We start from the raw sequence: 72,089 nt of genomic DNA on the forward strand, positions 1-72,089 counted from the left end.
GTTTGGGAAGATTGAGTGGAATGTATATTCCCAGGGCAGGGGAGTGGGTAAGGAGTCTCCAATTGTCCAATTCTAGCTGGAGGGCCAACCAGTGGTCACATCCTCTCAGTGACCTCCAACAGAGCATCTTTTTGAATCTTGGGTAACTCCTTGCATTAAGGTCATTTTTCAACATCATGGGGAAAACATCTGTCTCCATACCTACAAATAAGTCCCTTTGCTGCTTCTTCTTCTTCTTCTTCTTCTTCTTCTTCTTCTTCTGTTTTTTGAGGAAGATGAGCCCTGAGCTAACATCCATGCCCATCTTCCTCTACTTTATACGTGGGATGCCTTTATAGCATGGCTTGCCAAGTGGTGCCATGTGCACACCCCAGATCTGAAGTGGCGAACCCCAGGCCACCAAAGCAGAACATGTGAATTTAAGTGCTGCACCGCTGGGCCGGCCTCCTTTGCTTCTTAAGAGAAGCTCCTTGTTTGCCTTATAAGACCACTTTGTAGGATATTCTCGAGTTCTCATGGGCTTCTCTTAGGGCAAGTGAATGCAAGGACACTCTCCTATCCCTCAAGTTTGCCATGAGAGGAATGAACAGGAACCACATGCTCTTCCTAAAGACAACCTTAAGATATCATGTCTATTGTGCTAATCACAATGGCTACAGAACCTTTGAGATCACCATGATGTGACATCAAGACAGAGCCAGACTGTCCCTAATGTTATTTGTGAGAAGCAGAACAATTTATCAGTTCATCAGTGCAGGAAGCACATTCTCAGTTTCTGCCCAGATGGGGCCACTACTGGAACTGTACAATTCCCACAGGTGCAATGAAAGTAGGGTGGGGCAGTAGGGCAGTGATGAAATGTAGTTTCTCAGCACCATGTTTCTGAGAGTGAGAGAGTGTTTCTGAGAGTGAGTGCGGAGCCAGACTCATGCATCTTCCCAGGTGAATGCACATTCTTAGGATGGTGTGTCCTTTATTTGACGTGGAGATGAGGAGCTCAGAGATAAAACAAAAAACAGTGGCATTCCTGACTTAAGAAATCAGAAATAACTTCCAAGAAAACTGCTTCTAGGCTATTATTTTCCGGATAGTTATTAAAGGGAAGATGAAAAACAGATAATGAAATGGAAATATCTTCTGCATCTCTCAAAGCTTGATGCTGAATACCCACAGAACTTGTCTTCCTACATTGGATGGTGACTGATCAATGGAGCTACTGCCCAGCAGTCTTCTCTCTTGTATGATGAACACTGGTTGCAAACTGGGCCTTCCTTTTCTGTCTTCATTGAGATCACATATAGTTCTTTGTCCCTGCCCCTCAGTTTCCATCTGTCAGATGGCCTCCAGGGATCCTTCTTTCCCTGAGCATGGTGGAATTATTGCTGAAGTTCTGGTGGACTTGGGTGGGGCTGTTTGAGTCACATGATATCAAAGGTGAGCATTTCTTCAGGGAATTGGGAGAGGAAATGGTCAGAAATGGTATCTGTGCAGACTGAATGGAGAGGATGCCCGTCAGGGAGTGATTCCAACATGTCAGAATGAATGTTACTCTTTAGTATCATAGCCTCACCAATCAGTGGGATCATTAGATGAAATCACCTAAATTTCTGTTAAGAAAACTTAGTTTTCTAATGTGTCATTATACATGGATCAAATAGTGTAACAACAAGTAAGGGGTGGGTTGTGACCACAGAGAGTTATTTAACCATAATGAGAAAGAGCTCCTTCTTATATTTTCCATGGGAAACAAATACTTTTATGTCACATTTTCTAAAGTTAACCATTCTGAATACCCAGAAGTCATTTTCTCCTGAAATTATGGCTTGTTTTTGCTCCCAATGCTCTTTTTTTCTTTTTTAATTCTTCTTCCCAAAGCCCCCCCAGTACATAGTTGTATATTCTAGTTATGAGCGCCTCTTGTTGTGTTATGTGGGACACTGCCTCAGCATGGCCTGATCAGTGGTGCCATGTCGGCGCCAAGGATCTGAACTGGTGAAACCCTGAGCCGCAGAAGTGGAGCATGGAAACTTAATGGCTCGGCCACAGGGCCAGCCCTGCTCCCAGTGCTTTTATTCTGAATGTGACTGAAGTGTTGGAAGGATGCCTACCTAGTGCATCCCTGGTGTTGTAACTGAACTCAATGGGTTCATCTATTGATGAATGGAGAACTGAAAAGCACAACCAAGGCAAAAGTATGTGAAGACAGGTTTATTACTTGCAGAAGCAATGGAGAATATGGAAGGTCTCTCCCAAAGCAGTGTCTCCCCAAACAAGGGTTTGAGGTATCCTTTTATTGTGAGGTCATAGTACAGTTCATGAATATTCAGTTAAGGAAGAGGTAGGAGATCAAGGTTTATTGCGTAACATTCATGTTCCTTTAAGGCTCACAGGGTGCGTGTACACAAGCTACTACATACATCACATGATCTAGAAATGGCTGCTTGGTCTCTCTCAGAGGAGGAGAATCTAAAATATTAATGAGATTATAATGGCAACTGTTGATGAAAATAATCCATAACCAATCTATACATGAAATTTGGGTGAGTTTATTCTGAGCTAAAATGTGAGGACCATGGCCCGGGGCCTTTCTTCCCGAAGGAGGAAAGGGCACCAAAGAAGTGGGGTGCACAGAGTGGTTATATACCCCCAAAAAGGATGTTTCACATATGATTGAAATGTCCCCTTTACAATAGTCACAAGACTGTTGGCACAGCAACTGATGGACACAGCAGGTAGGTCTGCTGTCTCAGTGGACACAGCAGGGTGGCAGGTCTGTTGTCTCGAGCTGGGTGGTCACAGCTGAGCTGGGTGGTCAAAGGTGAGCACAGCAATCAGTTCCTAGCCTAAGGAAAGATGCTTATCCTTAAGGAAAAGCCAATGTGGGGGGAAGTTGCACCTCCATCTTAAGGCCATTTGTTCTTGCCATAGTAAATGTTTAAAGCAGATATACAATGCTTGCTCAAGGCCATAGTCAGGCCCTTTTGGAAAACAAAGTCAGGCCGAATTAGGTTTACACCAAATGGCTTCCTCATGTACTCCAATACATCCTATTGCTTGCCATTTCTATTTGTCACAACACTTCCCTTCGGTTCACTCAAGAGCAGTTTGAGGCAGTTAGTTTGAGGCGGTTGAAGAACTGGCTTCAGCTAGTTTGCTTGTGGGAACCTTCTGTGGTTAGGCTCTTCTTGTAACTTTGCATCTGCAAACACTCAAGAGATAATGATAGGTTTTATCAGATTCTCTCTATCTCTTTATTTACCTAGTTTTTGGGTCACAGTGTCTGTGCCTGTGTACCTATCTGGTAAAACTACTTCAGACTCCCATTGTCAACAAAGATCAAAATAGAGAGAGACTAATTATTGCCTATGGTGAGGTGACTTTCAGTTGTGTGTGCTCGTAAAGAAGGATTTTAGTTCCACAGGTCGCCTCCCAACACTACCTGTCAATGCGAATATCCCGGCAGAGGATAACTTGTGTCTGGCAATCTGCTCAGACACCTAAAGTCAGGGGCTGTCACCAGGCACAAGGGGGGGGGGGGGGCGGAATCTCTCAAAGTGTCCAATCAGAGGCGGCGCCGGGGCAGGTGGGTGGGGCGAAGCTCCCCAAGCCCCCGGAAGTTGCTGCTGTTCCAGCAGCCTGGGGACCGCGTCTCCTCGCCGTTTAAGGCTCCTCTTGGCTCTGCCGCTTGTCTTGTCGATTTGTGACCTGACCGAATTGTCGCACTGAACGCATGAGTCGTATGAAGGACGCCGGGGGACCCAGGAGCCCTAGAAATGGTGAGCGTGCGGCCCCGGGGTGAGGACTTGGAAGGAGGGGCTGGTGGGAAGCGGCGGGGCGGGCCCGGCCTCCCGCGGTCCCCTCCGGGCTCTGCGGCCCCGAGTCCGCGGTGGCGCCGCTCGGCCCTCAGGCCCCTCCGGCCGCAGCGTGGGGGCGGGGCCGGCAGCCGGGCCCGGGCGTCCTGTGTTCCCTGCGCGCGGCGACTTGGGCCGGAGCGTCTCTGGGCCGCTGTGCGCCCGCAGCCCCGCGTGTCCCAGACGGTGCGGGGCCCGCGGGAGGGCCCGCAGGACAGTCGGGCCTCGGGCTCCGGGGTCCGTGCGCGGAGGGGCTGCGGTCTGTGCGTCCCCAGGGCCTCCTTTCTCCTCGGAGGGTACCCGTTTTTCCTGAGTTTTCAACATGTTTGGGGAGCAGGGTCTCAAATCCGCGACCCTGTCCCCCCAGCTCTTGCAGGACCGACAGTAAATCTCTAAATTTCCAGATTCCTCCTCACGTTCCCGAACGCCCACTTCCTGTCTCCGATTCACAGCATGATTATCAATTGCAAACAGACCCGATATTTTAATTGTTTATCATTTTTCTCTAGTCAATGGGTGGTCCTTTTAAAACGCTTTCTTCCTTGTTTGTGGATGTTTTACATGAGAAAAAAGTAGTGAACAGCTTCCTGGAACTGCCTTGTATGAAATATTTCTGCTTCTCCTACCAGGATGTGTCCTGGATATAAATATTCAATCGTAGGTCTTTTACTTGGAAGTTCCTCTTGGCAGACTTTTCTGGGTCATCTCTCCTGTCAGCAGTGCCCCTCCCTGGGTTTGTCAAATTTAAATGATATATTCAGTGTATTTTATTCTCAGTTTTTTAATGAATAAAGTTTGTTTAATCAATGTAACTTGAAAGACAATATAAAATGTTTCCAAAGAGGTTAGTTTCAGAAACAATAAAATATTCAAGTTTTACATTGCATGATTTAAAAATTGTTTTTCTCTTTTCCTCCCTGAGCATGTTAATAATATTCTGAGATCTGTTCTTTATTTTTAGTGAGTTAGGTGGATTTCCAGGGCTCAGTCTGGCAGACCTGAAGTGCTCAAGTATGATGAACAGTTTATAAAACAATTTCTTGTTATGGAAATAACTAATTAACGTGTTTTTTTCCTCGAGTCAAGTACAGTACGTTCCTGTGGGATTTGTTCTTGAGCCAGAAAAATGCCATACAATTTTCTTCCCTCATTTCCACATAAAGACGGGTTTGAGTGTTATAGCTGGATTGTTCAAACACCGGGTTTGTGTATTTAAAATATGAGTGATGGTCCAAAAAACTCCAGTCGGGGCAGAGGCCTGAGGGCGGTGACTCTAAGCTAAGGCCCCCTTGTATCTGCAGAGGGAAGGCCTTGCAGGCCCAGCTGTTCTCCCTGGGGAGCCTCCCCCTGCAGGTGTCCTACTGCTCACACCCCCGTGGAAGGAGCCTTTGTCCTGAGAGGAGCTGCAGAGCCCTGGAAAGCTGGGGGTGCACGTGCTCATGGGGTGGGGAGTGACGCCCTTTCTGAGGTTGTTGCTGTGGTTCCCTTGGGCCTGTTTCTAGACATAATTGGAGTTTTGCATCCACAGTGTAGGTGCACTCAGAGTGTAATTTGTTTACACTGAGAAAGTCTGTGAGAGTCAGGAGCTCTGTGTCCTGGATTAGTGCCCATTAATCTGGGGGTTCATTTGGGTCAGAACCTTAAACTGAATCCAACTCAGTTCCCTCACTGTGAGAATAGGAGCCTGAGAGAGGGAGCATTTACATTATTGGTACTGTTTCAACACAAGGTGGACATAAGGGAAGCCATGTTGTAGGAAAGAGACCATATTGTAACTTTGGTCTCTGACTAACTAACCCAGCTGGATATATACGACCTGCTCTGAAGGTGTTTCGACCCCTGTTTGTGCATATACCTCCCATCTGCAATGAGACGATGACCTCATTCTTTTGAGTCCCTTAGGAATGTGATGACCCCCAAACCGGAGAGTCTAAGCTGATAGCCATCATCAACAGAAAATGAAAGATCTGATGTAGCAACTCCTTGGTCAACATTCCTAACCTCCTCCCCTAGAACTCACTGGCCTATATAACTGCTGCAAAATTCTGAGCCTCCTTAAGATTGTTCCTTTGGACATTAGTCGGCCATCTTCCCTCTTGCTAGCAAGCTGTAATAAAATGCCCTTTCTCTGCCACTATCTTGCCTCTTGATGCTTGGCTTTTGTCTTGTGGTGAGCAGATTATGCCCTTTGTGTGGTAACAGAAATCTGGTGACCACAAAGGGACCCTGAGTCCTGCTCATGGTCAATAAACCTCAAATGGGTTACCTGTCAGGTAAGCCCTTAGTGGCCACTGATACTCCTATTGTCTTGGGGATCTGCCTTTCCTGCTCTCTCATGCTGATGCTGGCTGCCTCCTAAGGCTCCCTATGGTGGATGGACAATCAGCTACTTCTCGTGGATCGATGGGCTCACATCTGGAGTAGGGTAAGTCACCTCAGGGGTACACCACTGAAAACTTCCTTCCCCTACATCTGGGGTTCCCTCTTTTAAGAGAAGGGACCATCTGGTTAATAGGGCACCTTACCAGCTTGGGAAGAGGTATAGGACTTCACCTGAAATCTAGGAAGTGGCTCACTAGTGTTTGGTGTTTTGTGTGTTTGTGTCTGTAAAGAGTTCCAGGATCAAACGTCTTTTGGGTGAGTGACCTTGTTAAAATGCACCTGTGCCTAAAATTGTCTACTATCTCATCAGGATCGTGGCTTAGAGGTCCACTGGTGAAATTTGGTTGTTGGGTTGAAGTCACAAGGCTAGGATTGTGGGAGACAGTATAAAGGGGTTATAGCCACTGGGGCACTCAAAAGGATCAGGTTAGAGTCCCAAGCTCCAGGGTAGGGTCCCAGAGTACCCGAGGTGAGAGTCCTAGAAGTATTGGATTTTGGTGTCTGTTCATGTTTGTCTATGTCTGACTAGTCTATTTGTTAACATTGTCTGTTTGGGGACTGAGTTTCTTGGTGATTGTAACAGACTCAGTTTAGAAATTACCTTGTTTGTTGCGGCCTCTTTGGGAAAAGCCTCCTAAAATGGGGATAACTGTAAATAGCTAGCAAGATAACCTGAGATGATTTAAAATTACAGTGGCCATTTTGGGCTCTTTTTGAGCCTCCAAACCAAGGAACAAGGAAAAATCTTTAATGTTTAGAGTCGAGGGCTCCACCTTTCAGCCAAAAGATTCCAGGAGCTGTAAAGGTTTATAGAGGACAGCAGAATCTTACCGAGCTTGTTTGTGTCCTGAGGGCTTGGCTTGATAATTGTCAGGTTAGGGGGGAGTCCCAAAATATAGTCAGACAAAAATATGGTTGCACTTCATTTTGCAGTAAGAGATAGTCGGACAGAAATGCAGGTTGCACTCCTGTTTGTGGCTAAGAGTCCTACTGAACTGCCGTCAGCCTCAAGGGAATTACATTGGCCATAGAAGAAAGCCTTGGCTGGGCCTTCGTTGTAAGGGTCTTGATTTCAAGGGTGCTTGAAATTTTCACAATCTGATTCTAGCTGCAGCATAAATATACTTTTGACCGGCTGTGTCTAAATTCTGAAACAATAGGAAATGCTAATTCAGTCTCCGCCTGTAGTGCCTTAGGCTCCATTCTCCCAAATTGGGCAACTTTTAGCTACAAGTAAGTAGTATGAGCTACTGAGTCCTCATTGGTTTATTGATCCTTCTCCCAGAGACAGCCACTATTTTTCCTTGTCTCTGTTTTTTTTGTGTATGTCATTTGTCGTACATAGAGCAAGATGCAGGCACTCCATAAGCTGGTTGTCTGGGCAGCTGCAGTAGGCTTTGCCATAGGGCCTGCCTATGGAGTATGCGCATAGGTGGAAGCTGTTGCTAAGGGGATCTTGGAAGCCAAAAGGGCTGCAATGTTGGTGGGTGTGCATGGAACAGTTAAGAGCCGTTAGGGCGCTTACCACCTCTAGAAGTCTCATACACAGTCCCCAACCCCACATCACCTCCCTGTAGGTATTAGTCTGGCTCCGAGAGACCCAAAGCGCAGCTAAAACTGTTAATGGGCATATAAGATGAGATTTTTTTCTTTTTGTCTAGTGATATATGTTGAGAGCTTGGCTTTGTGACCTCTTTGGTCATGAGGGGTCCCAGTCCATCGACAGCCTTTGTCGTCTCAATGTTTGTTGTTTGTTAGTGCACTACTGCCTGGGTGGCAGAAGACTTTGCTTTCTTGGACTTTTTTTTTTTTTTTTTGAGAGGGATTAGCCCTGAGCTAACATCTGCTGCCAATCCGCCTCTTTTTTTTTTTTCTGACTGAGGAAGACTGGCCCTGAGCTAACATCTATGCCCATCTTCCTCTACTTTATATGTGGGACGCCTGCCACAGCATGACTTAACAAGCAGTGCATAGTTCCGCACCTAGGATCTGAACCAGCAAAACCCGGGCCGCCAAAGTGAAATGTTTGAACTTAACTGCTGCACCACCGGGCCAGCCCCTTCTTTGACTATTTTTGAGAGTGATCTTTCTGGATCTTGTGAGGGCTGCTCCTTTTGCACTCTCTTTTGGGGATGCTTCTTGCATTCATAGGTAAGCCATAAATGCTTGTAGATGCTGGAGTGTTAAAAACTGGCAATGCAAATATGACCCAGAAACTCCATCTTGGAGAACACTTGAGTGTTTTTCTGTGCCTTTATGATGTAGTTGGACAGGTATATTAACCTATAACATCATTTAAGTTACAACGCAATTTCTGAGAAATTAAGAGCAATAGTCCTTAAAGAAAAAATCCTTGAGAGACTGGAAATGCTGCTCTAGAGGCAGTTCAGATTCCACCCAGTTCCTTTATCTCAAAAAGTATTATGGCCACGTCTCTCTGGGAACTGTTGTCTAGCTCATCACTCCTAGGACTGAAGAAGAAAAAAGGAAAAGCAAGAAAACCAGCTGTAAGAGCGCCCTTGCCAAAAATCTAGCATCTTGAGTGTCTTCTTCCCAAGTATTAGTTAAAAAGGCTTAAAACAAAGTTTGGGTTCATAACTAGGGAGGCTTGTACCTGATTCATGGCAGTAATTTTAAAACAGCTGTGCAGTCTCTGTGTATGTGTGTCTATATGCATGTTATACGTGTGCTATTTTACCTCCAGGTGGTATTATTTCTAAAGAGCTTTATTCAGTTGGCTAAAAGTAAGCACATAAACTCTAAATGTAATAGAAACTAACCCAAATGTCATTCTAGTTAACATGATAAAAATAATCTTTGGTAATTGAAAGCTTGTTTAAGTTTATTGGTTTCATTAGAATAGACATATCCTCAGAATTGTCAGCATTGGCTATGATGCAAACATACTGCCTTTATTCTATATTTATTGGTCAAATAAGCAGTCTGTACCACAAAACTGGTTAGCAAAAATAATAACTTAAAATGATGGCTAATTTTGTCTCATGTCTCATGAAGTTTTGTAGGCAGTCCAACTAATTATTGAAAACAGGTAAATTAAATGTAAAAAGGGTAAAAGTTTTGGGGGAACTTTTTAACAATGATTATGTGTTATAATATATGTCCTTAACTTAAGATGATGGCTAGCTGCTTTAGTTTCACATGAAATTTTTGTGAGTAATCTAAATACGATTGTTACAAATGAATGGTCTAGTAAGTGAGATAAGAGTTTATAGATAAGCTTTTATCAATAATTGTAGTTTATGACATGAGTTCTTAAAATAGCTTCCAAAATCTCTTTGGTAACCTGAAATATTGAAATTTTGTTAGGTTAAACTGAATGATAAAAATTCATTGAGTATCGGGGCTGGCCCCATGGCCGAGTGGTTGGGTTCGCGCGCTCCGCTGCAGGCGGCCCAGTGTTTCGTCAGTTCGAATCCTGGGCACGGACATGGCACTGCTCATCAAACCACGCTGAGGCAGCGTCCCACATACCACAACTAGAAGGACCCACAATGAAGAATATACAGCTATGTACCGAGGGGCTTTGGGGAGAAAAAGGAAAAAATAAAAATTGCAAAAAAAAAAATTCATTGAGTATCTAGGTCATTTCCAAATAAGATAGAACATTAGGGGTCAGCCCCATGGCTGAGTGGTTAAGTTCACGTGCACCGCTTCAATGGCCCAGGTTTCACCAGTTCGGATCCTGGGCACAGACTTAGCACCACTTATTAAGCCATGCTGAGGCTGTGTCCCACATAGCACAGCCAGAAGGACCTACAACTAGAATATACAACTGTGTACTGGGGAGCTTTGGGGAGAAAAAGAACAAGAAAAAAACAAGACTGGTGACAGATGTTAACTCAGGTGTCAATCTGAGGTGTTAATTATTATATGTGGTTTATCTATTTTTGGCTTCTTAATACAGAGAAGGTAAAATATGTTTGGGTCTGTTAGTAAACATGTCTTGTATTTTATTAAAGGTTGTTCTATGAAGTAGCATGTTTCTAGAAATTATTAAAAAGTGTTTATGGGGGTCCGGCCCCATGGTCAAGTGGTTAAGTTTGCATGCTCCGCTTCAGCAGCCCAGGGTTTCATCAGTTCAGATCCTGGGCACGGACCTAGGACCACTCATCAAGCCATGCTGAGGGGGCATTCCATGTGGCACAACCAGAAGGATCTGCAACTAGAATATACAGCTGTGTACTGGGGGGCTTTTGGAAGAAGAAGAAGAAAAGAAAAAGATTGGCAACAGATGTTAGCGCAGGTGCCAATCTTTAAAAAAAGAAAAATTAAACAAGTTTTTATGAATTTTCCAAGCCACAGAATGTTAATAAAAAAGACAGTTCATAATTGCTTTTTAGTTTGTATTTAGGGTCTGTAAGGGTTAAAAGTTCTAATTAATATATGTAATTAAAGCTACTGAAAATTAATGAAGAAAACATCTTTGTATTCAACGAAAGTAAGATATATGTTTTCAGTGGACGAGGTATAAAGAATAGAGATTTTAGTTTTGTTAAAAAAACAATATTCCAATCCTGAATGAAGTCTTTCTTTTGAACTAGAAAGAAGGAAGAAAAATTTTTTTTCTCTTTGAGAATTTTCAGAGGACCCTTGGGACTTCTCAAAGAAATTTGCTCCTTCTTCCTATAAGGAGGAAGATACTAAACTTGTTAGACTTATTTGGTATGTTAAATTACATGGGAAGCATTGTCAAATAAATGATGATAAACCTTCTTAGGTGGTATAATGTGCATAAATGTTACTGATATAAATGTTTTAAAAATTATGTAACATCCCTGAAATTCTAATCTGTCCTGGTTGTCAGGCATAATTCTGGTTATTATTTTAAAGTGTTGTATGTGGCAGAATTAACCAAATTTCTTTGTCAATTGCCATTTTGGGGTCATGTTGTTTACAGTTATTATTTTACTCTGATGCTTTTGAAAAATGTTTCATCTTCAGAGAAATTCAGGGAAAGGACTCTGACACTCTAGAATACTGGTTTCTGATAAACTTTCAGATTATGAAACTGAACTGGGTTAGAAATTACGGAACTCTAAGAGAGAAACTGATGACCTCAGATTACTGCTAACAGAAGATTAAGATCAAGAATTGGTTACACAGGACTGAATGAACTGATGAGGATGATTATAATTTATATGACTTTTTATTTGAGATATTGTTGTTTTTTTTATTTCCCCCCCCCCCCCCCCAGATTCAAGGAAATCTTTTCCTCTTTTCTCTCATGCTAACTATGACTTATAGCAGTTTGGTAAATTATATCTTTGTAAGTAGAATTGAAACATTAATTTTTTTCTCCCTACTTGATCCCTTCAGAATTTGGAAACTCTTAGTGAGTGAGTATTGTTTTCACAGCCATATAGTTATTTGCATTAAGTTCAATAAGAAGCTGTTTTCCTTATAACAGGACACAATTGGAAACATTGGTTATATTACCAAGGCTTTGCCTGGAATGTCATATTTGAGAGAAACATACAGAGTCAGATATGACAAGACAGCTTTTGAGGAATAAAGGTTGACTCTGGAATAAAACCAGTAGGAAGTATTGGCCTGGTACCTTGTTTACAGAGTTTGTAGCAACCTCACTGTGTTAAGTAAGGAAAGTCACTTATCTGACAGGTGCCTGGAACCTCGAAATATTTTGGGAGAAGCTCAAAAGAATAGAGGAATTCACCCACATCTGTAGGTATTGCAGGCAAAGTCTGATAACAAAGTTCTTGGCTTGGCTTTCCTGGTCTCAAGAGACCTTTAAAGTTCAATCTGAGATTCCTTATAAAAAGTTCTAGCAAAGCAGATTTAAAAGAGCCTATATGATCAATGGCTATTCTTGCTGTACCTCTGTAAATAATTGAATTAAGTTTTATTGAAACTAGACTTATTTTGCAAACTAATGGGTCTTAATTGGCTATCTTTGGTAAAAATGAGGGTGATTTTAGAAAAATTATGTTTCAGTAGAAACTATGGTATACATCAATGGATATTAGATCCTAGTTCTGTTAATTGTCTTTGAGGTTTTTGTTTTATATCTGTTAACTGGACTGGATCCTGAATTCTTCTAGTCTCCTGAAATATCTGGCTACAAGTCTCCAAACTAATGTTTAAAATTTTTTTTTGTCATTTTCATTTGGAATCCTTGCAAACTGAACCTGCCCTTTATCCAGAAGCCTTGCAAACTGGAGCTGGTGAACTTGATATAAACTTGAGAGATTCATGTCTGTTGCTGTGTAAGACACCTGAATACTTTTCTTTTTTAAACTATGTTTCATTCTTTTTTTTTAAAGATATTATGTTTTTCCTTTTTCTCCCTAACGCCCCCCAGTACATAGTTGTATATTCTTCGTTGTGTGTCCTTCTAGTTGTTGCATGTGGGATGCTGCCTCAGCGTGGTTTGATGAGCAGTGCCATGTCTGCGCCCAGGATTCGAACCAAAGAAACACTGGGCCGCCTGCGGCAGAGCGCGTGAACTTAACCACTCAGCCACGGGGCCAGCCCAGACACCTGAATACTTGATGACATCATCAGAGGCATTTCAAACTGCAAAAGATGCTTCAACTCTGACATCTAGAAATCTTTTTAACTGGCTGCTGCCTGGACTCAGAAACTGGTTTATAATTTGCTCCCACTATTAACCTTGTTTTTCTTTTGTCTCTCTAGAAATGTTTCTTATTAAATACCTGGTTAGTTGCTTACACAGTATAGGCCTAAATTGGGGATCCCACCTGTATCACTATCTTACTAAAAGGCTAGTTCAGTGAGCTGGAACAACCTATGCCCATCATCAACAAGGTGTCCCTCAAGATTGAGGAATGAAAAACAAAAGGAGGGGATTGATACTGGGTAAACACAAGGTTGACATAGGGAAGCCATGTTGTAGAATAGAGACCATATTATAACTTTGAATGACCTCTAACTAACCCATCTGGATATGCACCCTCCAGGAGATCCACTTGCTCTCTAGGTTTTTTTGACCCTTGCTTGTACATATACCAACCAGCTATGATGAGATGATGACTTTGTTCTTTTGAGTTCCTTAGGAGTGTGATGACCTCCAAACAGAGAGTCTATTCTGATAGCCATCATCAATGGAAACTTGAAAGATCTGGTGTGGCAACTCCTGGGTCAACATTCCTAACCTCCTCCCCTATAACCCACCAGCCTATATAACTCCTTCAAGATTCTGTGACCCACCCCTTTAACATGGTTCTTTTGCACATTAGTCAGACATCTTGCCTCTTGCTAGCAAGCTGTAATAAAATGCCCTTTCTCTGCCACCATCTTGCCTCTTGACGATCGGCTTTTATCTCATGGCAAGCAGATTGTGTCCTTTGTGTGGTAACATTATTCCCTGGGGAGAGGAGAGTGTGTGGAGTTCATTCCTGTGGCTGCTCAGGTGCCCTCCTCTCCTTCACCAGGGACTGACCCACTGCAGGGCTTCTGTCTAAACTGGGAGAGTCTAGAATATGGAACTTTCTGAATGTGGCTTTCCTTTTGTCCTGTCGGAAGCAACCTGCTTATCTGAGCTGAATCCAGTATTTGTGTTTCTTTCTTTCCTTTGGATTCCTTTATCAATTGAATAGTGTAGCCTTTTGGCTCTAGTTTCCCTTAGTACTTGGGCCCTGAGACTTTAAGTTGGTTGAGAGATAGGATGTGAGGAAAGCAAGACATTTCTTTTGATTTTTAGGTCAGTTTTTCTATGTGCATCTGTCTACAGAACATAGACATTTAAAAGGCTAAAGCAATTAAAATTCTATTTTAATTGACGTGAGGAAAACTTCTCAAAGCTTACGTAAATCTTTTAAAATCCAATGCATTTAAGGGTTTAAACTCAAATCCTGATTGCATTATAATATGCCACTTATTCCTTAAAATACCCCCAGTGTGAGATATAGGGGAAAGACAAACTAGGATGCTGCATGTCCTTTTAGTTTGAAAGAGACTTGGAAATTTTATTTTGTATGGTTTACCCTTTTGTAACTGTTAGTGTTTCTTAGATTTCTTATGTTGAAGAGATAAAATTAAAGAATATAAATTTCTCTGTATATTTGAAATAAATCTGTAAAATAGCACAGCCTAACTTAAGAAGATTCACTGCCAACATATCCTGGTCCCCTCCAGCACTGTTACTTAAGTTACACCAAATACACAGTTTTGATCGTTTTTGAGCCTCCTGTTAGTGTTTCTTTATATAAATCAAGCAATTGAGAACGCATATTTTTCTTACCCACTTTGTCCTTGTAATGAGCCGTCAGACTCCACATTTTTGGATGCTCACAGCTTAAGCCTCACCCACCCACTTCCCCTTGTGCCACCACCTGGACAAGCTGAGGAGGAAGCCTGGGTGCTCTCTCCTCTAGAGCAGGTAGGAGATTCCCACCACCCCAGCCCCTGCCTCTGTGCAGAGCTCTTGCCCAGGCCCCATCCCCAGGCCCAGTGAAACCCCAGGCCAGGCTCTATTCCTTGCTTTCTGAGCCCTGTCAGAGCTGCTTGAGAAGCCGGCCCTGCCTTCTCCTCAGACCTCTATTATGTGACTCCTAACCCTTTTCCTACCATGTGTGTTTCTGTGCCACCCTGGCATCAGTCTCAACAAGGAAACCACCCCTCTGCAGTTGACCATAGGCACCCTGAGCAGCATGTCCAGACATGACCCCACCCATGGGTCTGTCTTCTCTTGCTCTGACTTGCTCCCCTGCTCTGCTGCCTGGTGGCAGCATGCGCTGTGGGCTGCTGCTCACTGGGGAGCTCGTGCTGAGAGCTGTGCTGCCCCGTGTTGCTTTGTTGACCCACCAACCTCAGTTCTAGGTTCAGCTGAGCAGAGGTGGCAATTTGAAGGATGTATAGGCACTTAGGAGCAGGACGCTGGGGTTGGGGCCTCCTTAAATGAGTCGTGGGTCAGTGTCTGCCGGAATTTATCTGTGTGTGAGAGTGAAGCTTTGACAGAAGCTGTGTTGGCCTGACATACCCTAGAGATGGTGCTGCCACAGGGGGACTATACTCTTTGCAAGAGATGGGTCCATCAGATGGTCAGTATTGAAAGGACAGTCAACTTAAAAGAGGGGGAAAGGCACCCCTACCACAAAAGTAGGGAGAATCTCTTCAAATTGTCATAAAACCAAAACCCCTGTTAGTGCCCTTGGAGACTCCTTCACTAGAGAGGCCTCAGTGACCTTCTGTCATGCCTCCTAGGGTACCCATGATGGCTTTAAATTGTCCATGGGCTTCTGATGCAAGAACCTGCACTAGGCCTCACACTATATGTCATTAGAGCTGCAATGACCTCTGCTTACGAGTCTATCCTGAAAGTAGTTGGCCCTGCGCATGGGACCATGTATTCAGCAGTCCATTTTGACTTGGGATGTGGAAGCAGCCCTCCAGGAGCTCAGCATGGCTACTGAGACCCCCTGGAGACACGATGGAGGCAAACCTGGGCCCTCTGGGATATCCTACCTGCAGGAGAGAGTGGTCTTCCCTGTCCTTAGTCTCCTGCCAGCTGCCATGGTGTTGAAGGAGGTCTCCCCTTTCCCAGAATCCCAGGCTGCATGTGGAACTCCTTAGGACTTCCTGAATGAAAAGCAATGGGAGTACATAGATTTTAGTGACAACAGCACCACACTTGTACATGATTTAGTTCAGCCAGAGTTGTTATTTTTCGATTGTTAATTGTGACATTTCTGATGAAGGACTGGACCCAAGGGTCATCACGCTGACCACACATCAAGCAGACATCTTAGCACTGACGAACAGTTGGCTCCAGCTGCAGACATTACAGACTATGGGTGATTCCCTGAGAGTTGCCCTTTTGTGGTAAAAGAACTCTGGGAATCTCTTGCCTCACAGTTACCTACAATATAAATCAAGGTAACACTTGGATGTTTTTGGTACCAGTCCTTTATCAGATAAGTGATTTTCAAAGATTTTTCTGCCAGTTTGTTGTTTCTGTTTTTATTCTCTTATACTGTTTCACCAAGTGGAAACTTTTTATTTTAATGAAGTCAAAGATTTTTTTCTATCTTTGATCATTCTTATGTTCTATCTAAAAATTAATCACCAAATCCAAGGTCACCTAGATTTTCTGCTGTGTTATCTTTTAGGAGTATTGTAGGTATACATTTTATACTAAGATCTATGGCTCATTTTGAATTAATTTTTGTGAAAAATGTAAAGTCCATGTCTAGATTCTTTTTTTTCCTGGGGATGGCTAGTTTTTTTCATATTATTTGTGGAAAAGACTATGTTTTCCTATTGAGTAGCCTTTGGTCCTCTGTCAGAGATGAGTTCACTATATCTGTGTATCTACAGGAAAGCAATTTGACTTTTCTATGTTAACATTTTATCTTTCAGCCTTCCTCTACACTCTTAGTTCAAGGGGTTTCTTTATTTTTGGGGATTCTTTGAGGTTTTCTTCATAGACAATCTTGTACCACAAGGACAGTTTTATTTCCTGCTTCCCCATAAATACACCTTTTATTTTCTTTTCCTGTCTAGTTGCATTAACTAAGAATTCTAGTCCTAGTTTGACTACAAGTGGCGGGAGGAGACATCCTTGCTGCCTTCTTGATGTTATCAGAAAGCATCTAGTTCCTTCAGTGCAGTCCACTAATATTAAAAAGAGCCCAGTTGATGTAGAGGTAGGTGTGGCCTGAGGGGGGGCATTCTGTACTCCAATGATTGTGTCTCAATCTTTTGGTGAGCCTGTGTCCCTGGGCTTGTCCTGTGATATAATAAAAATAGTTTTTCCTTTGTCCTCAGTTCCTAGCAAAAACCTCTTGAGGCCCTTGGAATTCCTTGAGTCATGAGGGTGATAGAGTGTCTTTTGTTTTAATGAGGCAACTCTTGGCCGGCTCCTAGATGGCTTCAGGATGGGGGTTGGGTACCAGAAACACCAAGCCTTGATTAGAGGCTTGAAACATTCAGTGCCAGCTCCCAGCCTCTGTGCAGAGGAGAGGGGCTGGAGACTGAGTTGACAAAGGGCCAATGGCCAGTGATTTAATAATTTGTGCCCATGTAATGAAATCACCATCAAAATGGTTAAAGAGAATTCAGAGAGTTTCTGCATTGGTGAACACATGCAGGTGCTGGGAGGGTGGAGTGTCCAGAGGATGTGGAATCTCTGCAGCCTCCTCCACCTCCACTCCCCTCACCCATACCACTGCCCTGTGTTGCCCTATGCATCTCTACCTTTTGTCTGTTCCTGAGTTGTATCCTTTTTATAAACCAATAATATTGAGTAAAGAAGTTTGCTGAGGGGCTGGCCCCGTGGCCGAGTGGTTAAGTTCGCATGCTCTGCCGCAGGCGGCCCAGTGTTTCTTTGGTTCGAATCCTGGACGCGGACATAGCACTGCTCATCAAGCCACGCTGAGGCAGCGTCCCACATGCCACAACTAGAAGGACCCACAACGAAGAATATACAACTATGTACTGGGGGGGGCTTTGGGAAGAAAAAGGAAAAAAAATTCTTAAAAAAAAAAGAAGTTTGCTGAGTCCTCAGAATCATTTCAGTAAGTTACCAAATGTTATAAGGGGTGTTGAGAGAATATATGAATCTGTGGAAGGCTGAGTGGAAATGCTGTCAGCCTGGGCACCCCATTTGTGGTTGGCATCTAAGGAAGGGGCAGTTTGTGAGACTGAACTCTTAATCTGTGGACTGATGTGAACTCTGGGTAGTTAGTGTTAGAATTGAATTGAACTGTTGCACAGCTTGTTGGTAATGTGGAATTGAAGTTTCATTGGAACAGACACCAAATATTTGGTCTCAGGAATGAACAAAACCCTACCATCCTCTCAATTACCCCACCTCTCAAAGCAGAAAAGGCTCAAGTTGGCTATTGCAGTGCCCCTGGTCAGTTAGGCTTGGGAAAATCTTAGTCAGTGCTCTTGTGAAATAGATTGTTTTTAGCACATGACTTGCTAAGACCAGAATATTTGGGATATTTTTTGAATTGTACATATTTGTCTCTATAATTGTGGAGACAATGGTTTACCCTGTGATCTCAGTTCTCTGATGCAAGAATTGTTGATTTCAGTTTTTTTTGCTTTTTTCATTTGAGTACTGGAATCTGGTTTCTGAGCGCCTTGCGTGACAGACCAGAGACTAGAAGTCTCTTGACTCCTTTTTTCCAGGTTTATTGAGAAAAAATTGACATGCATGACTGTATAAATGAAAGGTGTACAGCATGATGGACTGATTTACATATATTGTGAAATGGTTACCACAAATTCAGTTAACATTCATCTCATATCGATAAAATAAAAAGAAAAGGAGGAAGAATAAAGAAATAAATTTTCTCTATGTAATGAGAACTCTTAGGATTTACTCTCTTAATTGCTTTCCTATGCATTATATATCAGTATTAGTTATAGTTGTCTTGTTGTACATTACATCCTAGCACTTATTTATCTTATAACTGGAAGTTTGTGCCTTTTGACTCCAGTTGCCCAACCCCTCCACCCCCATCTCTGGTGACCACAAGTGTCATCTCTTCTATGAGTTTTTTTTTGGTTCCACATATAACTGAGATCATAAAATATCTGTCTGTCTCTAACTCTTCTCTCTTAGCATAATGCCTTCAAGTTTCATCCCTGTTTTTACAAATCATAGGATTTCCTTGTTTTTTTTTTTTTTATGGCTGAATAGTACTGGATTGTTTATATATATACCACAACTTGTGTATCCATTAGTCCAATGATGGATGTTTATCTTCTCTGTGGTAGGCAGGGCCCTCAGTGAGTGGGATAAGTGATTGATCAATCACTTATCCCACCGTCTAATACATCTTTTTTTTTTAAAGATTGGCATCTGAGCTAACGTCTGTTGCCAATTTTCTCTTTTTTCTTATTCTTCTCCCCAAAGCTCCCCAGTACATAGTTGTATATTCTAGTTGTATGTCCTTCTGGCTCTACTGTGTGGGATGCTGCCTCAGCGTGGCTTGATGAGCAGTGCTAGGGCTGTGCCCAGGATCCGAACTGGTGAAACCCTGGGCCACTCAAGCAAAGCATGCGAACTCAACCACTCGGCCATGGGCCTGTCCCTCTAATTTATGTTTTCTTAGCAGTGTACAGATGATGTGATTCTATAATTACTAGTGTCTCATTTGATCCCCTGCCCCCATCCTTCTTCCCATGATGCAAATGAGGAAAGTCAAGCACGTAGTAAAATTAAAATTTTAAAAATTAGTAAAAGTAAAATTCACGTAGCTCCTACCAGTGGAAACTCTTAGTTTTTTTTCTTTTTCTTTTTTTTTTTTTTTGAGGAAGATTAGCCCTGAGCTAACATCTGCCACCAAACCTCTTTTTGCTGTGAGGAAGATTGGCCCTGAGCTAACATCCAGACCCACCTTCCTCTATTTTATGTGTGGGACACCTGCCACAGCATGGCTTGACAAGGGGTGCATGTGTCCGCACCCGGGATCTGAACCAGCAAACCCTGGGCCGCCAAAGTGGAACTTGGAAACTTAACTGCTGCACCACCGGGCTCGCCCCAGAAGCTCTTAGTTTTGAAGGCATAATATGTGTCCTTCTCCTGGGCAACGTCAAAAATTTCACTCACAAGAACACTGAAGTTTTGTATAATTACGCCCCTTTACAAATGTTGCCTCAAAGTTTCCAAACAGGACTCAGAGGGCAACGTGGTGTTCCACTTATATGACGTTCTGGAAAAGGCAAAAGTATAGGAACGTAAAACTGATCAGTTGTTAAGGGTGGGAGGTTTCAGCACAAATGGGCCTCATGAGAGTGTTTCTTTGAGGTGATGGAGTGATCTCCATCCTGATGGTGATATAACTGTACATTTGTGGAAACTCACAACTTCTGATGCCTGAGTCTAACAGGGTGGCCTGTTTGATCTAGGACAGAATGCACTAACTCTGCAGCAGACTCCATCATGTGTGGTGGTGGCACACTATCCATAAAGTACATGGACTGCCTGTCATTTGTGTGCTCCCAAGGACTCCCCAAGTGGCCAGTGTGTCTAGAGAGGAGGTGAACTCCTCCTGAACTGACTGCATTCATCAGAGAACAGAAGAACACACCTCATCTTGTAGGTGGGATGTGCCAGTCTTGAAATTTTTGGCTCTATCCTGTAAATATCAATATCTTTTCAATGAAAAGTCCTCTGCTTAGCAAGCTTGAGGGGTCTTGCATTCATGACTCAAGGCAAAGTGGAAGCTGGCGGTGGAGGTTCACCAACTCTGAGCCTAGGAAGGTCTCTATTTAGAAAAAACTGTCAGTTGCCAGCCGTGGCTTTTCTAACCATGTGCAGAGCTGATGGACAATAGGTTCTTGTACAAGAATTTTCTTGGACAACTTACATCCACCATGCGTGGTTTAGAGATTTCTGCATGGATAAGAGTAGGCTGTAAAGCCTCTCTGGTAACAGGGTGTAGGGAGGGAGACACTAATGGAGTGATGGTTAAGAATTCCAGGGCCAAGAATCTAACTCATTGGCACATTGTTACAGATCCTTTGGCCATTGACAATGATCTAGAGGTCTCATCCCACCACTAGCAACAACTCCTTATCCACGATGGCCCCATGGCACAAGACTCTGAGAAAGTCTTGCCTCACAATATCCAAGTAAAAATCAAGGTCACTCCTAACTCTGCATATATTAAACCTCAATCTGCAGAGGCTCATTACAATGTTAAGGGTGATAAATGGCTTAGAATTTCAGTGGCACATACCAATACCTCACCCCTGATGGTATTAATTTTGTCCCTTTGGGCTCATGTAATAAACTATTTAGAGGCCTCTAACCTAAAGGTCTAGGCATAATTCAAAGGACTTTCCTCTGCCATGGCTGACAGTGACTGACCAATGCACCTGATGTGAAAAAAACACGTCACTGGAAATAAAATCAATGAATGTACTTTCCAGACCAAGGGAGGGCCCACTACAGCTGATAGCAAACAGACTTTCTAGGGCCCCTCACTCCCTCTACTGGCTCCTTGCTGTGCACTGACCATGGTCGTTACTTATATAGACAAATTATTAATCCTATCACACATGACCCTGCTGAAGCCAAAATGCAAGGACTCACCAAGACACTCTAGAAATTACTGATATTATCAACTAATTTCTCAAAATGCAAAACACTGGGCTCTTAAAAGTATTCAATGGATCCTGTGCCTCTCTTACAACCCAGGCTGCAAGCCTCATAGGATGGCCTAACGGCTTACTTAGACGAACCTTGCTTTCTTGTGAATAGATGTTCCTGCTCTTTGAGTCATTAGTTATATTCGCTCCCCAGTCTTTAGGGCCTGTTGCTTTGTTCTGATCATCAGGCTCACTGGCACCTAATAAGTAGAGTCTTTCTATAGTAGACATTTCTCTCAGAATGGGCACTTCTACAAGTCTTTGGTTTATTGTAATAGTGCACCCTGGCTACCACTCTTATATCCCACTCCTGGGCCTTCCTTCTAACATCACCTGTATTCTGTGTGCCCTGTGTGTCAATATTTAATTTTGGGCACCCTCCTTCAGAACGCCTCTGGCCCATCAAATACAAATGTGCTGTTTTCCTACCATTTACACTCACGTGCTCATTGTCTTGGGATTCTCTGATACTGCACACATAATGTCATTCAACAAGCACATCATTAATACCAATCAAGAAATGTCCAAAACATTCAAAATACATACAGCAAACAGCTAGTGCTTGAAATGTTTTCTGTGAAGGACAGCTCCCTCTCAGCCATGTAAGCTGATGACTCCTTGCCTTGTACTGTTTATTAACAAGCCAGGGAGAGCTCTGTTCCCCTAAAAGGGATACTTGCTGCTTATGGGTAAGCAACACTGGCAAGGTGACCCCAATAACACAAGAAATGAGACACTAAATTAAATAACATTACTAAAATAATTGAACAGAGTTCTAGAACCATACTGACATATTTTCCTGGATGTCTCAAACACCCTAGAATGACTGGATGCAAATGCCTTTTTTTAAGGCTTTATCATGCTAATTATAGTATGTTGCTTATACGTTTCACATGGCTTTTAAATTAATATTCACATGCAAATTTATTTAACTGAGATGTGGCGTCATTCAGTCAAAAAACCTCAGGAGTGAACTTTAATAAAAAACTGCCCTCATTTTTGATATTTGACTCTTAACTGGCTTTGGATACATACTCACCCTGTTTGGCCCACAGTGGGTACCTAAATTATGGAGGTTGACAAATGCCCCTTTTCTTTTTTGCATCAGTTGGTAGGAGGGTCAAACCTTGAAAACCTGCTTCGTCTACCTTTACACATCTTAAAGGGTCAACCCTACCTCCTCTGCACAAGCCCCCTCAGCCTGCTGACACTTGCCGTACTCACCTTAGAAAGTACCTTTGAGCAATGAACATACTTCTGTTCACTCGATGCACGTGGCAATATGGGTCTTGCCATGCAGTCTCATTTTGTGTAGGGTATTATCCTGCCCCAAAGAGGGCAATGATAAAACGGTGGGCAACCCATCAAAATTGTCTTTTGGATGATGAACAGGTGTTCATGGTATGGAAATTTGAAAAGATGAGGGTAAGAAATCCAAATTCAGAGATCCCAGTATAATAATGTTTCTAGATGCGTTGATCACAAAAGAAAAATAGTGACAGCTTCCACATGGTCATCAGCAATAGAATAAGTGAAAATGGTATAGTCTCACAGGTGAAAAATACAGCAACAGAAGTGAATGGATGGTTTATGTTCCAGTATGTAAAGAGCCCTGAGTGATCATTCTTATCTTCACAATAAGAAAAGAGCTGAATAACCTGAAAATCAACACCTCTTCTTAGATCCATGAGAGATTTGAGGTTAGCTGGCAAACCAACACTCCCAAAATGAGAGAGAGGTAAATAATAGAGAATTACCTTATGCTGAGAAGAGGAACGACTGGAGCCAGTGAACTCTAGAAACACATAAACTGTAATAGATGAATTACTGTAGACACAGTATGGATTACCTTGAGAGTTGAAAATTCTAGGGGGCCGGTCTTAGGGAGCATCCCAGAATTTATGAATTTTTCCTTTAAGAGCCCAACCAGATTCTCATAGTGAAGATCCGAAAAAATTGCCTCATGCTTCATTCAGGAAATGGGGGGAAACATTTTGATAAACACAAAGTATTTTGTCTGTAACATAGACCATCCCTCAAAGGAAACTAATTTGCCAAAGGCTTCTCTGGATGGGCAAAGTGCAAATAGACACCTGTAGTTGCTTCGGAGTTCTCTCTGACAAAAGTGGAGGAAATATAAGTATGTATATTTATATACTATTATATAAACATAACAGCCAAGTTCGTGTTCTGAAGTTCCTAGTCCAGGGATTCTTTACCACCAAAACATTGCAGGTTTCATCATAACAGAAGAGGACATGTTTTCTTTCAATACCTGACACCATGTCAGCAGGGTCCCTGAATAAAAACACTAGATTAAAACAGAGCTGCAAGACACAGACTCTACATAAGAATGAGTTTCTAGAGAAACCCAAACATGCCGGGGAGATAAGTACAACTGCACTATAGACTATGAAGCCCCTGACCCCTCCAGCTGCAGCAAACATTAAACATAGTCTGACACCTATTCAAGAAATCATAACACCTCACACTAAAGGCCTGTTTATCTCAAACCTTATTGTGACAATTTACAAATGCATGAAAATTAAATGACATGCTCTGGGACAACCACTGTCAAAGATGAACTCAAATAAGAATTTCAAAATATCTCAAACAAAAGTGAAAACGCAACTTTCAAAAACTTATCGGATTGTGAAAGATGACATGAGTGGAGCCATATTAAAATAGAGCCGGAGCAGCCATTTCAGAGGAATTGCCTTGCGTGTCTTGTTTTCTTTATCTTCTAAACTGGACCAAACCACCAACATTCCAACAAGTCAGTAAGGAAAGGAATATCCTCTCTGGAGGAACTGATGGAAGACTTTGCTGATGACTGGATATAACCAACCAACGACGTACAAGTCTAGCCGTTTGCCTGATGGCTGAATGTGAAGCCAATCTATGAAGTACACACCTAGCCTTACGTCATCTTGCACCAGTGAACTCTTCTTTAATACAACTCGCCTCATCCTCCCTGTTCCCCATAAAAGCCCTAAGCCCCTCTCCTCTAATCAGGACACTATTTGAGTTTCTACCTGAATCTGTGCTCCCTGGATTGCAATTCTTTGATTCCAAATAAACACTTGCCTCTTAAACTGTTTTTTGTTTTTGCAAGTTGACAGGATATAGCATAAGGAGTACTAAAAGTGAAGTTTATAGTGGTAATCATCTATATTAAGAAAAAAGATATCAAATGAACAACCTACATTTACACCTCAGGGAACTAGAAAAAGAGCAACAAACTAAACCCAAAGTTAGGGAAATTAGGAAATAATAAATATAGAGCAGAAATAAATTAAATAGAATATAGAAAATCAATAGTTTTGTGGTTTTTTGTTTGTTTTTCTTTTTTTGCTGAGGAAAATTCACCCTGAGCTAACGTCTGGTGCCAGTCTTCCTCTATTTTGTATGTGAGTCACCACCACAGCATGGCCACCAATGACTGGTGCTGGTCCATGCCTTGGAAGTGAATCTGGGCTACCAAAGTAGAGAGCACCAAACTTAACTATTAGGCCATGGGGTTGGTCCCTAGTTTTGGGTTTTGAAAAAAATAAATAAAATTAACAAACCCTTAGCTAGACTAACAGTAAAAAGGAGAGAAGACTGAAATATGTAAAATCAGAAATCAAAGGGGACATATTACAATGGATGCCTCAAAAATAAAAAGATTCAAAAGGGAATTTCATGGGCATTTGTATGAGAACAAATTGGATAACTTGGAAAAAATAGATAAATTCCTAGAACATGCAACCTACAAGGAAAGAATTAAAAAATAGAAAGCCTGAACAAATCAATAACAACTGACAACAGTAAGTTCAAAGAATTAGTACCAATCCTTTTAAACTCTCCCATAAACTAGAAGTACAAGAAATGCTTCCAAGCTCATTTTATGAGGCCAGCATCTCCCTGGTACCAAAGCCAGACAGTGACACCAGAAGAAAACTACAAGCCAATGTGTCTGTGTCAACTTGGCTTGGCCATAGTTCCCAATTCTTTGGTAAAACATTCTATTGGATGTTTCTGTGCAGTTTTTCTAATAAGATTACCATTTCATGGGTGGTGTTTTAGTAAATGAGATTACTGTCACTAACGTGTGTGCATCTCGTCCAATTAATTGTAGTTCTTAGTAAACACAAGACTGGCCTTCTCTGAATGAGAAGGAATTCTGCCAGGAAACTGCTTTTGTACTTGAACTACAGTGTTTCCCTTGGGTTTCCAGCCTGCCCATCCAGACTGCAGGTTTTTTACTTAACCAAGTCTTCGTATTCACATGAGCCACTTACTTAAGACAAAAAGATGAAAAGAAAACATAATATGTATAAACGCATGCATTTACATACACACATTGTATTGGTTCTGTTTCCCTGGGAAATCCTGACTAACACCATATTTTATATATTGAATGTGATTCATTTTAAATGGGAATCCGTATCTGTTTATGTAATTCTTTTTTTTTTTTTTTTGAAGATTTTGCTGAGGAAGACTGGCCCTGAGCTAACATACGTGCCCATCTTCCTCTGCTTTATATGTGGGATGCCTACCACAGCATGGTTTGCAAAACGGTGCCATTTCTGCACCCAGGATCCAAACCGGTGAACCCTGGGCCGCCAACGTGGAACGTGCGCACTTAACTGGTACGCCATCGGGCCGGCCCTATGTAATTCTCTAAACAATAATTTTTATGAAGTGTTCAATACCTTTTTGCAAACCATAAAACATAAATTTTCTCAATTTTCTTCACATATTTCACCCTCCTTTCATTTCTGATATTTGTAAATTCTGTCTTCCTTTTTCCAGTTATCGTGACTAGATGTTTACCAGTTTTATGTAACTAATATTTTCAAAGGATCAGCTTTGGGTTTTGAAAACTAGGAGAGTGGGTTTCTTTTTATAAAACTTTAAATATTTCACTCCACTCTCGCTTGCTTGGTTTCTGAAAAGAAGTCTGACTTAAGTCTAATTTTTTTTCTCTGTAACGAAGGTGTTTTCTCCTCTGGCTGTTTTCAATATATTCTGTCTTTGACTTTTCTCAAGTCTGAATATGATATACTCTGTGCAGTTTTGATGTTTTCCATGTTTCGTTCTCTGAGGATTTTGGATGTACAGTTTGCTATCTATGATTAATTTTATGTTAAACTCAGTGATTTTTACTTCACTTTTTTCTTCTGTTCCTTTTTGTATGTCTTTTACTTCGGGTATTGAAATAGTCATTGATGATTAAGTAGCTAGGAACTAAAGTTTTTTTCCTTTTTGCAATTACTGATTATAGCTTTTAGCTGTTAACCCAACAACCATTGTTAACTGGGCTGTTTAGGCAATATGCTATCTGACTCCCACTACATTCCTCTAGAGAACATCTCCCTGGAGCCTGGGTCACCGTGGTAATGGGTGTTTGAGCTGTTCTTCAGGAATTAGAACCCCTTTGTTCACTTGAAGCCAGTTGAAACCACCAGCTCATCAACTGGGCCTGTGCGGATGTGCGATAGGCAACCTTTTGACATCAAGAGGCTAAAAACTCCACCTTCAGATCATGCCAATGCCGCCAGTTCATGAGCATGCATCCTGTGAAGAGGCATAGAGTCTGACCATGCTTCATAGATCACCTCTTACCTCACCTCTTCTCACCTCCAATCACCTACCTCCACATTTCAGACCACCTTGCTGCCATCCCATAAATATCCCTGAGTCCCTATTTTTGGGGAAGTAGATTTGAGACTCATGCTCTCACTTCCTCACGTGGCTGCCTTGTGATTAAACCCTCTCTCTGCGGCAATCTCGTCATCTTGGTGATTGGCTTTCCGGGTGGCAGGCAAAAACAAACCTGATGTGGTAACAGTTTTCCCATTTGTGTATTTTAAACCTTCTGTCATTGCTTTATGTTTTATTTGGGGGGGGGGGTGGTTTCAGCTTTATTGAGATATAATTCACATACCATAAAATTTTCCCTTTTTATACAATTGAATGTTACTTAGTATATTCAGAGTTGTGCGACCATCACCACTATATAATTTCAGAACATTTTCATCACCCCAAAAAGAAACTGTGTACCCCTTAGCAAGCACTCCCCATTCTTTACCCTCGACCCCCTGCCAGCCCCTGGAAACCACTAATCTACTTTCTATTTCTATGGATTTGTCTATTCTGGACATTTCGTATGATTGGAATCCAGAAACATGTGGTCTTTTGTGACTGGCTTCTTTCACTTGTTGGTTCACAAACTGGGCCCACACACGGAGGGCAAAGAGAGAAGGAAGAAAGAGAGGCAGACACTCGATGGATGGGGGCAGGTTTAATCAGTGAGGGAACTTATGACACTTGCCTTGGGCAGCTACAAGATGACCTCCGCACCGCCCAGCAGAATCTTAAAAGTTTATATAGAAGCCTTAGTGGGGTTCAGTCATATAGACCATCCAGATGGTCTCGACAACTCATTACTCTCTCAAGGCTATGTCCTTGAAAACAGCTCCCACTGTGGGAATGGTGGGGAGTGTGCATTCCAAGGACAGGGGAGGAGTGAGAACCTTTCAAATGCCCAGTTCTTGGGTCGAGTGGCGGTCACGTCCTCTTGATTACCTCCTCCAACATCACTTAGCATGTTTTCAAGGTTCATCCAGGTTGGAGCATGTATCAGGAATTCATTCCTTTTTATGGCTGAATAATCACTCATTATGTGGATACACCACGTTGTCTTTATCCATTCACCAGCTGATGGACATTTGTTTATTTCCATCTTTTGTCTATTATGAATAATGTTGACATAAGCAGTTGTATACAAATGTTTTAATGGTCATGTTTTCAGTTCTCTTGGGTAAATATGTGGGAGTGGAATTGCTGGTTCACGGTAACTCTATTTTTAATCTTTTAGAGGAACAGCCAGACTGCTTTCCAAAGCAGTTGCACCATTTTACATTCCTAGCAGCAGTGTATGAGGGTTCCAATTCCCCACATCCCAGCCAACACTTATTATTGTCCACCCTTTTCCTCACAGCCAGCCTAGTGGGTTGCGGTGGAATTTTTATAACAAAAAGTGACAGTTAAAAGACTGAGTGGGGCCGGCCCGGTGGCACAGTGGTTAAGTGTGCATGGTCCGCTTCGGCGGCCCTGGGTTCACCAGTTTGGATCCCGGGTACAAACGTGGTACCACTTGGCCAGCCATGCTGTGGTAGGCGTCTCACATATAAAATAGAGGAAGATGGGCACAGATGTTAGCTCAGGGCCAGTCTTCCTCAGCAAAAGGAGGAGGATTGGCTGCAGATGTTAGCTCAGGGCTAGTCTTCCTCAAAAAAAAAAAAAGACTGGGGAAGCACATTCTCTGGTCAGCCACAGGACCCCATCAACCACCAGCAGCAGGACAGTGGACAATACTGACAGCACTGCCCTATCCTCTGCCTGTGGGCTGCTCCCTGACAGTTAATGGCAGTGGTTCCCAAAATGTGGTCCTCAGACCAGCAGCACCAGCAGCACCTGGGAGCCAGCCAGAAATGCTGAGTCTCAGACTCTGCCCGAGACCTCCTGAGTCAGAGGCTCTAGGTTGGGAACCAGCTCTAGTGATCCCAGTGAGTCTGATGCCGCCCAAGCCCAGGGGAGGCAGGCTCTGCTGCAGAGCGTCTTTGCCCCTCAGTGCCGGCTGTGCCTACCTGGTTAGTGATGAATAAGATGCACCAGATCCACCATCCCTTGCGAGTGACGATGACAGTGACCAAGGAGAGAGCTTTTTGAAGGATTCAATCATGCAACTCAGGTGGAAGAGTTTGACACTTCCCAGGGATGAGTGACACTGCCGATGTAAAATGTTCGCAATAACTAATTTTGGACTCAGAAAACCTAGCTGGAAGGTAAACAGGACTTTGACAAGCACCATCCAAGGCAGTAACCTAGATTAGTTTCCCTCACACTTGCTGTTTTAAATATTCCTTTTCCATTCAAAATTTCAAAGAGCATGCTGTCATAGTTCTCCTTCAGCTCTTTAGAAGGAGGATGGCACAGGAGCTTCACAGAAGAATGGTTCAAAACGGTAAAGATGCCTCACCAATACCATGTGCAACATAGCCCAATACTCCTGTAACTCCTTACCATCGAAAAACATGAGGAAAAGATGTTGTTTGGAGAATTACTCTATGTTTCTTTCATATTCTGCCATTTAAAAACCTTCTCTATAGGAGCCAGCCCGGTTGCGCAGTGGTTAAGTGTGCACATTCCCCTTCTGGGCGGCCCGGGGTTCGCTGGTTCAGATCCCGGGTGCAGACATGGCACCGCTTGGCAAGCCATGCTGTGGTAGGCGTCCCACATATAAAGTAGAGGAAGATGGGCATGGATGTTAGCTCAGGGCCAGGCTTCCTCAGCAAAAAAGAGGAGGACTGGTAGTAGTTAGCTCAGGGCTAATCTTCCTCAAAACAAACAAAAAAACAAACAAACAACTTTCTCTATGTACATTTCCTACAAGCTTACAAATGGGGGAAGCCTCTTTGTAGCAACATCTTTGTTACTTCCTTCAGATACAGGTTAGACTCCTGCTTCTCTGCATCTTCCCCTGGGAGAGATCAGCCTTGGAAAGCGAAGCCAGACTTGAATCAAGCTGGATTTGCTCTTGCTTACCTGCTTCCGCCAGGTCCCCAGGAGGGGTAGAACCTCACACGTGTACGTGACACAGGGGAAGACCACACAGCTGAACATCAAAATACTCAGAGCAGAATTGCTGTAACTATTCCATTTGTTCCTTCAATCCCAACCCTCCCTCCCTGGACTGGTTTTATAGCATTCCTCTTGTTTGAGATATCATAGTGTCTCTGAGTAAATTCCAAACCTGATAGGTGTCCAGGACGTCCTGAGCAGTGAGTCTTTCTGCAGTCTGGCTCTTACATGCCTTATGAATATAAACAAGTGGAATCAGACCATATCACTGCCTTCAATGTGCCCCAAAAGGACACTGAAGACATCTAAAATCTTTCGGATGTCGATCTTCTCGTCATACGAGGGCATGAGATCATCATGAAAAGGCGTGTCTTCTCCATAGGGCCACAGCTGCTCTGGAGCCACAAAATCGCCATGAAGCTCCACCAACACCCTGGAGCTGCGGTTCGGTAGGTGCAAGCCGTCCAGGTTTTCCACCACAATGCTGAAGTTCCTTGTCGGCAGACACTGGGACAGCATCTTGGACAGGTCGCTGGAGTGGCACATGACCAGTGTGCCCAGGGGCCTGTGGTGCAGGTAGTTGATGATGCTGACACAGTCCATGGCCAGCTGCAGCCTGTGCTGCCACGTGTTCACATTTTGGTACTTGGAAAGGTTTAGTGTTTCTTCCAGGTTGCTCAAGGCACCTAAGTGGTGATATTCCGTAAGAACAGTGTTGTCTTCCTCACAGCAGCCAAGCAGCGTGACAACATGCTGACTCTGCAAGGATTTCAGCATCTGCAGCCCATGGAGGAAATCATCTTTCAGCTCCAGGCTGGTGAACTGTGAGAGAGCAACTTTGCCTTCCTTCCGCTCGGACAGAAAGACCTGGGCTTCTGCAACAGTCTGCTGCATGGTCTCCCACTTATTTCCCTTCTCCAATCCATTCTCCACATAGCAAATAGGATCTCTTTTCCTTTTCCCCCTTCAGGTCCCACTGCACAGCAAGGATGGCGAGGACTGGCCGGGGCCGGGGAAGGGCTGTGCTGGTGGGCCGAGGCCACCACCCACAGGGTGCAGCGAGGGTGCCCCTGTCCTGGCCCCCACCACCCTGCTTCCCCAGGCGCCCCTCTTTGGCCTGCCGCTGCTTTATGTTTTAAGGATATTGTGTTCTGTCTCATTTACTCTTTTTTTGTCTCTGCATTAGCCTCTGGTGGAATAGATTGTTTTCAGTATGAGCCTTGTTAAGAATATTTGGGGAATACTTTTAAATGCCATCTTTATTTTCTCTCTTCCAGTTTTGAGTGGTTTGCCTATGATCTCAGTGCTCTCATGGATCTAAGAAGAGTTGTTCATTTCAAGTTTTTTTTCTTTTTCCTACCAGGTCAGGAACTGCTTGGATGTGGATGTGAGCAGAGAGCAGGAATATCGAAAGCTCTACTTCCCTGTGATTAATAATTAAGATTCCTCATAAATAAATACGCATGGTTCATTTTTGCAGTCATTAAGTCTTTTCTGTATATAACGTCTGATCATGAGTTTCAACCCAAGTATCTGGGACTTGAGACTTCCCATTGATTTGGGCCACAAAAGTTTGTGGTGTCTTTTGTGTTTAAAGTCATTTGAGAGGATATAATATGTTTAAATATTTTAACTTGTAATATTTTTGGCATTTTCATTTTGCTGCTATTCAGACTGACACAACATATACCCCTTTAAGCCGTGGAGATCCTCCCAACTGAGCAAGAGCTGCCCTCATCTGCACTGTTGTAACCCACCTGAGTTTATTCTATGAGGACAGTGATAACTGTGCGTGTCCAGTGTGATTTCTCAGTGGAAACCCCAAAAAGAGCTATGGATGTTTAGAACGTAATCATGCAAGGAATAATTGAGTTGAGCTGCAGAAAGTTTGTATCATTTTGAGTAATTACCTAATTTAATGTAAAGGAGATATGGGACATGTTGAATGTCTTTTTATAGCAGGAGTAGCTGGAAGCTTTTTATGTTAATGACCCACAAAGCCCTGGAGCCCATTTCCTGTTCACAGGTCTCATTTCCATAGCCTGGACTTCCAGCACATGTTGTGGAAGAGGAGCAAGGAAAGTAACAGCTTTGAGTTTATTAAAGAGCAAAAAAATACAGGCTTTCCCCCTTTTTAGTGCTGACCTATGTATTAGAAGGGTTTAGTAGAAATGGGAACCACGAGAGTGCGCTTTTGAGGTGTGGGGTGTTCTGCATCTTTTGGTGGTAATATTACTGGACATTTGTGAAAACTCACTACTACACCTTAAATAATATGTGTATATATTCAAAATAATTGATAGAAAACGAAGAACCAGAATGCTTCCCCATGCTGGGAGGATGTTAACCTCTCCTGAACCTTGAGTTTTACATGTGCAACACTCCTTTCCTCCACCTGGGGATCCTTCTTGGGAAGAATGAAGGACTGGCAAGGAGGACTCAGTCCCCAACAGGCCTTTCTTGCAACCCTGTCTTAGTTGAGCAAACACCCCCTAGGGCTGCACCTGCCCTCAGCTCAGACTCATAACTAGGAGTGAAGTGAGAGGGCTCCCAGAATCTGTCTTTGAGTTTAAATCAGGTTTGTGGACAGATCTTTGGAAATACTGTGGTTCTGAAACATGCAGGCATCTCCCACACTTCTCCCCAAGTGGGATCTAATCCGTAGGCATCAGCATCATGTCTTTCCATTGCAGTCCTGAGTCCATTTCCAGCCATATGTTTCTCAGCTCAAGGCAACCCTGTGCCTGCCTGCTGGCAACATCTTTAGAAATCCACACCTGTCTCTTCTGAAAATTTCTCTGCAGCACAGCAGGGGGCTGTGAGGTGAGAGGGTGGAAGAAGCAGTGGCAGAAATCATGTCACGAGCATGTGCCCCTGAGTTGCAACAATCCCTTAATTATTTTCTCTACTTGCTTACTTACAAAAGACTTAAAAATTGAACAACTTTGGGGAAACAATGGCTCTAGCATCTGACCAAATCACAGGCACTCCATGGTGGCTCCCTCCCCGGACTCCGACAGCACAGAGGCTTCAGCAGCCTCCTCATGCCTCCCAGAGGCTCTCAGTCACCCCTGATGGCCATAAATTGCCCGGGACATTCTGGTGCACAAAAGTTTTCTCGGTCTGGTGCTAAACACATTTAGAGCAGCCACTGCTGGCGACAGATGCAGACTTTCTGGAAATGGAAGCTCTCACGGACCCCGAGCTGATGATCCAGTGCAGACAGCTTTCTGCTTTCCCTTGGGTTGTGAAAGGAGCACCCATCAGCCTTGTTTCACCACACAGCCTTCCTCATTGCAAAGTTATTAGTACCTACAGGATAGAGCCCAAAAAGGGACTTCTGTTGTCCCCCACCTGCAGGAGGAAGTGTGTTCCCTGTCCTCTGAGTGATGCAATCGTCCTGGAGGAAATCACCCCTTTTCCAGACACACTAGACACTTGGGGAGTTCCTTGGGATCACATGAGTGACCAGGAGAGTTCATATACTTTATGGGACAGGTGCCACCAACACACCTAATGGGGTCCACTGGAGAGATGCTGCGTTCTGTCTCCAGATCCAACAGGCCGCCCCTGAAAGAAGACTGCACCCACGCATCAGCTCAGTGAGTCACATTCTGCCATCATGCCAGCGCTACAGGATGCCCTGGTCAACAGTCACATTTTTACAGATCCTGTGGCCATTGCCAATGATCTTGCAGTCTGGTCCCCCTGATAGCTACAAGAACTCCGTATCCAAGGTCATCACCTTTGGGATAAATACTTCTGGGAATATCTTGCTTCACAATTGCCCAAGTACAAACCATTGTCACTCCTAATTCTTCACTTATTAATCCTGTCTTTAGAAGCTTCATTTCAGTGCTCAGGGAGATATACTTACTCGAATTTCTGAGACACATACTGATACCTCAGACCTTATGGTATTAACCTGACCCTGTGAGCCATGTAATATGAAACCATTGAGGGGCCTTTGTCCTAAAGTTCTAGGCAGAATGCAAGGAACTTCTCTCCTCTTCTGCCATGGCTAATTTAGTATCTGGCCAATGCACCTGAATGAAAAACACATCACTGGTAATAGAATCAATGATTTTAATTCCCAGGGCAAGGAAGGGGTCTCTTTGGCTGATGGCAAATAGATTCTACAGGGTCCTCATCCCCTATGCAGGAGCTACTTGCTATGCTCCAACCATGGTAGATACTCACTTATCCTATCAGTCATGTCCCTGCTGAACCAAGTGCAAGGACTCCCCATGATGCTTTAGACATGATGTGACCAACACATTTCTCCAAATATACAACCCTGGAGTCTTCCAAAAGGGGTTCAGTGGACCTTGCACTTCTCTCAGGGCCCCAGGCTACAGCCTCCAAAGAAGCCGGAATGGCTTACTTAGACAAAACTTGTCACCTGCTAAATGGGTCTTCCTGCTGTTCAAGACTTAGTTAGATTCAACTCCCAGCCTTTAGGGCCTTTTTCTTTGCTCTAATCATGAAGTTTTCTGGTACCTTCGAGTTGAGTCCTTACTATGCCAATCATTTCTGTCAAAATGGTCACTCCCCTATGTCATTCATTTATTGTAATCGTGCCCACTGCCCACCACTGTTATATCCAACTCCTGGGTCTTCCTCCTAATAACATCACTTGTGCTCTGTACCCTGGATGTCAATATTTCATTTTGGGGCATCCACCTTCATAACTCCCTCTGGCCCATCTCAACACAAATGTGCTGTTTTATCAATTGCACTCACATTCTCATTGTGGTGAGTCACATGCACTGACCTGGGTACATATGATGTCATTCAACAAACTCTCGTTAATGCCAATCAAGAAATGTCCAAAACACTCGAAACCCATGTAGCAGGCAGCTAATGTTTTATCTGAAGAGAAACTCCCTGGCAGCTGTGGTCCTGATGACCACTTGGCTTGGGACCGTTTATTGGCCAGCCAGGGGAAGCACACAAACGGGCTGCTTGTGGCACGTGGGTAGATGGCACTAGCAAGGTGCCGCCAATAATTAAAGTGAGACAAATAAAAATCACAATGAATCAAATAAACAAATTTAATCACAACAAAATAAATAATAGCACTACTGAAATAAGGCTCTGGAACCCTATTGAAATATTTTTCTAGATCCTTCCAACCCCCTGGGATGGCTGGTTTCAAATTTTTTTGAGGTTTCTCCATCTTAACTATATATTGGTTGTGATTTTCACATGGCTTTGAAATTCATATTCAAACATTTGAATATTCAAATTTGATTCACTTAAATAAGATGTGATATTATTCAGTCAACAAACCCCAGATGTGAACTTTAGTGGACACTGACTTCATTTTGATGTTTGACTGTTAATGTGCTCTAGATGCCTGCTCACCCTATTTGGCTCACAGTGGGTCAACAAGTTGCAAATGTTAACACATGCCTCTCTTCTTTTTCTGTTGTCAGGTACAAGAATCTTAACCTTGAAATCCTGCAGCCTCTCCCCCTATACACCGTAAAGGCCTTACCTTTGCCCTACTCTCCTTAGGAAGTACCTATGAGTAACAAATATTTTCCATTAACTTGATGCATGTGGCAATGTCAGTCTTGGCATTCAATCCCATTTTAGATAAGGTGTCAATCCTGCCCCCAAATGGGCAATGACAAAATAGAACTTAACCAATGGAAAATGTCTTTCCAGTCACAAACAGTTATTCCGCATAGGGAATTTTTAGAAGATGAGGAAAAGGAAAGCAAATGTAGAGATCCCTGTATGATAATGTTTTTAGGTGTATTGGTCACAAAAGGAAAACTTTGAAACCACCCACAGGGCTCTAGCAGTAGAATCAGTAAGTGAAAATGGTGTAGTCTCAGAAGGGAAACTGCAGAGAAACAGACATGAATGATGATTTCTGTTCCAATATGTAAAGAATTGGAGTGATCACTCTCATCTTCACAACAAGAAAAACAGCTGACCAACCTGAAGAGCAACACCTCTACTTAGATACACGAGAGATTTGAGGTTGCAGGACAAACTGTTGCCTTGCAAAGGGCATGATCTGCTTGCTGCAAGACAAAAGCTAGTCCATCAAAAGGCAAGACAGTGTAGAGAAAGGACTTTTATTTAGCAAAAAGCCAGCTAATCAGAAGATGGTGGACTTCCATCCTAAAGAACTGTTGTAAAGAGAATACAGAAATTTGAAGCAGTTACATAGGGGTAGAGGGCTATGGAGGAGGGTGTCCAGAATGTTGTCCATCTGGCACCATAGACTGGGGGTCACTACACTTCTAAGGAACTCAAGAGAACAAAGTTACTGTCTTATTACAGCTGGGAGATATATAGCTAAGCAGGGATCATAAGTCATAATACATGCAGTTTTCTTTATGCTTCAGTTGTTTATTATCTAGCTTATGTCCAAGCCAGAGTATGTCCAGCTGCGTTAATTACTTAGAGGTTATCCATAGTTACGATATGGCTCTCTTTCTACAAAAATGCCTTCCTTTATATCAACCTCATATTGAGCCAGGATCAAAACCAATGACCCCCAAACAAGAGACTGGTAGAGAAAAACCACTTACCGAGAATAGAAGCCACTGGAACCAGCAACATCTAGGAACACGTAAACTATAATATACGAATTGCTGGAGACGTAGTATGGATTATCTTGAGAGTTAAATGCTCTTCGGGGCTGGCCTTAGGGGGCCCCCAGAATTCATGAATGTTTCCTTCAGCAGCCCAACCTGGTTCTCATAGTGAAGATGGGAGCAAATTGCCTCCTGCTTCATGCAGGAAATGGGGGGAGATGTTTTGATATACACACAAAGCATTTTGTTCTTTGTAAGTTGGACCTTCTCTCAAAGAAAATTAATGTGCCAAAGTCTTATCTGATTGGGCAAAGTGCAAACACACCTGGAGTCACTTCAGGTTCCTCTCTGACAAACGTGGAGGAAAATAAGCGCTATGATCCTGTTCTGAAGTTCACAGTCCAGGGATTCTTTACCACCAAAACATTGCAGGTTTCATCATAACATGAGAGGACATTTCCCTTTCAGATACCTGACACTGTATCAGCAGAGCCCCAGGATAAAAATAATGGATAAAAACAGAGCTGCAAGACACAAGCTCTACCTAAGAGTGAGTTTCTAGGGAAAGCCAAACACACTGGGGAGATAAGTGCAAGGTCACTGCATACCATGAAGCCCCTGACCCCTCCAGCTGCAGCAAACACGAAACATAGTCTAACTCCTATTTAAGAAATCATAACACCTCACACTAAAGGCCTATTTACCTGAAATCTTGTTTCATCAAACGTCGTGCCTGGTTTTCAATCAAAAGTTAGAGGCCACATGAAAAGGAAAGACAAAATCACATTTTCAAGAGACAAAGCAATCATCAACGTGAGACTTGGGTACAACAGAGATTTTTGAGAGCCCAGACTGAATGTAAAATACCTATTAATTTCACACAAAGCACACTTCAGAACAAGGAATATGTCTGAAAGGCACCTGTATTGAAAATATATAAGGACCTATTATAGTAATAAAAAGTCAAATAACTCAATTTAAAAATGGCAAAGGATCTGCATACACGTTTTTCCAAGGAGGTAGACAAATGGGCAACAGCATGTGAAAAAATGCTGCACATTATTAGTCATCAAGCAAATGCAAATCAAAGCCCTAATGAGATACCACTTCACAACCACAAGGAAGACTAGAGTCAAAATATGAGAGAAGGGGCCAGCCCAGTGGCGGTAGTGGTTAGGTGTGCATGTTCCGCTTCAGTGGCCTGGGGTTCGCTGGTTTGGATTCCGGGTGCAGACATGGCACCACTTGGCAAGCCATGCTGTGGTAGATGTCCCACATATAAAGTAGAGGAGGTTGGGCATGGATGTTGGCTCAGGGCCAGTCTTCCTCGGCAAGGAGAGGAGGATTGGCAGCAGTTAGCTCAGAGCTAATCTTCCTCAAAAAAAACAAAAAAAACAGTGAGATAATATCAAATCTTGTTGAGGCTACATGGAGAAATTGGAACCCTCATACAGGGGTGGTATGAATATAAAGTGGTGCAGACACTCTGGAAAACGGTCTGGGAGCTCCTCAAAACTTAAACCTACAATTACCATATGATCCATCAATTCCTCTCCTAGCCATAAACCGAAGAAAAATGAAAACGTATGTGCAGATAAAAACTTGTACATGAATTTTTTTTTTTAAGATTTTATGTTTTTCCTTTTTCTCCCAAAGCCCCCTGGTACATAGCTGTGTATTTTTTGTGGGTCCTTCTAGCTGTGGCATGTGGGATGCTGCCTCAGCATGGCTTGATGAGCAGTGATGAGGATTATTTTGGGCTGGTTATTTTTAAAAACTACAGACGGGAAAGAAACTGAAAAGTAGAATTTACTTACCCTTTGTTAGGAGACATTTACATTTGTAAGGGAAATCTCCATCTGCAAGAGTGTCTCCCTCTCTGTACCAGGAGAAGGGGGGATGACCTTATATCTAGAAGCTCTTAACGGGGCAGGCAACGACTTAAGTCTGCATAATAATCTTGCTCTTGTTTACTGTGCTGGTTTGGTAACGTCTTGTAACTGACTCCCCCCACCACCAACATCCTCCGGGAAGCATAGGACATCCTGACTTAATCCGATCTGATTCTGTCCTAAAGTTATAGGACCACCCAGTAACCAGACCCCACCTGCACTGATACCATTTTAACAATTTTTTTTCATGATCTTTGTCTTGTAAAGAGATAACTCACATACCTATGCCTTAAATTTAGCCCTACCCTCAACCCATGTTTGCAGCTCTTCACTGCCCATGGGTCCTGTCCCCATGCCTGCAGCTCTTCACTGCCCATGGGTCCTGTCTGATGCTACTCCATGCTATTCTCTAAATAAAAGAGCACTACTGCCAGACCTTGAGAGTCCAAGAAATCTTTCTTTCAACTCTCGACTCAACGAGCCCACATGAAGCAGTGCCATGTCTGCGCCCAGGATCCAAACTGGTGAAACCCTGGGCCGCCGAAGCGGAGTGTGTGAACTCAACCACTCTGCCACGGGGCCAGCCCCAAGGAGTTTCTTTCTGAAGTGATGAAAATGTTCAAAAATTGTTGAAACGTATCTGTGAATATGTTGAAAACCAGTGAACTGTACACTTTAAGGGGGTGCATTGTGCAGTATATGCGTTACATCTTAATAAAGCTGTTGAAGTAAATAAATCAATAAAGTTCCACAACCCAAGCTTTTAGGCATATAAGAATTCCAGGTTAATTAACACATAGTTACCTTGTGTGTGTGTGTGTGTGTTGAGAATGTTTAAGAGCCATTCTCTTAGCTAATTTCAATTATACAATATAGAATAAGTGTATCAAATCATCCCGTTGTAATCTTAAAATACAGAGACTTTTATTAGACAATAATACCTCGTTAAAGCTGGGAGAGGTGGGGAGAAGAGTTTCCAGATGCATCCCATATTTACATAACAATGTGGCAGTGAAAATGGGAACCAATTGTTTTAGGAATATTATCCTGTTTACATTTCAAACTTCTCTAGGGACACAAGAAAAAACTGATACAAAATAAATTTCTTTCCAGTGTAAAACGCACACTTGAGAATTTGGTGAACACGTCTCATTGCTTGTGGTTGGTGAGAAGAGTCCCTGCACCCCGCTAGGACTGTGGGGTTCCAACTTCCCAGCAGAGCCCAAGGCCCCGGGATTCTTTATCTTAAGAACCAAATGTGTGGGGCTGGGGTGGGAATCGGTGGAAGGCAAATCGCTGGCAAGGAGGAAAGATCAAAATGGGACCACTTTATCACAGATGGTGAGGTCACATTTCAGTGTCTGCGTTTCTAAACAGGGGTCACAGCTTCATGAGTGGCCTCACAGCCTTATGCCAAGCCCTTGACCCCTAGAGAACCTAAGACCCTCTTTTCCAGTGTGTCCTGGCCTGGGCCAGCCTCTTGTCTGTACTTGCTCCTTCTAGAAACTGAGTCAGGGATTCCCTGTGCACACCTGCAACAAGGAGTCTTGCAGAAGCTGCGGTAAGACCAGAGTCAGCCCCAGGACAAGAAAAAGTTCTGTTTAAATGCAAATGACCCGGGCCAGCCTGTGGCCCAGTGGTTAAGTTCTGCGCTTTGCTTCGGGGGCCCAGGGTTTCGCCAGTTCAAATTCTGGGCGTCGACAGGGCACTGCTCCTCAAGCCACGCTGAGGCAGCATCCCACATGCCACAACTAGAAGGACCCACAGCTAAAAATGGACCAGTGGGGGGGAGGGGGTGGCTTTGGGGAGAAAAAGGAAAAATATAAAATCTTAAAAAAAAAAAATGACCCAGAGCGGGAAGAGCGCGGACCACCAGCGGAAGGTGATTTCCTTGAGCCAAGCGTCCTCGGACTGTGATGTCACTCAGCGGTGAGGGGGTGTGGCATTGGGAACTGTCCAATCAGAGGCTTCGCTGGGCTCTGGGTGGGGCCACGCAACGTTCCGATGTGGACGTCTCCATTTGTTCCAGCCTCGATTGGTTGGCATGTCGCCTGCCTCAGGCGTTAGTGGTGCCTCTGCCGTAGTCTCTGTCGCTTTGTGACCTGCAGTGGCCGTGGGGGGTCCTAGGAAGGACTCGGGGGACCCAGGAGCCCTAGGAATGGTGAGTGTGCGGGCCTGGGGGGGGAGGACACGGGAGGAGGGGCTGGTGGGAAGCGGCGGGGCGGGCCCGGCCTCCCGCGGTCCCCTCCGGGGTCTGCGGCCCCGAGTCCGCGGTGGCGCCGCTCGGCCCTCAGGCCCCTCCGGCCGCAGCGTGGGGGCGGGGCCTGCAGCCGGGCCCCGGGCGTCCTGTGGTCCCTCCGCGCGGGGACTTGGGCCGGAGCGTCTCTGGGCCGCTGTGCGCCCACAGCCCCGTGTGTCCCAGACGGTGCGGGGCCCGCGGGAGGGTCCGCAGGACAGTCGGGCCTCGGTCTGCGGGGTCAGTGCGCGGAGGGGCTGCGGTCTGTGGGGTCCCCAGGGCCTCCTTTCTCCCCAGGTGGCACACCTGTTTTCCCTCAGTTTTCCATATGTTTCAGGAGCAGGGTCTCAAATCCACGATCCTGTCCCCCAGCCCAGCTCTTCCTAGGGCTGGCAGCAAATCCCTAAATTTTCCACCTCTCCCCGCATTCCCAAAGCCAGTTTCGTCTCTCCAGGTCACCGGATCAGTAGCAAGTATTTGTCCTTCATAGAGCATTTCAAACAGACGCAGTATTTTAATTGTTTATCCCTTTCCGCCAGAGGCATGGCTAGTTCTTTTTTGAAGAAGATATTTCTGGATATTTTCCATGAGTGAAAAGCAGCCTATAACCACCTGGAACTACGTTCTATGAAATCCTCGTGCGTCTCCCCCAGGATCTTTCTGGGCACAGACATCCTATGGGAAGTCCTCTGGGTGCAGGTTCGGTTTTGAACTTTTCTGGCTGATCTGTCGCACTGCCCTTCCTGAGGTTTGTCATCTTGAAAAGATTTATTTACTCGTCTTTGTTTTTCAATATGGGTAAAAATGTGTTTAATTGAGCTTGAGAGACAGTATAAAATATTTCCAAACTGGCAAGAAAGAGGTAAATTTCAGAAGAAGTAAAATTTTCATTTCCGTTTGTTGAGAATTCTGGTTTCTGTCTTTCCTCCCCTGAGCGTATGCAGTTTCTGAGGTTGTCCTTTACTTTTTGGTGTTTTAAAATGAAGTTTCGGGGCATAGACATGGGCGCCACAAATGTTCAAGTCTGACTGATTTTTACAAAACAGCCTTGCCATAGAAATAATAATTAAAACTGACATCTTTTTTCCTGAAAGGAACAAATATTTGGGGTTTTCTGGTTGAACTAGTAAATGTACATTACAGTTTTCTTCCCTCCTTCCATGTAAACAATGGGTTTGAGAGATTTTGCTGTTTGCTGATTGTTCAAGCACTGGTTTGTATCATTTAAAGAACAGTGGTGTTCCAGAGCATCTCCAGTGGGAGCAGAGCCTGAGGGCAGTGAGTCTAAGCTAAGGCCCCCTTGAGCCTGCAGAGGGAAGGCCTTGAAGGCCCAGCTGTCCTTCCTGGGGAGCCTCCCCCTGCAGGTGTCCTACTGCTCACACCCCCATGGAAGGAGCCTTTATCCTGAGAGGAGCTGCAGAGCCCTGGAAAGCTGGGGGTGCATGTGCTCATGGGGTGGGGAGTGACGGCCTTTCTGAGTTTCTGGTTGGCTTAGGGCTGGACCTTTTTTTTTCCAATTATTTTCTTGAAATCATAAAGGTTTATGACATTCTGTAATTTCCGATGTATATTATTATCAGTTCCTGTATAGACTGCATTGTGCTAACCACCAGTAGTCTAGATTTTTTTTTGATAACTATTCTTTTAATTCTTTTTTTGTTTTTTCCGTATTTTCTCCCCAAATTCCCCCAGTACATAGCTGTATACTTTTTAGTTGTGGGTCCTTCTAGTTGTGGCATGTGGGACACCGCCTCAGCATGGCCTGATGAGGGGTGCCATGTCTGCACCCAGGATCCGATCGGGTGAAGCCCTGGGCTGCTGAAGCGGAGTGCGCGAACCCAACCACTTGGCCACGGGGCTGGCCCAGTAGTCTAAGTTTTATCCATCACTATACATATGTGTCCCTTTTCCCCTTTCACCCACCACTCACCACCTTCCCCTCTGGTAACCACTAATGTGTTCTCTTTACCCATGTGTTTGTCTATCTTCTAGATATGAGTGAAATCACACAGTATTTGTCCTTCTCTGTCTTTTTTTAGTGTAACATCATACGCTGAGGGCCCATCCACATTGTTTCAAGTGGGACAGTTTTGTCTTTTTTTATGGCTGAGTAGTATTCCATTGTATATATATGCCACATCTTCTTTATACATTCATTTGTAGCAGGACGCTTGGGTTGCTTCCATGTCTCAGCTATTGTGAATAGTGCTGCAGTGGACATAGGGGTGCATAAGAATCTTTGGATTGTTGATTTCAAGCTCTTTGCATAAATACCCAGTAGTGGGACAGCTGGATCCTACGGTATTTCTCTTTTTAACTTTTTGAGCAATCTACATGCTGTTTTCCATAGTGGCTGCACCAGTTTGCTTTCCCACCAGCAGTGTATGAGGGTTCCCTTTTCTCCACATATTCTCCAAAATTTGTTATTTTTTTGTCTTGGTAATTGTAGCCATTCTGACAGATGTAAGGTGATGTCACAATGTAGTCTTGATTGGCATTTCCCTAGTAATTAGTAACATTAAACATCTTTTCATGGGTCTGTTGGCCATCTGTAAATCTTCTTTGGAAAACTGTCTGTTCATGTCCTCTGCCCACTTTTTGATCAGGTTATTTGGGTGTTTTGTTGTTGAGTTGTGTGAGTTCTTTTTATATTTTGGAGATTAACCACTTTTCAGATATATGATTTACAAATATTTCTCCAGTTTGTGGGTTTTCTTTTCATTTTGTTCTTGGTTTCCTTTGTCTTGCAGAAACTTTTTAGTCTGACTTAGTCCCATTTGCTAATTTTTTCTTTTGTTTTCTTTGCCTGAGTAGTATTCCAAAAGATGCTGCTAAGACCCATGTCAAAGAGGGTACTGCCTGTATTTTCTTCTAGGAGTCTTACAGTTTCAGGTCCTAGCTTCAAGTCTTTAATCCATTTTAAATTAATTTTTGTGTATGTTGCAGGGTAATGATCTACTGTCATTCTTTTGCATGTAGCTGTCCAGTTTTCCCAGCGCCATTTATTGAAGACTTTCCTTTCTCCATTGTATTTTCTTGGCTCCTTTGTCAAAAATTAGCTGTCCATAGATGTGTGGGTTTATTTCTGGCCTCTCAGTTCTGTTCCGTTGATCTGTGTGTCTGTTTTTGTGCCAGTACCATGCTGTGTTGATTACTATAGCTTTGTAGTATATTTTGAAGTCTATGGTCGTGACACCTCCACCTTTGTTCTTTTTTTCTCAGGATTGCTTATGGCTATTCGAGGTCTTTTGTTGTTCCACATAAATTTTAGGATTCTTTGTTCTATTTCTGTGAAGAATGTTATTGAGATTCTGATTGGGATTGCTTTCGGTAATATGGACTTTTAAACTATGTTTATTCCTCCAATGTGTGAGTATGGAATTTCTTTATATCTTTTTGGATTTCTTTCAATAATATCTTAAAGTTTTCAGTGTATAGGTCTTTCAACTCTTTGGTTAAATTTATTCCTAGGTATTTTATTCTTTTTGTTGGGATTGTAAATGAGATTGTGTCCTCGAGTTCTCTTTCTGCCAGTTCATTATTAATGTGTAGAAATGCTACTGATTTTTGTAAATTGATTTTGTTCCCTGCAACTTTTCTGTAGTTGTTGATTATTTCTGCTAGTTTCTTCATGGATACTTTAGGGTTTTCTATAGATAGAATCATGTCACCCGCAAACAGCAGGAGTTTCATTTCTTCTTTTCCAATTTGGATTCCTTTGATATATTTTTCTTGCCTAATTGCTCTGGCCAAAACCTCCAGTATTATGTTGAATAGGAGTCGTGAGAGTGGGCGCCCTTGTCTTCTTCCTTTTCTTAGAGGGATTGCTTTTAGTTTTTCCCGAAGTATGATGTTGGCTGTGTGTTTGTCATATGTGGCCTTTATTATGTTGCAGTACTTTTCTTCTATATCCATTTTATTGAGAATTTCTATCATAAATGGATGTTGGATCTTGTCGTGCTTTCTCTGTCTATTGAGATGATCATGTGATTTTTGTTCCTAATTTTGTTAATGCAGCATATCACATTGATAGACTTGCAGATGTTGAGCCATCCCTGTGTCCCTCATATGATCCCACTTGATCATGGTGCATGTTCCTTTTAATGTAATGCTGTATTTTGTTTGCTTGAGCATTTTTGTATCTATGTTTGTTAGTGATATTGGCCTATCATTCTCCTTTGTGCTGTCCTTGCCTGGTTTTGGTATCTGGGTAATATTGGCCTCACAGAATGAGTTAGGAAGGATTCCATATTCTTCAGTTTTTCGGAATAGTTTGAGAAGGATAGGTGTTAAATCTTCTTTGATTGTTTGGTAGAAATCTCTAGAGAGACCATCTGTTCCTGGACTTTGGTCTTTTGGGAGGTTTTTGATTACCATTTTAATCTCTTTACTTGTGATTGGTCTATTCAGATTCTCTATTTCTTCTTGATTCAGTTTGGGAGGTTGTGTGAGTCTAAGAATTTATCCATTTATTCTAGGTTATCCAGTTTGTGGGCATATAGTTTTTCATAGTATTCTCTTATAGTCCTTTGTAGTTCTCTGATATCCTTTGTAATTTCTCCTCTTTCATTTCTAATTTTATTGATTTGAGGGTTCTCTCTTTTTTTCTTACTAATTTTGGCTACGAGTTTGTCAATTTTGCTTATCTTCTGAAAGAATCAACTCCTGGTTTTGTTGATATTTTCAACTGCTATTTAGTCTCTGTTTCATTTATTTCTGCTCTAATTTTTATTATCTCCCTCCTTGTGCTGACTCTGGGCTTTGTTCTTCTTGTTCTAGTTCTGTTAGGTGTAGTTTTGATTACTTATTTGAGGTTTCTCTTTTCTGTTGAGGTCTTCCTGTATTGCTATGAATTTCCCTCTTATAACCACTTTTGCTGCATCCCACAAGAGTTGGTATGTTGTATTTTCATTTTCATTTGGCTCCGGGTATTTTTTAATTTCTCATTTGATGTCTTCATTCATCCAATAGTTCATGGTGTTTAGTCTCCACATATTTGTGACTTCCCCAGCTTTTTTCTTGTAGTTGATTTCTTGTTTCATAGCATTGTGGTTGGAAAAGATGCTTGATATAATTTTAATCGTCTTAAATTTATTGAGGCTTGCCTTGTTTCCCAGCATATGGTCTATCTTTGGGTATATTCCATGTGCACATGAGAAGAATGTGTATTCTGCTGTTTTTCGATGGAATGCTCTCTATAGATTAAGTCTAGCTGATCAAGTGTTTGATTTAAATCTACGGTTTCCACGTTGACTTTCTGTCTGGATGATCTAGCCATTGATGTATGTTGGGTGTTGAGGTCCCTTACTAGTATTGTGTGGCTGTTAATTTCTCCCGTTAGGTCTGTTAATAGTTGTTTTATATACTTTGGTATACCATGTTAGGTGCATGTATATTTGTAAGTGTTAGGTCCTCTTGGTCAAAAGTCCTTTTTATCATTATATACTGCTACTCTTTGTCTCTCATTGTCTTTTCTTTTTTTCAAGATTGCCACCTGAGACAATCAGCCTGTTTTCTTCTTCTTCTCCCAAAAGCCCCCAGGTACATAGTTGTATATTCTAGTTGTAGGTCCTTCTGGTTATGCTGTTTGGGATGCTGCCTCAGCATGGCCTGATGAGCACTGCCATGTCTGTGCCCAGGATCCGAACTGGTGATACCCCAGGCTGCTTGAAGCAGAGCGTGCAAACTTGACCACTTGGCTGTGGGGCTGGCCCCCTCTTTGTCATTTTTATCTTGAAGTCTGCTTTTCTGAGAAGGATATGGCAACACCTTCTTTCTTTTGTTTGCCATTTGTTTGGAGTATCGTCTTCCATCCCTTCACACTGAGCCTGCCTTGGTCTTAAAGCTAACATGTACTTCCTGGAGGGAGCATATTGTTGCATCTTGTTTTCTAATCCATCCAACTAGTATGTCTTTTGATTTGAGAGTTCAGTCCATTTATTTAGATGATTACTGATACATGAGGGCTTAATACTGCCATTTTATCTGTTTTCTGGTTATTCTATATTTCCATTGTTTATCTTCCTTTGTAATTCCGACTGCCATTTCATTTTGCTGGTTTTCTGTGGAGGTTTTCTATTTTTTTATGAATTGTGGCTTTGCTCTGATTTTTTGTTTAGTGGTTACTGTGAGGTTTGTGTAAAGATCTCATAGGTAGTCCATTTTCTCCTAGCCTTTTATCTCCTTAGCCTAAGCAGGTTCCATCCCTTTCCTCTTTCTCTCTGACATATTGTTGTCACAAATTATTGTTTTGTGTTAGGAGTTTGTAACTAAGTTGAAGTGTTTATAGTTACTTTTGATGGTTTCATTCTGTATATCTTTTACGTTATAATTATTTGCTACACTGTCCTGAAAGACACCTGCAATTTTCTTATGTTGTCTCTTTATCTCCTTGCTCAAAGCTTTGTGGACCTTTGACTTTTTTTTCAGGTATGAGGGCTTCCTGAATCATTTCTTGTAGGGGAGGTCTAGTAGTGATAAACTTCGTCAGATTCCTTTATCTAGAAGAGCTTTTATTTCTCCCTCATATCTGAAGGATAGTTTCACTGGATAGAGTATTCTTGGCTGAGAGTCTTTGTCCTTCAACATTTTGAATATATCATTACATTCTCTCCTAGCATGTAAGGTTTCTGCTGAAAAATCCAGTGAAAGCCTGGTAAGAGTTCCTTTGTAGGTTATTTTCTTCTGCCTTGCTGCCCTTAGTATTCCTTCTTTGTTGACTTTTGCCAGTTTTACTTTATGGGCCTTGGAGAAGGTCTTTTGGCATTGATGTAATTAGGAGTTCTGTTGTCTTCATGAGTTTGTAAGTCCTGTGCTTTCCACAGGTTTGGGAAGTTTTCAGTTATTATTTGTTTGAACAAGCTCTCTGCTCCTTTCTCCCTCAGTTCTCCCTCTGGAATGTCTATAATCCTTATGTTGCTTTCCCAATTGAGTTGGATATTTCTCAAAGAATTCCTTCAGTTTTCTAAAATCTTAGTTCTCTCTCCTGTTCCACCTGAAGCATTTCTGTATTTCTATACTCTAACTCACTAATTCTTTCCTCCATGTTGTCAGTTCTATTTTTGAAGGATCTTAGATTATTTTTTATCTCATTAATTGTGTTCCTCATATCCAGAATTTCTTCTTGTGTTTTGTTTATTTCAGTCTCAGTGAAGTATTCCTTTTCAGTAATTTTGTTCCTGAGCTCATGGAACTGTCTTTCTGAGTTTTCTTGTAACTCATTGAGTTTCTTTTTGACATCTATTTTGAATTCTCTGTCATTTAGATTGTAAATTTCTGTGACTTCAGGGTTGGTTTCTGGCGATTTTTCATTCTGCTTCAGTTCTGAATTGCTGCTGTAGTTTCTCATGGTGTTTGATGAATTAATCTTTTGCTGGGGCATTTGTACTAGTATGAGGTCACAGATTCCACCTGCAACCACTGGTGGGAGGCAGGAGCTGTGTTTCTGATCCTAGTCTCTCTGCTGGATGTTGTGTGGGTACAGTGAATGGTCCCAACAGCCAGGAAAGCCTTGACATATGGCCTCAGAGCTTCCCCTGGCCCAATGTGTATTCCCACTTGTGGGGCTGCAGTGGTACTGTGGGTGCCTGCACCAGCCAGGGAAGCTTTTCCATGCACATATATCTGCCGCTGGCTCTTCTTACAGTCATGCCAGCTGCTGTGCTTTTTTGCTGGGGCTTCATTGTGGGGTCTGAGCCTGGACCACTCATTGGGACCACTGTGGCAGGTTGGGCTCTCCCACCAACTGGGAAAGCATTTGCTTGCAAGCCCTGGGCTGCTGCTGCCACTTCCCACAGTCGCACTGAGGTGCACTCTCACTTCTGGGGCAGCAGCTGTACTATGGGTGCTCATGCCAGCCAGTAATGTGTTTACATGTGGACACAAGGCTGCTGGGGAAGAGAGGGTTCCACCCACCTGTCTCCACCAATTCCTGGGGGGACAGTCCATCCACCTTCAGATGTATAGCTGCATGGTCCTCTCAGGTGTCCTGTTGTGCTGTGTGGGTATGCTTTCTTGGTCAATGACTGTCCATTTATTTGTAATTCAAAGGGGGAGAGATAAAAGGAACAGCTCACTCTTTCATGCTGTGACATCTCTCCTAGGCCTGGACGTTTTTAGACATTATATTTGAGTTTTGCATCCACAGTGTAGATGATTCAGAGCATGATTTGTGGACATTGAGAAGTCTGTGAAGATCAGGTGTTCTGTCCTGTGGACAAGGGATTTGTCAATTTGGGAGTTCATTTGAGTCAGAACTTCAAACTGAATTAGCCTGAGGTTCCTCACTTGTGAGAATGGAAGCCTGGGGGAGGGAGCACGTCCATGCTTACAGGAGAGGGGAGGGTGTGTGGAGCCCCCAGAGTTCACTCCTGTGGCTGTGCAAAGTGTCTCTCCCCTCCTTCACCAGGGAGTCTGGAGACTCCAAATTTGGGAACATGTTCAACTTTCTGAATGTGAATTTTTTTGTTAAACTGATGAGAAGCAAGCTGCTTATCCATTTTGATTCTAATATTTGTGTTTCATTCTCTTGGATTCCTTTATCAATTGAAGATTAAAGCCCTTTGATTCTAGTTTCAACTGGCACTTGGGCCTGGAAACTTTCAGTTGATAGAGATGATGTAAGGTAGGAATATTGTGGAACCAAGTAGATTTTTTGTTCCATTTAGACAAGAGAACCTCAAGATGTGAGATGGGTGTATTTAACCCCTCAGTGCATTTCCATTGTTAGGTCCCTGTTTGTATGTCCATGTCTCTAGAGATCCTTGACATTTTACTGTCTATACTATTTCTAAGGCAAATGACTTCCTATTTTCATGGATATGAGGGAAAACTATTGAGTTTCTATTTTAATTGATAGGAAGAAAACACTGCAGTTTGTGTAAATGTCTCAAATTCCTATATATTTCAGGACTAATTGCAAAACCCCTAATGCATTATAATATGCTACCCATTCTTGAAAATATCCCTAGTGTGAAGTATCGTGGAGGGACAAGGTGTAATGCCCCTTGTCCTTTTAGTCAGAAAGGATTTATGAATTTTTTATGGTTTACAGTTTTATATCCACTAGTGTTTAAATGACTAAATCCCAGAGTGGTTCCCTATGTAGAACAGTTTAAATGAAGTTAGGTAATAATGCAAAATTTAATTAAAAATGTTGATCAAGGATAGGGAAATATGGGTATATAAATTTGTCTTATTTTAAATAAATAGTACATGGAATGGTTAAAAAAAATTCCTAGGAGAGGAAAATACCTTAAGGAGACTCTCTGCCTTCACATCCTGACTCAGACCACTGCTTGTGCTCCAGCCTCCCTCAAATCACCAATTTTGATTGCTACTTCACTATTCTGTTACTGTTTCTTTATGTAAAAATAAGCTAGTGAAAATTCCTATTTTTCTTACTTGTGTCCTTTTTGTGTGTGTGTGAGGAAGATTAGTCTTGAGCTTACATCTGTGGCAGTCTTCTTCTATTTTGTATGTGAGATGCCCAACATAGCATGGGTTGAGAATTGCATACATCTGTGGCTGGATCTGAACCTATAAACACTAGTCCCACAAGGCAGAGCACCAGAACTTAACCAGTTCACCACTGGGCTAGCCCCTGTATATGTTTTTATAATGAGTAGCCTGGGTCCACATATTTGATATTTGAGTACTGAACACTTAAGCCTCACCCTCCCTTTTCCCCTTGGCTTTCTTATCTGGACAGGGTGATGGGAAAGCCTGGGGTCTCCTGTACTGTGAGCTCTGCTTGCTGGGCAGCTCCTCCTGTGCCTGTGCTGCCCTGTTTTGCATTGTTAACCATAGCAAGCCTGGACTCTATGTACAGAGTTCTCAAAGTTGGCAGTTTCATTCCTTTGGGAGCAGGAGTCTGGGAATGGGACCCTCCTTAATGTGGCCCTGGGACATGTCTTAAGTGGAAAGTGTCTGTGTGTTTAGACTGAAGATGCAGCTGAGGTTGGGGTCATCTTGAAATTAGGGGGAGTGTGGGGATTTGAGAAGATTATAACCTATGAATGAGCTGAGGCTACCAGATCGTCACTGGTTAACGACTACTTATTTCAGAGGGAAAGAAGGAAATCGAAAATGCAGCCAGTAGGTAGTGAGGTTACAGAGGGCTCACCAAGACCCCTAAGTAACTCTACTTCTGGTGCCTCTGTGTCTGCTTTAACACAGATTCTGACCCTCTGGGTTATAGTGGACAACACCCTCGATCTGAGTTAGCCACAACAAATGAGTTGGTTCAACACCTAGTTAAGCTGTGTACCTTAGACTCAATAAAGCAACCAGTTGTTGTGGAGGAGGCCTCTAACTTTGATGACATGATTTTAGTCTCTATGGAGGAGGGCTGTAAGTTATCTGTAGGCTTCTGATGCAACAATCTGCCCTAGGCCCCACACTACATGCCCTTAGAGCTGCTCTCATCACAATGTATGAGCTCTCTTGCAGATAGAGGCTGTAACAAGCACTGAGCATGTGACCCTCTACCAAGGTACCTGTTTTCACTTTGGCCCTGGAAACCACCTCCAACCAGTTCAGCCACCCAATGGAGGCTAAGCTTGGCCCTGCAGCTTATGCCACTTGCTGAGGGGCATGGCCTTTCTTCAGTTCATTGAACAATGCTGGGTTGATGGAAGAGGTCACCCCTTCCCAGACACTTTGGTTCCCTGGGTAGTTCCTTGCCGTTAACTGAATGCACAGCACTGGGGAGTGCACACACTTTAAGAACAATACACATTCGTACATGATGGAGCTCTGTGAAGGGTTACCGGTCTTCATCCCTTAATTGGGATGTTCCTGATGAACAATGAAACACGTGTCACCATCGCTAACCAAACATCACACAGTCATCTTATTACTGGCTCCAAACTGGGCTCATCTGCATATATTCACAAACTCTTGGATGATTTTCTGAGAAATGCTCCTTGTGGTAAAGAAACTCTAGGAATCTCTTGACTCAGAGATACCCAAGATAGAAATTAAGGTAACAATTGTCTGTACATTACTAGGTCTACAATACAAGGACTCAACAGGATGCTCGTTTTGCATCTTGCAGTTCTGACACTATTGATAGTGACCATGGCACTTTTCAGAGGATACAGTGCCATTCTCTCCAACAAGGCATTCCATGGAAGTTTCACCTCCCTTATGGGTCTCAGGCTCATAGAGCACCAGACTGGCTTATTGAGATCAGTTGAGAGATGTCCTGTTTCACTCATCAGGGGTGAATTGTAATGAGTCTGTCTTCATCTTTTATTTTAAAGACTTCACTTTTTTTTAGAGCAGTTTTTGGTTTACAGAAAAATCGATCAGAAATTACAGAGTTTCCATATAACCCTTCTGTCTGCATCCACACATTTTGCACTCTTTTTCACACTTTGTTCTAATGTGGTGCATTTTTTACAATTTCCAAACCCATATTGATGCATTACAGTGCACAGTGCACGTTAGCATTGACTGTTTGTGTTATACAACATATGTGTTTTGGCAAATGTATAATAACATGGATCCATCATTTCTGTATCATATAGTATAGTTTCATTTCCCTAAAAATCCTGTGTTTCACCTATTGATTCATCCCTCCCTCCATCCCACAAATCTTTCACGACCAAAGATCTCTTTAGTGGCTCATACTTTTGTCTTCCAAAATGTCATATACATAGAATTGTATACTACATAGCCTTGTCACATTTGCTTCTTTCCTTTAGTAATATACTTTTATGGTTCTTCCATGTGTTTTCATGGCTTGATGCCTCATTTCTGTTTATCACTGAACAGTATTTCATTGTTTGGATGTGCCACTATTTGTTTTTGTCTGTTTGACTCTTGAAGGACATCTTGCTTAAAACTCTAGCTCTTTTTTCTTTTTTCAGGTATGAGGGCCTTCTTGAGGATTTCTTGTAGGGGGCATCTCCTGGCTACAAACTCCCTTAGCTTCTCTTCATCTGGGAGAGTTTTTACTTTTCCATCATATCTGAAGAATATTTTTGCTGGATAGAGTATTCTTGACTGAAAGAGTTTGTCCTTCAAAGATTTGAATATGTCGTTCCAGTTTTTCCTAGCCGGTAAGGTTTTTGCATAGAAATCCACTGAAATCCTGATGGGAGTTCCTTTTAGGTTATTTCCTTTTGCCTTGCTGCCCTTAGTATTTTTTATTGTCATTCACTTTTGCCAGTTTCCCTACCATATGCCTTACAGTGGGTCTTCTTACATTGACGTATTTAGGAGATCTGGGAGCCTATTCCACATGGATTTCCATGTCTTTCCCTAGGTTTGGGAATTTTTCTGTTATTATTTCTTTGAACAAGCTTTCTGCTCCATTCTCCTTCACTTTCCCCTCTTGCATACCTATAATACTTATGTTGCGTTTCCTAAGTGAGTCGAATATTTCTCAGAAACTTTTTTCATTTCTTTTTGGTCTTGATTCTCTCTCCTCCTGTGTGTGTAGCATTTCAACCTGTCTATATACTTGATTATGCTGATCCGCTCCTCTATGATGTCTGCTTGAGCGTTCAGGGAATCCATATTTTGCTTTATCTCTTCCCTTGTGTCTTTCATCTCTAATATTTCTTATTGGTTCTCCTTTATACTTTGAATCTCTTTTGTGAAGTAGCTCCTGAACTCGCCAGATTGTTTCTCTGTGTTTTCTTTTAACTTGTTGAGATTTTTGATGATGGCTTCTTTGAATTCTCTGTCATTTAGATTACATAGTCCTGTGTCCTCAGGACTGATTTCTGGATGCTCATTTTCTCTTCTGTCTGGGGATTTAATATAATTTTTTATACTGCTATAGGCTGTGGCTCTTTTTGCACATCGTAGCATTATTTGGTCACACTTACCACCTATTGCCACTAGGTGGAGGTCGAGTCATGTGTTCTGAGCCCTCTGCATTCTGCCCAGATCCCAGGCACTGGAGCTGGCACTGGATGGGTTGGGGAGGGGTGCTTTCTTCTGCATTCTCTTGGAATTTTCTTGCTCTGCTCTTACTATCTCCTGGGGTGTTGGGTTGATGAGGTCACCCCTGCATTAGCTTTCACCTCTGTAGGGGCTTTCCCCTAGGCTGTGAGGGTCCTCAGAGATCTTTGATGTTACCACGCACGAACGCCCCCTACCCTATTCCTTACCTCTCAGAGGCCACCCATGGTCCTAGATCCCAGTCTTTCAGGGAGAGAGCGATGTTTTCTCTTACCCTGTTCCTCGTTCTCTGAGGGTGGCTCCAGCTTTGCTGCTCTCCATCATGTTGCTGCATAGGTCTCAGACATCTTTTGTGTTGTGTTTGGATGTCCTCTCTTGAAGTATGAATGTCTTTTTCATTGTATGCTGGAGGGGAGAGATTACCGGGAAAGCTCACTCCACCATGCTGCTGACATCACTCTCTTAAAACTCAAACTCTCACTCTTGCCAATTAGGAATAAAGTGCTGATAAACATTCATGTGTAGTTTTCTGTGAACATAAGGTTTTAATTCATTGGGGAAAATACCAAGAAGTGTGATTGCTGGGTCTCACACTATGTAGTAACAGTGTAAAGAAAGTTCCTGTCTTCCGTTGTAGGTGTACAAAATACCATTTCCACCAGCAATGATTGAGGATTACCTGTAGCTTTGCTTATTCATCAAGATTTGGTGTTCTGAGTGTTTTGAATGTTACCCATGTAATAAGTTTTTAATGATAACTTTTTGTTGTATTTGAGATTTCCCAATGATATTTGATGTGGAACATGCTTTCTTATTGCTTACTTCTCATCTTTATGTGTTCTTTCTTAATTGAGCTGTCTGTTCAAATCTTCTGCCTATTTTTAAATTGAGTTGTCTTCTGACTGTAGTTTTAAGGGTACTTTGGATATTTCTGGTACCACATATATCAAACAAGTGTTTTACAAAGATTTTCTCTTACTCTGTAAATTGTTTTTGTTCTCTCAACAGTGTCTTTCTCAGAGCAGGGGTTTTTCATTTTCATGAAGTAAAATTTTTGGTTTTTTCTTTTGTGGACCTTGCTTTTTTTTCCTTTTGTATGTAAAAATTCATCTGCCAACCAGTGGTCATCTAGATTTTCTCCTATGTTAATTTCTAGGAATTTATTCCTTTGGCATAGATCTGTGATGTATTTCGGCTTAATTTTTTGAAAGCTGTGAGACCTGTGTCTATATTTGTTTTCTGTTATTGTGTGTCTCCATGTGGGTATTTATTATTTCTAACACTCCTTGTTTAAAAGACCTTCTCAATTTAATTGCCTTCCTTATTTATCAGAGATCACTTGACTATATTTGTGTGTGTCTACATGGGAACCTGTTGACTCATTGATACTTCCACCTTGCTATACTCTCCTATTAATTCCTAGGAGTTATTTTTATTGTAGTGAATTCTGTCAGATGTTACACAGAGACAGTGATGCCATATGGAACAAATGTTATAAATTTGGCTGTAGGAGTCATAAAGATATTTTCTTAACAAGTGGAAGTTCCTCTCTATTACTGGTTTATTATAGGTGGATGTATTTTGCCAAGTCCTTTTTTGTTTTCATTTCCTTCTCCTTTCTTTCTGATATTAGTAATTTCTGTCTTCCTCATTTTGTTCTCTTCACTAGAAGTTTATCAGTTTTATTGGTCTTGTGAAAAACCCAGCTTTTTAAAAATTTTATCCATTGGCCTTTGCAATGACATTGATTTTTCTAATTTTCTTTCACTTATTATGCTTACTTTGTGTTTAACTTCTTCTTTTTATTGTTTCTTAAAGTAGATGCTTACATTATTGATTATGGATCTTTGATTTTTCCAGTGTATTTATCCAATCACATAAATTTCCCTGTAGTCACTGTTTTTGCTGCATCTAAGAACATTTTTTATGTTCTGTTTTTATTTCATTTAGTTCAAAATAACTTTTACTTCTCTTGAGACTTCTTTTATGATCTTTTGTATTATTTAGAAATGTGTCATAGAATCTCCACATATTTTGGGATTTTCCAAATATCTTGCTCTTATTGACTTCTACATGATGTGAGGGCACACTTTGTATGATTTCTGTTCTTTCAAAGTTATGTCCCAGAAGTGGTTTGTCCTGGTGAATGTTCCATGTGAACTTGAGAAGAATGTATATTCTGCTGTTGTATGAAGTATTCCATAGATTACAGTGAAATCCAGTTGTTTCACAGTGATGTTCATTTCACCTCTGTCCTTCCTCATTGACTGCCTACTAGAACTTATAATTCATGGTAACAGGGTGTTGAATTCTACAGCTATAGTACAAGATTCATCTATCTTTCCTTGCATTCTATCAATTCGTGCCTCACTTAATTTGCCCCTCTTTCTACAGGTATACATGAAGGATTGCTATGCCTTCTTGGACAGTGGAACCCTTTAGCTGTATCCAGTGCCTCTATCTGTCTGAATTTTCCTTGGTTTGATATCTGCATTGTCTCTAGTTCATATAGCCATGGTGGCTTTCTTCTGATTAGTGTTGCCATGGTATATACTTCTCCATCCTTTTACCCTTCATTTATGTGTGTCTTTATCCTTAAACTGGGCTTCTTGTAGATAAAATATAATTGTGTTTTTTCAAACTGATATTACTGTGTCTTTCAGTCATATTGAGACCATTGATGATTAAAGTGATTATTGGTATAGCTGGATTAATATTTACCAAACCTTTCACTTTTTCATTTTTACCCTTGTTTCTTTTTCTCTTTCACCTTTCTTCCAGTTTCTCTGGCTGAAATTCAGAATTTATTCTGATTATTTTTAGCATTATCAGCTACATAGTTTTTAAAAACATTTTTTAGTGGTTGGCCATGAGTTTTTATCATACATTTACAACTAACACACCTCCTCTGTCAGGTAACAGTGTGCCACCTCACTGTTATGCAAGTACCTCTTAACACATTATCACTGATTTCCCCTTCCCTGTCCTTTGTCACATTGCTGTCATTTACTTCACTTGTTCATAAGGCTCTCATTACCAAATACATTGTTGCTAATATTATTTTACACAAAAGTGTTACCTGTTAGATTGTGAGAAATATGAAAGATGTTTTACCTTCATTTTTTCTTTTTCTATTCCTCTACCTTTATCATTTACATGATTTCTAATACGTTTTTGAACATTTCATTCAAAGTAGGTGTACTCATCACAAATGTCCTTAATTTTTGTCTCAGAACGTGCTTATTTCTCCTTTATTTTTGAAGGACAATTTTGTTTGACAGAAAAGTCTATGACAGTGTTTTTTTTAATTTCAAAACTCTAAATATTTCAGTTTGTTCTTGCTTGCATGGATTTTGAAAAGAAGTCCAATTTAATTCAAATCTTTGTTTCTTTATAGGTAACATGTGTTTCTTCTTCAGCATTTCTAAATATATTCTGTCTTTGATTTTTCTGTAATTTAAGATGATATCCCTGGGGGTGCACTTTGGTAGTTGATCATGTTTAGCATTCTCTGAGCTTCCTGGATGTACACTTTGCAGTCTATCATCTAGATCATGTTCTGCCAACTTGCAATCCCACATGTAAGAAATTTAGAAGCTGCGATTCTTGACCTCACAAGAAATAAATCAACTAAGGTGAAATGAAAACTCTTCTTAGATCTATGAGAGCCTTGAGGTCACTTTTTATGCTATTTTGGTGATTAATAGTTCACTTGTTCTTCTGATTCTTTCTGTTGTTCTTTTCCTTTAGGTATTCCCATTATGTGTATTTTACACCTTCTGTGATAGAGGGTTTTCTTAGGCTTCATGGATATGGTGTTCTTCATTTTTTGTTCTTTTTCTCTTTGCTTTAGAATCTGGGGAAATAGATATTTTTGTTTAGTACAGGCCTTCTTAAGACCAGAATATTTAGGACATATTTCAAAATGCTATCTTTCTTTTCTCTTTCCCAATTTGGGAGACCAGTTTGCTCTGTGACCTCAAGGCTCTCATAGATCTAAGAAGAGTTTTCATTTCACCTTAGTTGATTTATTTCTTGTGAGGTCAAGAATCGCAGCTTCTAAATTTCTTACATGTGGGATTGCAAGTTGGCAGAACATGATCTAGAGTGGCTGGTTGGGAAACACTTCCTTTTGAAGTTGGAGAATGGGGACTTTATATTCTTTGGAGGAAAGCTCTGTTAAATCCTTCACATTATTTTAGAATCATGGTCAAATTTAGCATCAAACCTTTGTGGACGTCAGTGAACTCCTATACAATCTGCAACTCTTAACCTGTCCCTCAGGGACAGCAATGCCCAGGGTACACTGTTAGCTGTTGACTGGAAAGAGCTTTTATGACATATTGTTATCTCATTATGTGTTCTGAAATTGGTGGGAAGTAATTTGAGTCACATGATTATAGGGATTTTATGGTCTAAGTTGTCATGTCTTTTTCCTTTTGTCTCAGTTCTACATTTCAAATAATTTTCTAGCCCAATCAAATCATACAGGGAGAGAAGGGAAGAACTGAGTCTGTGTTGCACAAGTGAAAAGCAAAGCTTTCAAAAAGAATATTTGCATTCAGCCAGCTGCATCTGAGTACCTGTAATGACCTTGAGTACTTTAGGATGGTGGCATGTACAGGGCTTTGTTAAAAGTTTGATTTCTACAGTCCTCTTGAACTCCCTGCTTGGTGAAGAGACTAGACAAAAAAGCTTCTAGTCCTTCGATATTTTTATTCACTGAAACTTCATGCAGGTATGACCCTCTGCCTCATGGAGTGCTGTTACTGGTGGGTAATAAGAAGATGAAAGAATTTTTTGGAAAAGGAATTATAAGTGTTAAAATGATAACATTTGTTTCATTCGTATAGCATTTCTGTCATTTCCCAAGATGCTCTGGACTCTCCTATTAGAAAGAAATATGATATAATGTCACAGTAAAAGTGTAAACAATTTCCATGTGTTCATAATGATGTTAATTTGATGAGCAAAAGTGTACAGAATAAGAATGTGTTTTTGATGATCATGACATAGAATATCTATTTGGACATCACAGAATCACACATAAGTTTCTAGAAATGGAGCATAAATCCCCAGTACTGTCAGTCTTATGTATCCTACTGTACACATATTTGTGGTGTTTTAGGACTCAGTGGCCATTGAGGATGTGATTGTGAACTTCAGCCTGGAGGAGTGGGCTTTACTGCATCCTTCACAAAAGAAACTCTACAGAGATGTGATGTGGGAAACCTTCAGGCACCTGGCCTCAGTCGGTAAGAATGAGGACATTCCTTCACTGCATCAATGAAAGAACAAGTGGTTTTTGCCCATGAACACTGTTCTAAAATGTATAATGTAGAAAGGGGCTGATGTTAGTAAATGAAATAGAAATGATGATAGCTCATCATGAACTTAAAATCTAAAAATTTTTCTGCCATGTGTACTACTTTGGAATCAACTTTCTGATTCTGAATTCCAGGAAAAACATGGAAGGTTCATGACATTGAAGATTGGTATGAGAACCAGGGCGGGAAACTAAGGTGAGTCACACTCACAATGGAAAGCAGTGTCTCCTGTCAAAATCCTGATATGTTATGAAATTTAAAAAAGAAAAACGAACAAATAACTCTTGCTTCAAATCTAGGTGTTCTTAGAAAATTTCCACTAAATATACTTTTTGAAATGTGATGTAGAGTTTCAGTTTTTGCAAAATACACTTGGAGTTAATATTAATAAACTCTGTATATGAATATCACCGGATAATAGCAAAGCTGAAGTCCTCTTACAGAGCATTCGTCATATTCAATTTCAGAGAATTCAGACAAGGGGGAAAACCTAAACTTTTCCTTTAAATCATAATAAATATAACAAACATAAAGTCATTAATATAGAAATTATTAATACTGTTCTCATGTTTTACAGAAATCATATGGTAAGGAGACTCTGTGAAAGTGAGGAGGGTAGTCAATGTGAAGAAAACTTCAGCCTTATTCCAAATCTCAATCTGAATAAGAAAACTACAGGAGCTAAACCATGTGAATGCAGAGCATGTGAAAAAGTCTTCGTGCATCATTCATTGCTTAATAGGTACATGAAATGTCACACTGAACAGAAACCTTATGACTGTAAAAAAGATGGAGACAAGCCATATAAATGTAAGGAATGTGGGAAAGCCTTCACCTTCCCCAGTGTTCTTCGAAGACATGAAAGAACTCATACTGGTGAGAAGCCATATAAATGTAAGGCATGTGGGAAAGCCTTCACTTTCCCCAGTGTTCTTCGAAGACATGAAAGAATTCATACTGGAGAGAAACCTTATGAATGTAAAAAATGCAGTAAAGCATTTAGTTCTTCCTGTTCTCTTAGAATACATGAAAGAAACCACACTGGAGAAAAACCCTATGAATGTAAAAAATGCAGTGAAGGATTCACTTCTTGCAGGTCTCTTCAGAAACATGAAAGAATTCATACTGGACAGAAACCCTATGAATGTAAACAGTGCAGTAAAGCATTCACTACTTCCAGTTATCTTCGAATTCATGAAAGAATTCATACTGGAGAGAAACCCTATGAATGTAAGAAATGTGGGAAAGTCTTTACAGCTCCCTCAAGTCTTCGATCACACATGATGGTTCACAGTGGAGATCGACCATATAAATGTAAGGTATGTGGGAAAGCCTTCACTTTTCAAAGATCACTTCCAGTACATGAAAGAATTCATACTGGAGAGAAACCCTTACAATGTAAAATATGTGGTAAAGCCTTCAGGTTTTCTAGTAATGTTCAAAAACATGAAAGAACTCATACTGGGGAGAAACCCTATGAATGTAAAAAATGCAGTAAAGCATTCACTTCTTCCAGTTCTCTTCGAAGACATGAAAGAATTCACACTGGAGAAAAACTATGAATGTAAAAAATGCACTAAATCATTTAATTCTTCCAGTTCTCTTCATATACATGAAAGAATTCATATTGGAGAAAAACCCTATGAATGTAAGGAATGTGGGAAAGCATTCCTCTGAGATCACTTTGAAAACATGAAAGAAGGTACATTGGATGGAAATCCTTTCAATGCCAGGAAGTGGGAAAGCCTTTTTTTCTTGTGAAATCTGTTTAGGATATTGGAGAATGCACCCTAGAGGAAAGTGATGTCAATGTAAACAATGTGGGGAACTCTTTTCATCTCAGTCCTTTTTGAAGGCTTGAAAGGACTGACTTAAAAACCTCTTGAATGAAAACATCATGGGAAGAGTTCGTTGGCCTACATCCTTCTATGTGAATCTCCCACCAATGTGAAATATAAATGTAAGTAATGTAAGAATGCTCGATGGAAATTTGTGTCAAATGTTCTAGAAAACTTTCAGCATGAAAGAGTTGTTATAAAAGTTGTAAATATACTGTGTCTGCCCAGCATCTATCTTAAAGCGCGACATTGGATCATGGATTTCTTTTAATTACTTTTAGAATGAATATTGAGGTGAGATCATTCTCCATGTCAATATCAATAATAACATTAATAGGTAGTGCTTTTCCCTTAAATCAGTTAATAATATTTTCTCTGTCACTTTTTATAGTGTTATAATTATTCTCTGTTGGGGGCCTTTGAAAAATGACGGTTTGTATTTATTTGGATTTTCTTACTGGCCTTGCATTGCAGTTCCTAGATATGACTTATCCATTGTGTATACTGTACATTTCTTAGAGAAAGTTCCTTTTATAGGGTGGTGGGGCTCAGAGCCTGTTTCCATTTTCCACACTATTCAAGTGTTGGAATACATTTTTATGTATGGCAAGTTTATCAAAGAGTATAGTTACCTGTGAATTATTATTTTCATATTTGGGCCTTTGCCCTTTGTCATTCCTTCTCAGTGGACTTTGGCAAATAGACTTTGAATTAAGTAGAGGCCTGTGATAGGGCAACAAAATGTCATGCTGGACATTATCACCCCTCTCTTGCTTTATGTCAATGAGGGTAATATTATGAAGCACATCTTTAAGAATCCACCCGCTTTGAGTCTCTAGATTGGAATTCACCTTACTTGCATGAGGTTTTGAAGGCAGAAGCAAACAAGCCCTTAAACTCATTTGGGAGTCACCATACTGGGAGAGGGACAGTTACATAGGAGCTTTGAGGAAACTGTCTTTGAGCCCGTTGTCTGGATTCTTTGCCTGTCTAGTCAAGAGTATCTTGAAAACCACCAACTTTTGATTTTGATTTTCATGGAGGATTTTCATTTTCTGCTGATGCCTTCACAAGTTTCACATGAAAGATCCATTAGAGTTAGGGTTTTTCTGTAAGTTCTCTTGTGTCCATCAGGAAACTAATTCAGACTTTTGTGGTTGGGAGTATTTTCTGACTCCCCTCTTCTCTAGATAATATCTGTATGAAGTCTAATTTGTATAGGAAACACCTGATTCTCTTAATAGTGGTAGTGAGTGTTTTCCTGATTGACTTTGACATTTACAGTGGGGCAGTAAAAACAAAGGTGGGGAATTTTGATTCTCTGCTGCATTGTGCTGCATCTGCCTTGAGCCAGTTTTTCCATGTGAGAACAATCACCTTTCTCAGTTCAGGAAGACCATGTGTGTTTCCTGTTACTTGTAGCTGAATGTATTCCAGCAGTAAGTTTTCAATAATGTTTGATTGTATGTCATTAAAGGTACATCCATTTCCTTGTGAAATGAACATTTCTGTAGTTGTTTCATTAATATATTTTACCAACTGTTCGAATTCATGGTATGCTCATAAATAGTACTGTGGCTTTCATTTTCTCAGAATGTATTAAAATCCATTTTAACTATCAATTTTCAGATATACTTTGCAGTTTCCTTCATTGAATCATCATACATTTTGAGTCAACTTTGTTCTATGCATGCAAATTCAGGTATTTTTTCATCAGGCAAATTTTATTTTTAATCCTTCTATAGTTGCAATTTTTGTCACCAAATGAATTTCTCATTCATTCTTAACATGTTTTTTAAAACATGTTTTTTGCAACTCCCTTTTGCCAGTGACCTACAGGATTGTACCTATAGTGAAACAGAGGGTGTAATTAATTCTAGTAAGAATGACAGCAGACCATAGAGGGCTCAGGTATAACAGTAACAGGGTGCACAAAAGGACTTCTTACAAGATTTCAGCAGCTGTTTGTACACTTGATTGCTATTCAGGGAAGCAGGTCTTTTTCTGTATTGAATGCTGTGAGGAGTTAAACTTAATTCTATCGTTGGTAAAACTTCTTAATCTTCAGTAAATTTAATCATTGTTTTTTAGAGGGCAAAAACAATGTAGTGGAGCTAAAATTAATTTGTAAGAAGTTCCAGTTAGTCATTTTAGTATGAAGAATGGAAAGTCAGTCATTTTTATGATTTCTAATGTTATCATTTACCATTTGACTAGTATGGTTACAAAATACTTTTAGTTTTGTCTTGGTAATTGTGAACTTTTGATGAAGGATGCATGACAGTTTTTCCCCTCAGCAGCATAAGACTTGGCCTTGCAGTGAATGCAAACCAGCTCCCGGTCCTCTGGAACAGCTTTTGCCTTTCCAACTTATTATCAAAACACTGATGTATTTTCCATGGTGTATTAGACAATGTTTATCATAAATTATGTCAGTGAAAACACGTAACAGTGAAACGCATTCACTTCTTAGTATCCTGCATGATATTTTTTACATCTCCCGTAAGACTCAACTAAGGCCTTTGATATTAGGTAAATTGTGAGGCACTGCAAACCTAGCAAGGGAGAGACAGGACCTCTGTGCCAGTCAAGCCTTCCTTTCTCAGACTATGCTCTTGTTGCTAATGTTTCAACATCCCTCACATGCCATCCACTTTAGAGGCAATGTACCCAACTGAGCCCACATCAGGCCGGGTAGGATTTTGATGTAGCAACGTGAAACACACACGTTCTTGCAGTCATGGGGCTTGTAAGTTTGTGGGAAAAGTGATGCCTATCAAATGATACAGCTTTGGTTTCTAAGATAGAAATAAGGGCTTCGTAGGAAAATCAAAAACAATATGAGCTAATAGTAGGGTTGAGGTGTGTTTATATCTTTTCTGTGAGGCTTGGAGTGAGGATTTTATTGTTCTCTGAGATTAGAGACTTCCTGTTGATTAGGCCACAAATATTTATGGTGTCTTTTTTGTGTTTAATATTATGGGATTCATTTAAATGTTTAACTTGTTATAGTATATGGCATATTATTTTGCTGCTGTACAGATTTTGCAATACATACTCCACTAAACCATGGAGTTCCTCCTATTTAGAGAAACGGTTACATTTCATCTGCACGATTCTAGGGAATATTGAGTTTATTCTCTGAGTAGAGTGGTATCTCTGCTTACCTACTGTGATTCCCCAGTGGCAACACCAAAAAGAGCTCTGGACATTTTAAGGCAATCATCTAAGGAATAGCTGAGGTGAGCTGCAGAGAGACAGGGTCATTTTGAGCAATGTCCTAATTCAGTGTAAGAGGAGAAATGGGAAATTTTCAACACCTTTTCAGCACGGAAGTGGCTGGATGTCTTGCTTCTGTGATTCACAAACTCTCATCGTCCATATTGCTGTTTACACATTTTACTTCCATATGCTTAAATTTCCAGAACATGTGGAAAAGTGTGAAACAACATTGACAGTTTTGAGGTTTAAAGTGGAAGGGACGTTCAGTGCTTTCCATTAATATGTATTGAGGGATTCTGTTCAAATGGGCATCACAAGTGTGTTCTTCTGGGGTGATGATATTGTCCATCTCTTGATGGCAGTATTACTATACATTTGTGGAAATTCACAAGTGCACTAAAAATAGTATATATATGTATGCTATGTGTGTGTGTGTGTAATAATTAGAAAACACATAACACAATTGCTTTTAAATGCTAGGAGAATGTTAAGTTCTCCTAATCCTTGATTTTTATGTTCTCAACTCTTCTTTCCACCACTGCGGGATCCTTCTTAGGAAGAATTGGAGGACTGTGGAAGGAAGACTCATTTCTCTGCAGTCGTTTCTTGCAACCCTATCTTAATTGAAAGAAACATGCTCTAGAGCTGCACCTGCCCTCTAATTAATGAGAGAGTTCCCAGAATCTCTCTTTAAGTTTAAATCAGGTTCCTTTGACAAGTCTTTGGAAATAATGTAGTTCTATAACATAAAATAGCATCCCAAATGGGATCTCCTGTGGGATGGACAGCCTCATTCATGTGCATCAGCATCAGTTCTTTTCATTGTCATCCATAGACCATTTCCAGTTCATTTCCCATCTCAAGCCTACTCTGTGCCTGCTAACTTGGAAACATCTTTAGAAATCCATCCATGTCCCACTCTGCAAAACTTCTCTGAGGCAATACATGGGGGCTGTGAGCTGAGAGGGTGAGAGAAGCAGTGGTAGAGACCATGTCAGGGGCACATTCTGTCAGCCATGGTAGTTCAGCAATCTCAAATCTCTCAGATCTGCTTGTTTGCTTATTCACACAACAGTTAAAAACTGACTTACATTGAATTGAAGAACAGAAGGCTCTAGAATTTTTTGTTCTTTTACTGAGGAAGATTCACCCTGAGCTAACATCCACTGCCAATCTTCCTCTTTTTGTATGTGAGCCGTCACCACAGCATAGCCACTGACAAATGAGTGGTATAGGTCCCCACCTGGGAACTGAACCTGGGCCACTGAAGTGGAGTGAGCCAAACTTAACCACTAGGCCAGTAGGGCTGGCCTAAAATTTTTGAAATACCATTCACCTCCATTAGCTTCCCACTCCTGACACTTCTTTATTATAGAGGCTTTAGCATCCTCCCATTATTTATCCAAGAGTCCCTAAATCTCCCACGGTGGACATAAACTACCCAAGGCATCCTTGTACCAGAAACTGTTCTCTTCAGCGAGTGCTGCACACAATTAGAGAAGCCACTGCTTGTAACTGACAGACCCTCCCAGGGCCTGAGTTGACGATCCTCCAAGCCAGCTTCCTGTTTTGCCTTGGCCCGTGAACGCATGACCTCTGAGGCTTGCTGATCAAAGGCCTCTTCATTGAAGAGATATGGGTACTTACAGCATGAAGCCCAAAATGGCACTCTGGAATATCCCTAAAGGCTGGGAACTTGTTTCCCACTTCTCTGATTGATGTAAGCCATTCTGGAGGTGGCCAATTCATTTTTAGACACATTGGCCACTTGGAGAGTCACTTGGGAGCACATTGGTGACCAGGATGTACATATACCTTATAGACAGCATGCACCACCACACCTGATGGAGTCCACTGCAGAGATGCTGCCTTCTATCCTACATCAAACAGGCCACCCCTCATCAAAGAATAGACCTAAGCATCAGATTGATTAGTCAAACAGCTATCATGCTAGCACTGGAAAATTTCTTGGCCAGGAATCAAACACATCTGTACATTTTTACAGATTCTTTGGCCATTACGAATGATCTAGCTCTGTGGTCTCACCAATAACAATAAGTCCTCATCCAGGGTTGCCCCTTATGGCATACAGAACTCTGGGAATATTTTGCCCCACAATAACCAAATATAAATCTGTTTGCTCCTTAATCCGCACATAGTAACCTCAATGTGCAGAGGCTCATTTCATTGCCCAGGGTGATAAATCGACTCATTTCTGAGATGCATATCAACACTTAAGAACTGATGGTACTAACCTTGGCTCTATATTTCCACATAATAATAAAACATTTATGGGCCTCTAACCTAAAAGTCTAGGCAAAATCCAGTTGATTTTCCTCCTCTGCAATGGTTAACTTAGTTGCTGATCAGTGCACCTAATGTGAAAAGATAAGTCCCTGGTAATACGACTGATGGACATACCTTCCCAATGGAGGAATGGGGTCTCTACTGCTGATGGCAGATCAATTTTGTAGGGACCCTAACCCCCTTTGCTGTGTTAATTGCTATGCTCTGGTGATGATATAAACATAGACAAATTATTCATGCTATCGTACATGACCCTGCTAAAAGCCAAAATCCAAGGACTCAACAAGACACCTTAGAAACTATTGATACTATCAACTCAATTTCAAAAATATGAAACACTGGGCTCTTGATGAAATTCTCCAATAGACATTATACCTCTTTTACAACCACAGACTATCACCCTCATAGGATGGTCTCATGGCTTAGACAAAGTTTGTTTTCTAAATTGGTTTACCTGCTGTTTGAGGTATTAGTTAGATTCAATCCCCAGTCTTTAGGGCATAAATTCTTTGTTCTGGTCATCAAGCTTAGTGGCACCCTATAAATAGACACCTTTCTGTAATAGGCATTTGTGACAAAATGGTCACGTCTACAGGTCTTTGGTTTATTATAATAGCACACCTGAGGCACCACTGGTATATCCCCCTACCAGGTCTTGCTGCTAACATCCCCTGTAGTCTGTGTATCCTGCATGCCAATAATTCCTTTAGACCTTCTTTCATAAACCCATCTAGCCTGTCAAATACAAATGTGCTGTTTTCCTACCATTTGCAATCACATGCTCATTGTTGTGGAAGTTACTGACCTGGTTACACCTGATGTCATTCAACAAACACATCATTAATACCAATCAAGAAATGTCCAAATCACTCAGAATACCTGTAGCAGACAGCTAGTGTTTGAGATGTTTTCCATGAAGGAAAACCCCTTGACAGCCATGGTAGCTGATGACTGCTTGGGTTCAGGCTATTTGTTTACCATCCAGGGAGAGTTCTCTTACCCTAAAAGTGCTGCTTGCTGCATGTGGGCAGGCTGCACTGGTAAAGTGCAACCAATAAACAACAAATGAGGCAGCAAATTAAAATAAATGATAATACCACTTAAAAATTTGAACAGAGTTCTGGAACCATACTGACACAATTCCCTGGATCTCTCCAACACTATTCAATGACTAGATTCAAATGTTTTTTTGAAGCTTGGTCATTTTAATGCAATATGTTGCTTTTGCTTTTAACATGGCTGTTTAATACCTAAATCAAATCATTTAAATGAGATTTCTCATTATTGAGTCAACTAACGTCAGAGATGAACTCTAATAAAGACATTGATCCCATTTATGATATCTGACTCAGTCAGCTTTAGATAGCTGCTCACCCTGCCTGGCCCACAATGGGTAAAGAAGTTAGTAGGTTGACACATGCCCCTTTTCTTTTTGTGTCAGTGGATAGGACAGTCAAACCTTTAACATTGCAGCCTCTATCTCTACACACCTTAAATGGCCAACCCTTTGTTCTTTGCACAAACCACCTGAATCAGCTTTCCCTTGTCCTACTCTCCTTAAAAAGCACCTTTGAATAAGAGACATATTTGTATTAACTTGATGCAAATGGCAACATCAGCCTTGATGTCTGCTCCTATTAGGGTATGGTATTAATCCTGACCTGAAAAGGGCAGTGATAAGACAAAAGGTATCTGATGGAAAATGTCTTTCACGTAATGCACAGGAGTTATAAGAAATCCAAATACAGAGACTCCAGGATGACATTATTTTTATATTCATTGGTCACATGAGAAAAACTTTGACACCACCCTCAAGAGCTCTAGCAGTACAATCAGTAAGTGAAAATGGTGCAGTCTCACAAGGGGAAAATGGAGAGCAACAGAAGTGAGTGGATGGTTTCTGTTCTAATATGTAAAGAGCTCTGAGTGATGGGTCTCATCTCCCAAAACAGGAAAAAAGTGAAGAACCTGAAAAGCAGCACCTCTTCTTAGATCTATGAGAGATTTGAGATTCCGTGCAAACCAATGCCCCCAAAATGAAAGACAGCAGAATATGGCGGATTACCACTTCCCTGGGGGGAGAAGTGACTGGAGCCAGCCGCCTCTAGGAACACGAACTGTTAGAGATGAATGTGCCAACGTGTGGAGTAGATTGAGAGTTAAAACTTTTCAGGGCTCCAGTTGTAGGAAGCTCCCTAAAGTTCATGAATTTTTTCTACAGGAGTCCAAGTAAGTTCTCACCTTGCAGACGGGGGGAAAAAAGTCTCATTCTCCATGCATGAAATGGAAGGAAAACATTTCGATGTACACACAAAGCAGCCTTTGCTCTGTGACTTAGGTCACCCTTCAAAGAAAACGAATTTGTCATAACCATCTCTGATTTGGGAAAGAGCAGTCAGACAACTCCCGGACTCTTCAGGTTTCCCCTCTGAGAAAAGGGGAGGAGTAAATGCTAAGAACTTGTTTTGAAGTTTATAGTCTATGTATTCTGTCCCACAAAAACATTACAGGTTTAATCATGACATGAGAATATTTTCTGCCTAATACCTTTGCAGCATATCAACAAGGATCTAATATGAAAATAGTAGATTAAAAGGGAGTTCTGTAAGACACAGCCTCTACAGAAGATTGAGTTTCTGGGGATTCCCAAACACACTAGTGAAGAAAAAACCAAGGACACTAGAGCATCTGGAAGCCCTGACACCTACAGGCAAACATTAAGTCTAAAGCCTATTGAAGAAATCATAGAGACTCACACTAAAGGACTGTTTACCTCGAATCTTATTTTGAAAATTCACAAATATGTGGAAATTAAATAAAACACTCTTTGAGAATCACTGAGTCAAAGAGGGAATCAACAGGGAATTTAAAAAATATCGAGATAAAAATGAAAACTTATGAAAGCATAAGGAGTTGTAAAGTGGAACTTTGTACCAATAAACACGAGTATTTCTTAAACATATCAAGATCACAACCTAAAATTACACCTTGAGCAACTAGGAAAAATACAACAAACTAAACCTTAAAGTAGTAATGTTGGGAGATAAGAAAGAGCAGAAATAAATAGAATATAAGACAACAAAAATTTCAAAAGTATCAGTTTTTTGAAGTAATAAACACAATTGACAAACCCTCAAATGACCATGCAAAGAAGAAAGAATCAAGTACGTAGTGTCAGAATTGAAAGAGAACATATTAAAGTGGATGTGTGGAAAATAAAGAGTCAAAACAGACATATGTGAACAAATTGAGTAAACTAAAAGATGTGGATAAATTCCTAGAAATAAACAACCTAGAAAGGAAGAATTGAAAAATAGAAAGCCTTTACAAATTAATAACAAATTCAAAGAATTAATACCAGTCCTTCTTAAACTCTTCTGAAAACTAGTAGGAATGTTTCCAAAATCATTTCTTGACTCCAGCATCTCCCTGATACCAACGATAGACAAGGAAATCCCAAGAAAAGAAAACTAGAAGCCACTGTCTCTGTTTCTACTTGGCCATATTGCCCAAATCTTTAGTCAAGCATTCTCTGGATGCTTCTGTGCAGGATTTTTTTTTCAGGAGATTTCCATTTCAATGGGTGGAATATAAGTGAATTAGATAAACCTCCATAACATGGATGTGCCTCATCCAATCAATTGTGGTTCTTAATAGAACAAGAACTTCCCTGAATAAGGAGGGTTCTGCCACTAGACCATCTTTTGACTTCTACTAAAGTTCCTTCCTAGGGCTTCCAACCTGCCCATATAGATTGCAGATTTTCAGTTTACTTGATTTCCATAATCACATGAGCCACTTCCTTAAAGAAATGGAAAAAAAAAATGTGTGATGTCAGCAGTATGGCAGTGTGAGATGTTCCCTCTGTCTCTCTTTCAATCTATAACTAGTAAGACATTCATAACTCAGCAAAGGTTCCTCTGCTTAAAACAGATGCCAGAGAGATCCACACACCTGTACATTTGAAAGTGGGTTGAGTGGAACACATAGAGGAGGCAGAACTGGGCTAACAGTGGAGGTGGTGCCCACAACCCCAGTCCCCTGGTCATGGCAGTTGAGCCCATAGTCCCAGCAAACCAGGTACCAGTGACAGAGGCAGGACCCATGATCTCAGGCCCCCAGGCTTTGGTGGCATCCACACCCCCAGAGAAACTGGTAGCAGCAGTGGAGGTGACACACATGACTTCAGCCTCCCCAGCTGGTGCAGCACCCACAGCCACAGAGATTTGTGCGATGGTGGTGGTGAGCCCATGACCCCAGCCCATCACATGTGGTTGTGGTGCCTGCAAACCAACAGCTGTACATGTAGTGGAGGACACCATATCCCCAGCTCTCACCCCAGACTCTCCCCTCAGCAGCAGTAGTTCCTGTGACCCAGGCATCCCTGGACACTGGAGGTGCCTGACATTCTGGTGACTGCAGTGGTGACCCTCATGACCACAGTGAGACTGGCAGCACAGTGAAAATTAGGGCACTGGAAACACCTCTGCCAAAGGCAGTGGAAGGTTGAAAATGCTCCTCTCAAACATAGGCAGAGGCAGCTCAGGTAATAGGAAACGAAATCTCTTTCTGTAGCCCCACCTAATGGAAAACAAAAGAAAGGCCTGTAAGTACCAATCTGTTGAAATGTTAGAATCAAAGAAAACAAAGTTTCACCCAAATAAGAAAGGCATTCACTACTTTAAATGTGCTGGCAGAGGAGCAACTCATCAAGCACCATGAGAAATCATGGTAACATGGTATCACAAAAAGAAAATGATTCTCCAGAAACCACACCTAAATTCTCAGAAGATTGAGAAGTGATAGAGAATTCAAAATCACTGTCACGATGAAACTCAATAAGCTGGAAAAGCTCAGGAAGACAGTTCAGTGAGTTCAGGAAGATAATTAATGAACAGAAGCAGTACTTTACCAAAGAGATTGAAACTCTTAAAAAAGAATCAAATTCTGGAGCTGAAGAAGTGAATAAATGAGATGAATACATTAGAAAGCATTGGAAATTGAATAGACCATATGGAAGAGACAGTTAGAAAGCTCAAAGATAGAAATGATTCATGTGGAAGAGGAGAGAGAAGTAAGATTTTAAAAAGTTGAAGGGACTCTTGAGAACTATCTGACTCCATTAAAAAAGGCAACATAAGGATAATGGGTATCCCAGAAGGAGAAGATGGGGAGAAGGGAGCAGAGCGCTTATTTAAAGAAATAATAGCTGAGAACTTCCTAAACCTGGGGAATAAACTGGATATACAAGTCCACAGAGGTAAAAGAACACCTACTTATCTCAATGCAAAAAGACTTTCTCCAGGACACGTTATATTAAAACTGTCAAAAGTCAATGACAAAGAATTTAAAATGCAGCCAAGAACAAAAGACAGTAACCTAGAAAGGTACCCCCCGTTAAGCTATCAGAAGATTTCTCAGCAGAGACTACAGGCCAGAAGAGAGTGGAATAACATATTCAAAATATTGGAAGATAAAAACTGCCAGTCAGTAATACTCTATGCAGCAAAGTTATCCTTCAGTTATAAATGAGAAATAATGGTTTTCTCAGACAACCAAAAGCTAAAGGAGTCCACTACCACTAGACCTGCCTTCAAAGAAATGTTGAAGGGACGTTTTTTACCTGCAACAAGAAAGAAAAAGTACATAAAACTTTGAGTAAGGTGATAGACATACAGAATCAGAAAATTGCATGTCTATTTCAGCATAGGGTGTTAAACAATTATAGCATAAAGACTAAAGGATAAAAAAGAATGAAAAATAAGTTTAGCTACTTCAATTTTTAATGAAGTCCCCACATAAAATGGGTAATTTGTGACAAGA

At 41.5% G+C, this 72,089-nt stretch overlaps 1 long non-coding RNA gene and 2 pseudogenes across 1 annotated transcript; 2 read left to right on the top strand and 1 right to left on the bottom strand.

Annotated features, from left to right (window-relative positions):
- Positions 1-3,616: 3,616 nt before the first annotated feature.
- On the top strand, positions 3,617-31,444 carry LOC124225333 (uncharacterized). The gene is made up of 2 exons (XR_006885061.1): positions 3,617-3,776; positions 31,336-31,444. It is a non-coding gene; the product is annotated as an uncharacterized LOC124225333 (long non-coding RNA).
- LOC124225332 (protein O-mannose kinase-like) lies at positions 29,690-31,327 on the bottom strand (annotated as a pseudogene).
- Positions 31,445-40,428: 8,984 nt separating the features above from the next.
- On the top strand, positions 40,429-62,317 carry LOC124252050 (zinc finger protein 709-like; annotated as a pseudogene).
- Positions 62,318-72,089: the final 9,772 nt, after the last annotated feature.

Source organism: Equus quagga, chromosome 14, assembly GCF_021613505.1.
Source record: "Equus quagga isolate Etosha38 chromosome 14, UCLA_HA_Equagga_1.0, whole genome shotgun sequence".
Classification (NCBI taxonomy): Eukaryota; Metazoa; Chordata; class Mammalia; order Perissodactyla; family Equidae; genus Equus; species Equus quagga.